Genomic DNA, 72,089 nt, shown 5'->3' with positions numbered 1-72,089 from the left:
TCAGGTTCATGGTGAAAGGAATGTATTTATAACTAATGTGTGATTATGTGAAATGTATGCTTATGCGATATGATATGTTTATGTGAAAAGATATGTTTAAGTGATTTGATGTGAACAAATGATGTTTTGGAAGTTATTTCACGAAAGGTTTTCTTAAGACCTTACTAAGTCTTTTGACTTATGTTTTAAAGTTTTACTTTTCAAGTATCAGGCATTAAGGGCAAAGTAAAGGAAAGGGTAAGAAGCTTGCTAGGCAAAGAAAGGATACCAAGGCATTTAGTTTAGAGCTTAAGAGTTGTATCTATGTATTTTTATAAAGTGCTGTAAACGCATAACTTAAGTAATAAAAGTTTAAGTTTTGGTTACTTCTATTGTATTAAATTTCTTTATCGCCTAAAGTTTATTTATAAGTTATAAGTTAAGTTAAAGAAGCTACTAGGTGAGTAAGCAAAGTTTTAGGTCCTCAAGCTAAGTGTCTTTGGCATTTAACGCACCAAAAATACTCAAGGAATATCGCGTCTCGCATGGCAAGTTAGGATGCATGTCGAATGGGATGTGACACATGGTCACAACCATTACAAGGATTCCACACGACAAGCATTACCGCACCATCATTTCTCATCACTGGGACCTGTGATTCTCCCCTCACCTGAACCTGGGACACAACTCAACTAGCGTCTCGTGAGTTTCTTGGGATTTCCACCAACGTCTCACATTTCATTTCTCGCCTTCTGGCCTGGGATTCTCCATTCGCTTAGACTTGGGAAACATCTCAACCAGCATCTTACGAGTTTCCTAGGATACCAATCGTTTCACAATCATTTTCTGCCACATCGTCCTGGGATTCTCCCCTCGCTTAGACCTAGGACATATCTTAACAAGCATCTTATGAATTTCATGAAATACCCACCTACATCTCGCGATTGATTTCATTAATACACAATATACTATAAACATCATAGCAAATGTTAGCTTTGTAACAGAAAACAACACATCATCACAAGACCACCTAGATCGCAAGATCACGAAGAGATATAACGACACATACACAAAAGATACTTCCTATAAATGTCGCATCATAATATAACATTTGACATATCACTAGAAGAATTTTGGCCTTTAATGTCACTTGGCAACCGACATCTTTGTGAGCGTTATTAAAGGCCTTTAATGTCGGTTGGGCTTTAATGTCGGGTTAAAAACGACATTAAAGGCCTTTAATGTCAGTTTTCAACCGACATCTTTGACGGTGTTATTGATGCCCTTTAATGTCGGTTGGGCTTTAATGTCGGTTTAAAAACGACATTAAAGGCCTCTTTAATGTCGGTCTGTCAGTTTTCAACCGACATCTTTGATAGTGTTATTGAAGCCCTTTAATGTCGGTTGAACTTTGATGTCGGTTTAAAACCGACATTAAAGCCTAGTTTTTGGATTCATTTTTACAAATTTATTTTTATTTAATTGTCACATTATTGTCCTATAGACCGACATTGGATCAATGTAGATAAATATGTTTTTCACACGCCAACAAACCAATGAAATTCATATTATGTTAGAAACTATAATATTTGTCTTTTACATTTGAATACACAAAATAAAATCTTAATATTATGTATATACATTCTACAATAGTACATGAAAAAAGATTCTAATACAAGAATTAAATAATTAAAAATCCTAAATGCCTTCTCAGTCTTCAATTTTCAACGGTCATTTGGCAATCTCTGCACAATCGCTTAGTTTTCAACCCGATATGACTTCAATTATCTACAAACAATATCCAAATAAACCATTTATATAGAATAACAAAGCTGTTTGAAGTACTAAAATTGCAGAGAAGGATGAAAAGTTTTTAAGATTTTATATCCACACCCCAATCCACATAACTCTCTTTAGTCTACCTCAGTCATCAGGCTTTCCTAAATCTCTTCAATCTATTATTAGAAATATTCCATAGATGCAATCATATACAATCCTTTTCCCAAATAAAAAAAAAAAACATTTTATGTGGCAACCTATGAACTCTTGTAATTGATTAGCTCATAATATTGCCCGCCAAATGAATAATCAACATTTTTTTACATAACATTATTATGAAAACCAATATCAATCTATAAAGAAATAAGCAACATCAACACAATAAGTTGAAAAGTAAAGCAATCATATTTTTATACCTTGGGTGTGGAGAACCTTTGATTGGCTTTTGGCCATATTTCCTCCATGAATAATCATCATATCTGCTAGCTTGTTACTAATCGTGGGCACCTTAATCGACCGCTTCACTCTATGCTTCACTCTAGTGTTATTAAAGGCCTTCCCCTTTCCTACAATTGCATTTCATAACAAACATATCAACACAAAATACACAATCAACAACCAACAATCCATTCTAAGATTCTTGTAATTATGAATAAAATCATCTTTACTCTTGGACTTATCAGGATCAAGAAAGTGAATAAAAATGATTGCTTTACTTTTCAACTTATTGCTCAGTTATCATAATCAGCACATCAAGTTGACTCTCATTTATTAGATGCTCAGTTATAGTAACTTCATTATCTGCTGATACTTTAAGATGAATAAAAATGGAAACAAAAACCTTATGATTCAAGAGAATGAGGAGGAAAGCTTTACATACCTTTAGCTCTTCTTCTTACATTTCTAATGATAAAAAAGTTGCTCGAAGCCAAATGAATTGAAATAAAAGCAATAAATAAGCGTGAGAGGAGAGCCAAATGAATTGAAAGATTCATGTCCGGTTCAAGAAGGCATCATCCAAGACTTCAAAGAAGTAAAAGGAATACAAATTTATTAAAATGTATAACTAAACCTTATTCACTCATCTAGAGTTGCCATACCGGTCCAACAATTGTAGCAAGAATCTCCATTATCAATAATAACACGTACACAACAAATAATAATGTATAATTTTTTTAGCAAGAAACTAGAAGATATATAAGGTGTACTTGAATATCTCAACTAGGTTGGTATATTCTTAACACCCTCAACATATATCAAACTAAAATAGAAATTCATTCCGTGAATTTAAAAAAAAAAACCAAAAGAGTACATGAAGAACATAACATAGCCACCAACTTTATCAGCAGTATTCACCTCACCACGAGATAACAATTGGCCCAAAGAAGAGCTTACAGTTGTCCCTCTACAGAGCATCTTACTCTTAATTTTAGAAAATTACTCATCAATGGCAGCATTGTTTTTATAGAGAAAGTTAAACAATGGAGAAAAAAAATGACATGACGCGTAAACAAAAATTTCTAAGTACTTGAATTTTGGAACTTGAAATAACTGCTGCGAAATTGAACCATTTGAGATATATATACCTAGCTAATCAAAGTCCTCCTAACTAACAATATTCTCTTGAGGCCAAAAAAGCAAGTTCCAATTATGAAATTTTAACTACAAATACTTGCAACAGAAAATTCTTTCTCTCGAACAAAAAGAAGTTTCTATCAACCTTAAGGAAGTCTAAGCACCTGGTTTGAAGAAATATCAGAACTTACTTTCACAGTATTTTAGTTGGAGAAGAGAGCTCGTCGATTTCGTTACTGTCAGATCTTGACAGTCATTGTGACTTGCTGAAGCAACTAAACCAGTAGCATTTGGCTCAATTTTTTGGTCATTCTAAAAAAACATAGTTATAAGTTTTTTATAACTGCTCTTGGAATGGTAGCAAACTCCTTAGGAAGCTTCTTAATGACTTTTACATCATTGGAAAGAGCATTAATAAAATGATCTTCATCAAAAATATCTGAGAAGTTGGTGCACAACAAACGAACATGAATTGAAAAACTTCAGATAAACAACAAAAGAAGACTAGAGATAAAAAATTCAAATCTACCTAGAGTCATTCCAAAATGAATGCTTGTCAAGATCAGGAATCACGAGGGTTGCATTAATTATACGTGCTATTGCAACCATGTCACATATCTGCAATCGAAGGGTAGGAACAACCTTAGGTCTCAAACATTTGTACTGTATTTCATATGACGGACACAATATTATTCACCAAACCTTAATATATATATATATATATATATATATATATATATATATATGATGTGAAAACAGAAATTACAACTACTGCTTAAGCCTACATCTGTGAAGTAATTTATCAATTTGTCTCATACATGAATATAGATTATACTATCATGAACTGATCTCATTATATAATTACTGGAATTTTTCTAATATCCCTACCAGAATTATTTAAAATGTATCGCTATTTTGTGGGTCCACCAACCTTCTTCTGACTTTATTTATTAGTGTATAGTTGGATGCTTGTTAGTAACTAGGGATACTTAAGTATTTCTGTGTGATGTTTCAACCACCAAAAAGCATTAAATCGACATTTTCTCCTAGAATCAAATGAACCTTAATTTGTATGAACAAAAAAATCTTATTCCAGACACAGGGACCAGATCATGTGAGGAAAATGAGGAAGACAGTGCAAAAAAAAAAAAAAGTGATTACAAACCCCAGCGCGCATTTGATTAAGCCCTCCATTTGTATGAACCAGAAGGAAACCTCTTGTCTTTCCAGGAGCTGAAAAATCCCCAAAAATGAAACAATAATAACAAACATACAAGTGTAGTTACACATAATAGTATTTTGTTTTAAGAAGAGAAACAAATAACAATTTCGAACTGTCTTACATGAGTAATTAAGACTAGGCTTAGTGCAGGGAAAGAAATTACGACTCGAAGGAGGAGTCCAAAGAGATGAACGACTATACGACTCAGTTTGCTTCCATTTCCTGGCTCTTCTTACTATCAAGATCAAACAACTATTAATTAATTAAAATGAGATGCAACAATACACATGGATTTTTGGTGTTGGATTCGCATTGACCTCCAATATTTTCACAAAAAGGTGCATGGCTTCAGCAGGAACCATATTTCCAAGCCCATCCCAGCTGCAGAATCCCAAATAAGTTCCTCAAAAACTCTCAACATGATCGAAGCAAACCCATAATTATACAAGTGAATTAAAAAGCGTGTTATAAACTTCTATGCAGCTTAATTGCACTCTCTATCCAAATTCCTAGCGAATGGTTAGTTAACTGTTGACGCAAAAGTAATCATTGACTCAGGATGTGAAAAGAGATTACAATACAATGAACACAGCATATAACCAATCTACAAAGGTAGAGCATGAGCAATAGTGAAAACTATCTGGTTGCAATGACTACCATCAAATACAACATCAACAAACCCTAACCACGAATATACAGCACAACAATTTACTAAGAATAAAGAGATTGGACAGTAATATTTTGAAATAAGTTATCTTTAAGAGCATCAGTTCATCAATGCCAAAAGCAGACAAAATATTGACAAGAAACTGTGACCGAGTATGTGGTGTTAGCACCAAGAAAATCACAGAATGGAAAATACCCATTAATTAGTAGCATTGGCCAAATACCATAGCTAACCTTCTCCACAAATTGCTTCTTCCAATAAGCCAGAGCCACTATACGATTCCATTTGAACCACTTAAGGACATTTTGTAAAATTAGATATCATAACTAGAACAATGACCAACTTCAATTGCAATAATTTCGTACCAAGATGACAGAGTAGATAACATTTGGAAAAATTCTAAACCCCATCTATTCAATATGTTGTTTTTTATGTTGATTTAGATAATATATCTGCATGAGAAGGAATATAAGCTAACAAACCTCTTCCATTTGCTTTTCTCGATTGCATGCCAACTACTGGGTTCAGGTAAATTACAATGCCCTACTGTAGCCTGTAATAAGAATAGTTAAGAGTTTGGCCGGTATCCTTACAATAATTCAGGATTCGCTCAAATAAACAATAAACCCATTCAGTAAGACAATTTGGTACTGACATACATTTAGCATTCCTAATAAATTTGTGAATTCAGCAAGCTTTAAACTCGATCTATAACCTCCAAGCACAAAGCATGTCAGGAATCAATCTTCCCAAACATAAATTTAAATCGTACGGTCAGATCTACCAAAATCATTCCCCGAGTTAACAAAGAAAATAAAGGACTCAAACCTCTGAATTCCATAACCAGAAAATTAGCAATCTAAACTTCCAAATCAACACCATAATTCAGCAAATCGGTAAGCTCACATTACACCAGTAATACCAAAACAATTTACAAAAAGAAATTTCCAGCTATCTGGAGGCAAGCAATTAAACCTTAGACGACTCAGTAATCAGAATGGCCACCACAATTCGTACAAAAGACTAAATCAAAAATGAAAATACGCTTGAAGCAAATAACACCCTCAGAAAACACATTATGCCTCCACCATTACACAAATCGAAAGGGAAAACGCAACCAAAGTCACACAAAAAATGCACCAATCTCAAACCTCAACCAAACTAAAACAGCACCGGTAAGTCACAGGTGTAAGAACACGTGGTAGTACCTGCTGATACAAGCTATAGAGTAACAAAGCGGCCTCATCAGAGAACTTAGACCTGAGGGCCTTTGAAGACAATTTCGGTGATCCATCAAAATCGGCATAAGAAGCCACAGCGTAGAACCGATCGGGATATTGCAAGCCGGAGCTCGCCCTCACCATCGCAGCCATCTCTTCTTCGCCTTCTTCTATGTAAGCTTAGGAATTGGACGAACAAACAAGTTGCACCTGAGGTTATAGCCGTCATCGTCTGATGGAATTATGTGAGAGAGGTATCAAAGGCGGAGAGAAGGGAGCTAGAACTTTGCGACGGTGGAGATTGAAGAAAGGGAAGAAGAGGAGATGAAAGATGGACGAGGATTAGATGCAAGAAGGGAAGACGAGAGGGATAGAGGGGAGGGATGAAGGCGGCTGCTAATGGGTTAAAGGAAAAAGCATTAAAACCCTAGTGTAAAAGGGAAATATTAATTAAATAAAAATAATAATTAAAAAGAGTAGCTTTAATATCGGTTTTAAACCGACATTAAACATCCGCATTTTAAAAATCGACATTAAACATTCATTTTCATTTTTTTCAACCGACACCAAAGGTCATATTTCTTCTAGTGTATACATGAAAATCATTCACATTGATATTCATTGTTCATACGGAAACTATTTGATGAAATACAGGTTTATGAGTGAGAATCATTCACAAACAGCCATTTATTTGAAAGGATCATTTGAAAACATTCATTCATTTATATGAATCATTCACAAAACAAACATTCATTTAGAAGGACCACCAAGAAATACTTGAGACTCCACTTTTCCTCTTTACTCTTAGTTTCTTCTCAGCCATTCAACTTTTGAAATTCCCTTTTTGATGAGTGATTAGAATGATAGCATGTTATGCCCCTTTTTCTTTCGGCCTTTGTCCTATTTATAATGACCTTTCATATCCATAGGTGATTACAACGGTTTACATGTGTCACCCTTTCATTTCGCTGCGTTCTACAGCTAACTTGAACTTAACACATAAGTTGAGTATCAGTTACGAATAGACACTTTCCTTGATATGCCAACCTTATCTCTTTAGAAAGTCAAACTTCTCATCCTTTGACTTCCTTCTCAAGAAGTTCACAGAACATTAAATTTACCTCAGTGAGTAGTCCAATCTTCTATTCAGCGTCCATCTTTTCAACACTACGTCTACCTTATCGCGACCACATTTAGGTGTAGCCATTTCTCCCCACATCACTACATCCTTGGTCTAACCTTTAGCTTTGTCATGTGCTTCTTCTTCACCAACTAAGTCTCATCACGTCGCTTTCTTTAACACGATAGCACTTGGGTTTACACGCTTCTTTTCGCATCATCGCTTCCAATCACATCCGTCATCGTGGGATGCCTCTTTTTTACACTTGGTCAAACTTAGCTTTCTTGGTGGAGCTCTTCTTCAACAAAACTTCCTTTTGGATTAGAGCCTCACAAAACATTGCTTTAAACATCAGCTTTAAGAACATGTTTTTAATCACTTAATTAACTCTTTTTTCACTCACAGATACAAAATGCCTTAGCCGACTCATTTGGAGGTTTTTCTCACCCAAATGCCACCCACACAAACCTTAGTCAACTATCTATGTCCAAAATGCCTAATAACCTCCTTAGAGGTTATCTTCCTTCTTTTGATGGCCTAACACACCACCCTATAACCTTGAAACGTCTTGTCCTTAAGTCCTTTACAATTAGTCAAATTTTCCTTTTTTACAACGTAAATTTTAAACTCACCTTAACAATTTTAACTTAATTTCACTTATTTTTCCAATAACAATAGCACACCTTTAAGACCTTCTTTGAGTAAATTTCCAATCTTAATTCCTTAAAGAAACATAAGTTTTCCTAGGGTTCGGGGTTTACAAATCTCCCTCTCTTGACTGCCATCAAGCAAATCTTGAGGTACACCAAGTTTAAAAAAGAATTATCCACAAATAAAAGATGGAGAAGAGATAAAGAAAAAGCAACATGTGGTAATGTTTCTACACTTCTAAAGAAAAACTTACCTAAAAAGTGTAGGGATCCGAGTATGTTCTCTTTTCCTTGCACCATAGGTAACAAAGAAATTTCTATGAGCTTCTTGCTAGTTCATTTTTATGCATATACAATGGCTCGTAGTTATATCATGTTTAGGCTCTACTCGAGCAACTATTAGGTGACTGGAATAGGTTATGTAATAAAATGTGCAGACCTACTCATGCATTGCACAACGTCTAAAGATATGGAAGTAGTATAAGTTTTCCTCTCTATCGCCCAAGTGCAAGCGAAGAGAGGTTTTCTGGTAAGTCCAAGGTCGAATATAGGGAGTTATTGTTCTTAGAAATCCTATTGCGCAGCTAAAATCATGTGGTATAATTTATATAGTATAAGTACAAAAAGTATAATTTATCTTAGTTATTTACACTACAGTGCCTTGGCAATGCAAGATGAGCATGGCGATGCAAGATGAGCATGGTGATGCAAGATGAGCATGGCGATGCAATGAAATGGAAAGCGAACTCAGCGCAAGACATGGTGAGGAAGGAAAGTCTAATAGTCTAATCGCATTGAACTGTACTTTAATCGTTCAAGACGATACAAAGCATATCTCACTTCAAATTAGGGCGAGTAACCTCTTGGTGCCTTTACCATAGTTGCTCGGCTTTCGGGATCCTAATACTTAAAGTTCATCTATGATTTATATCTAATCATTTTGTTTACATTATTAGTAATTTATCCTTGATTTATATCACTACACGTGTTAGCATTTCTCCAACTTATGCAAAGGACGAATTTGGCAACAAGATTGTATCGCTACAATCTCATCACCACTTGCTTAGTTAAATGTGTATTCTCCCTTTTTCAAGTGATTGCAATCAATACCATTGTCTTTCTCTCAAATACACAATGTTTTGACATCCACGTTTAACTCAACAAAACTCATAATGCATACATTGGGACTCTCTAATATTAAAAACACGTTCCATTATTCGCAAGCTAATCAAACAGATTGAAAATGAATAGTAAAATACAAATAGGAGAATAATAGAAGAAATGCATTACTATTATAAATATGACTTTAGGCCTCTCAGCCATAGTGTACAAATTACAAAGTAATGCAACAAAAATATAAAATGGAATACAGAGATATGTCAAGCTCCTTAGAGTATGATTTCTCATACTCCATGGCTCTGATTTTTGCCTATCTGAGAGGGGGAAGAAGGTGGGGGAAGTAACTCCCTCTCTTTCTCTCTTTTCGTTCTAAGTCCTCACCTAAAACTCAAGGGAAAAGGAGATGGATAATATGAGCTTGGTCTCTGGCTAAGAATGCACACAAAAGTCTGTAGTAGAGGCTAGTATTTATAAGCGAGGATTAATGTTGACAGGACATTTCATGCGTCATTAATGCCTCTGAAAAGCTACATCAGCACCGTGCAAACGTCCTTTGTCCTTTTTTTTACATTCACACCAACCAAATTTGTCTACTGAAGAGAAATATTATTCCAGAGACTCAAGGTTCGTATACGCGTAATTGATTCTATGTGATAAATCGTAATTATGGTATGCAAATTACTCACTATGTATCTCTTTATTGCATGAAAGCTAAGTCCTCGTTGATCTCAAGTTTTTCTATTGCTTGCCCAAGTATAAGAAAAATCATAGGTTTATCCAGATGATCTAGAGTTAAACACAGAAAATTGATATCAAAGGTTAAGTCTATGATTTACTTATCATTTAGGCAGTATAAAAAAATTATCTATACAATATGATGAAATGTATATATGTTCAACTATACTACTTATCTACACTTGAGGATTTGTAAAAGGTGAGATGGATGGATGCGAAATGGAGAAGCGAACTAACTTGTATTAAGAATGGTTGAAGGAATGTCTATATATTACTAGGCGATTAGGATGTGAAAGTCTTAATGCAATATGGCCCCTCATAACTAGTCTATAATTAAGGCGAGCTCCTCTCGAAGTCTTAAACGCCAGACTTGTCCTCTTGTCGGAATACAAATGGCTCAACCTAATTAGGCGAGATATATCTAAAAGGTTTCACTTATAAGGCTTATAGTACTTCTCTTTTAAGGGTGGCAACCTCTCAAAACTTAAGCCCATACTCATTCTCCTTTTGGGATACAAATGGTGGAAGTTATCTCGCCAAAGTTGAGTCCATCTCCAAACTCCTCCTTGCGCGTTAGCCATATCCTTGCTACTTGCCCTCTTGGGTAGTTGACCATAAACACTGGCCAAGTAATGACTATAGCTCAACTAACGCGATAAGAATAATTATAAGTTAAACTTCTTATCAAGAACTTATTACAAGACTTAAACTACAAATTATAACACATTGACAGGTGAATAGTGCGGAAATGATAAATTGAAAATGCATAAACATGCAATATATTAAAGAATGTACGCCTTCGGCCATTGTACAATATAAACAACATATATTACAATAAATATAAAAATGGGAAGAAAAGAGAATGGAAAGGACTAATATTGTATTCAACTTGCAGACCATTCTTTTATTTCACCTTTAGGTGTTGTAGAAGATGTTCTAATAAAAGTATGGGATTTAAATTTTTGTGCGGTTTTCTATATTCTTGAAATGAACAATGAATGTGCCAAAACATCACCCACTATTTTCTTAGGAAGACATTTTCTAAAAACTACTAAACCAATCATTTAATGTAGATAAAGCTAGGTTGATAAGTGTTGAGTTCAATGGCGATGTTATGTCCTTTAACATATATATTCGACGATATGAAATTAGAAAATGACCAAATGTCCTTGGGTGAATTAAAGACACATGATAAGTTTGAAGAACTAATAAATCAAGCATCATTGAACACTTTGAAAATGAGTTTGTTAACAAGGAAGATAATCCTAGTGAAATGGATAATTCAATTTTCCTAGACTTTGTTGCTACGGTTAATAATGATGAGAACTTGAATAAAAGTAATCAAGCAACTCGTGATGAACATGTTTTATATAACAAATTGAAATTTGTGATGAGCATGTTGTAGAGGATAGTGACATTAATGATTCTGATGAGTTTATTTTGGATAAATAATGTGAAAAAACCCTTTCTAATGAATTTACTTTGCCTCAAGATAACGAAATGGAATTTAATGTTCTCCCTTCGTACCTAAAATATGTGCTCTTGGGAGACAAAAATACCCTTCCTATCTTAATCTCAAGGGAGCTTACTCGTGGAGCAAGAGGAACAATTACTAGAGACTTTAAAGAATAAGCAAGTCATAGGATGGACGTTAGATGACTTGAAAGGTGTAGACCCATCCGTTTGCACCCATAAAATTAACCTTGAAGAATGAGCAAAAGATAAGGTGCAACCTCAAAGTTGATTAAACTCAACCTTGAGGGAGGTTGTGAAGAAAGAAGTCTTAAAGCTAAACGATGTCGGAATAATATATTCTGTACCAAATAGTACGTGGATAAGCCCGATATAGATGATACCAAAAAACTGGCATGAAAATTGTGGAAAACAAAAAAGGTGTGTTCGTTCCAACTCGTATATAAAATGAAACTAAACGAAAAAGATCATTTTGAGGATCATTTCCCTTTGAGTTATTTAGATCAAATGATAGAATAACTAGCTGGGAAATCATATTTTTGCTTTCTTAACGATTTTTTGGGTTTTTACCAAATACCTATTGAATGTAATGACTAAATTAAAACCAGTTTTACATGTGATTTTGGAACGTTCTCCTTTAGAAAAATGCCACTTGGACTGTGCCATACTCCTGCTACATTTCAAAGATACATGCTTAGTATATTCACTAATTTTGTTGGTAAATGCATAAAAGTATTCATGGTTGACTTTACGGTGTATGATAATGATTTTGAAACTTGTTTGATTAATTTAGAATTGATTTTAAATAGATGCATAGATATAAACTTAGTACTAAATTTTGAAAAGTGACTTATGGCCTCTCATGACTTAGTACTAGGTCATTTAGTATCACAAAAGGGAATCCAAGTAGACAAAGTTAAGATAGATATGATCCAAAACATGCCGTGTAACGACCCAACTTTTCCGGACTAAGCTGAGGTCACTACCAAATACCAAAACTCGACCATTCAACATAAAATTTAAAACGGACCAGTTACGATTCATTAAAAGCATTAGAAATCTTACAAAAGACGGTTTCGGGCCCTATTTTAAATCAATCATAAAAAGTCTCAAATAAAAACTCAAGTCATCAGTTCAAAAGCACTATTCTGACAAAATACATAGCGAAAGCGATAAGAAAACCAGACGCGTCCATATGGCCTTCACGCGTCCTTCCTGCCTCTCGTCGGTCTGCCCCTCGCTGTGCCCTTACCTGAAAAGTTTAAAAAAAAAAAAAAAAAAAGGGTGAGTATAAACATACCCAGTTAGGGACCCACTACTGGGCCCGTTAGGGGACAACAGTTAACTTCCTATTCGGGGGTACCCTACATAACAGTCTAGTGGTCCCGTAGGACGCACATATCAGTCTAGTGCTCCCGAAGGATGCACATCTCAGTCTAGTGCTCCCGAAGGATGCACACATCAGTCTAGTGCTCCCGAAGGACGCACATATCAGTCTAGTGCTCCCGAAGGATGCACATATCAGTCTAGTGCTCCCGGAGGATGCACACATCAGTCTAGTGCTCCCGAAGGACGCACAGATCAGTCTAGTGCTCCCGAAGGATGCACATATCAGTCTAGTGCTCCCGGAGGATGCACACATCAGTCTAGTGCTCCCGAAGTATGCACACATCAGTCTAGTGCTCCCGAAGGATGCACATATAAGTAAGGCACACTACCCCATAGATGAAGCTAACCGTTACCCCTCGGTCTATACTCAATCGTCTACCACAGTCATACCACAATCATCAATCATTTACATTTCCCCTAAGGGCTTTACTGGCCAGGTAGTATAAGCTTAAACCATTACACCCTCAGTTGCTATACGCGTCAACTATTCGTATACCATTATGGAAGAGCCCCAAGTCTCAAACAGCTAAATAACCAACTGAACTCACTGTCCTTCCCCGTCTAATCCCATGATCAACATCCATCAATCTAAAATTTCAATCTACAATTAGCGGTTGCGGTTCAGTTACATCAGACAGAAACATAATAACAGTGCTTAACAGTCAACATAGATACACTTATCCAGTATAATCACTAACGTGTAATCCCCTGTGGATTACTACGTTTCCGGCCTCGACCCGAGGTCCAGTAGTAGGAAAACCCTTACAGCGAGGGGCAGACCGACGAGAGGCAGGAAGGACGCGTGAAGGCCATATGGACGCGTCTGGTTTTCTTATCGCTTTCGCTATGTATTTTGTCAGAATAGTGCTTTTGAACTGATGACTTGAGTTTTTATTTGAGACTTTTTATGATTGATTTAAAATAGGGCCCGAAACCGTCTTTTGTAAGATTTCTAATGCTTTTAATGAATCGTAACTGGTCCGTTTTAAATTTTATGTTGAATGGTCGAGTTTTGGTATTTGGTAGTGACCTCAGCTTAGTCCGGAAAAGTTGGGTCGTTACATGCCGTATCCAACTTGTTTGAAAGATGTTAGTGCTCGTTGGTTACTCTCAATGCTTGACTTGTTTAATAATAAATTCGTTATTATGTCATTGAGGCTTTACTCTGAGACTATGCTATGCAATAAGACATGATCGTCACATAGAATATGCTCGCTATGTCTCTAGGCGAGGATTGTGTAATTAATGTTACACATCCATTCCAAGTGTGACTACTTCTTCTACGTTGAGTACAAGTTTTTCTATCGCTTGCACAAGTGTAAACAAAAGAATAGGTTTCCAGAGTAAGCTAGAGTTAAACATAGAATATGCTATCAAACTTAGTTACAATGTTTACTTTTTTCCAGGCGATATAGTTATCTATACAATACAAAGTATAAGTCTGCTTGTATGTAGTGAATCGCCAGAATAAAGTTTGTTTCATAACTCCCTTCTGCATGCGTTTAGCTATGTCCTTGCTACTTACTCTCTCGAGCAGTTGGTGATAAATGTTGGCCAAGCGATGGGGTCAAGTTTAACTAAACGCGATGAATCTTATAAGTAAAGAGCCCTTATCGAGTACTTATCATGAACTTGAACAACTTATAACACTTAAACAAGATAAACAGTAAAAAAGTGACAGAAAGGCATTGGATAAAAATGCAATCTATTGATTGATGTAGCCCTTTCGACCATGAAAATGTAAAAGTCAAACATTACAAAGAAAGTACAAAAATGGAAAGTAAAAAAAGGAGTCGAGCCATATAATGCCTTATGAGCATTCCTTGGCTCTTTCATGAAAGGAAAACGAAACATGCGCAGCAGAATAAAGATTGAATCTACTTTGATTGCAACTAAACTATTTATTTATTAAAATGCATAAACTACCCTAATTAAACGAAATTAGGGTTTATTGAATACATACCTTTGTACCATCCCTTTCCTGGATATCTTCTCAAGGACACAAAATTGGGACCACAACTAGTGTAGATCCGCAATTCTCCAGACTTAGAACCGGGTTGTGGGATCCATTAACTGAAGGAAATTGAGAGAGAGATGAAAATTGGAGGTGAAATTTAGGTTTGAAATTGGGAGAGAATTAGTTTTAAATAATTTTGTAATTCAAAATTAGAAAATTTTGCAAAACAATTCTAAAAAAATGAACAAAATGTTTTAAATAAGCTAATTAACATGCAAAATTGCATGTAAATGGTTTATTAAATCTCAACAACTAAGTGAGCTAGGTGTTTACATCTCATATAACCACTTACCCCACTAAGTGTTAGTGGGATTATCCAATAAAATGTTGGATTTTCCCACTAACTTAAGTCCAAGGGCAATATGGCAAAAGTCAACATTTTGACTTTTTACCATTTGGTCTATCTTGACTAATTTCAATCTTTCCAGCATGAATCCCCATTCATTTTTTGGAAATTCAAATCATATTTGAATATAAAGTCCATCAAAGTTTGACTTTTTAAAGTCAAAAGTGAACATTTTGAATTTTTACAACATGACCATTTCTATCATTTACGAGCTTTCGAATATGAATTCACATTCATATTTTTAATGTTTAAATAATATTTAACAATAAAGCTCTATCTCAAACCGATAACCAATGACTATATCACATATATTCATCGGTTTCTCTCTCTTTACCTAATTTGAACAATTTGAATTAATCCAACATATTGCTCAAAGTTAAATCCATATGAGCTTGCAGGGGAACCTAATGGACCTATAGATCATGTGCTTTAATGATCTCATGTTAACTGGCTAAACCCTTTAGATCGAGTTAATTTCATTAACTAACAAGTCATTCACTAAAATCTCGTAGTTGCATTCCCTTTACTATAGATATATTTGATTTTATCTTATATAACCATGATCAGTAAGTTAATCCTTCACGGGGTTTTCATAACCTGGACTAAGTAAAAATAATGTTTTACTCCCAAGACTACATCTTGCTCCTTAAGTTCCACTAATCCATCATTCAGCAATTAGTTTTAGGTCCAACCTATAAACCGAATACCTCTCGAACAAATGAGAGGGTGGGGCCCCTGGTTCAAGACTTGGATTCAGTTCATATGGGAACAACCTATGTCCCTAGCCATCTACCTGATCTTACACCAAGGCTTTTTTATTCAACGTTGTTGAGCTATCCTCACTTAAGCAAATCTAAGGATAATTCCATTTAAACAAAAGTTCATAGTTAGCTCATGATTAAGAGTAAGTTATCTAGGTCATCAATCATCGAAATAGTTAGTTTTATAAAGCCAACGGTGTTGTAACTTTCAAGTGACTATTTCATGATTCCAATTTTATGTAAACTCTTTACGTAGGATGCCCTCACTTTTATGTCTCTACATGAATAGTTTAGGATCACATCGTTTGTACTGACTACAAAGTAGGTTGTATCCATAGTGTCCCAACATAAGGCTTCCAACCTTATTTATATACTATAGACCGTTTGGGTTATATGCTTGAACTTGATCGACATTTATGTCTCTAAATAAAGTTCAAGTCTATACTAGATAACCTCGGGACCTTAGTTTATTGTATTCAATATTATAGTATTCTACTTTCACTAAAAAGTCATCAATAACTACTTCATTGAATTGAATTGAATAACCACCTTTTCCATCTTCTCTTCGACCTTCTTTGCGACCCTCTAAATTCTATCTCTGCGATAGGAGTGGAGGATTCTTCACATTCTCTTTCCTCTTGATTTTTTGCTTCCTTCTTCCTTTGTTCTTCCTCTTGAGTGCATTTTACGAGACGCTCATGTTCTTCCTCTTCCTCTTTTTTCTTCCTTTCTTTCTCTCTTCTTTCTTATTCCTCTCATTCTTTCTATTCCTTTTCTTACCTTTCTTTCTCTTCTCTCTCTTTATATTCTAGTTATCTTCTTTTAGCTTCTCCTTTTTTCCCTTACCTTCTTCCTCTCTTTAACCAATGCCAACAACACGGCCAAGTATGAATCATCCACCCTTATCTCTACTTTATTAACTATTAGAGGCTTCAATCTAGCATCATCTTTCCCTTCACTCTCTATGCGGTTCAGATCACTTATACCCTTAAGAATTCTCTCATAAGTTTTGGTCGTGGGGTTGCGACTGGTTTGGGCTTGCTCTGCCACATGTCCATCGGAGCATACTTAGTTAGTAAGAGTGGGCTTTGAATTTGTTCTCTTATTGGCCATTTTCACAAGGAAGCAAAAGACAAAGAATAAATGGCAAGACAGAGAAGAAATTTACATGAGTTTCGCTGAAAAGCTTGGTCGGAGATGATAGAGAGTTTAGTCCTTCATAGTCAACAAGTTGCTAAAAGTAGAATTTAGGGTTTATATGGGTTTATAAAGAGGAGTTCAACCATGGTCAAGGAATAATTACCGCATTGAGTTAGCATCATTACATTTTAATGGTGACGGGACATCTGACACCATCTTTTGAACTTTCGAGGTAGTTAATCATTTCGTGTTTTTGAATTTTGAATTCGACGTTCTAAATTTCTTGAAACCCTAAAACGTCCATGGGCTTTTCTTTACCCGATAGTTTTGTGAGAAAAAACCTAACACATGATGCATTTTTACATTAATCCTAGCTCGCGCAGTGATTTTATCGCGTAAACCTTATTCTTTCTTCACCTAACTTAAACACAATAAAGCTCACACACTTTTTCTCTTAACTTATCAACATTTCTAAACTAAAAAGCAATAAAGAAAACAAGTAAAAGGCAAAAATAAAAGAAAGCTATACAAGAAAGCAATAAACACAAAAAATGATGCATTTGTGATCATGGTTAAAGAAAGTGATACATTACAAAAGCATATGCATGTCCAGACTTTTGAATTTGGATGATTGGGGCCTTGTCGTGACAAGAAAGCAATAAACACAAAAATGATGCATTTGTGATCATGGTTAAAGAAAGTGATACATTATAAAAGCATATGTGTGTTCAGACTTTTGAATTTGGATGATTGGGGCCTTGTCGTGACCAATGCAAGGCATATCCGTGTGTGGGTGTGTGCGTGCGTGCATGTGTGCGTGTAGTGTATGTGTCTGTCTGTCTATACATATATTTATGTATTTTTATGTTTACTCTTATATCTTTATACATATTTTTTTCTTTCGAGGTCGAGTGAGGAATCGGGGCTAGACCGAGGTCAGGGAAAAGGTTGGGGAATGTAGTCCCTTTCTTCAGCCTCGAAATGTCAACAGGAAAAAAATAATCTCCACTCCCTCCCTCATTCCTCGTGAAATGGACATTTCTAATCGTAATACTACAAATGATTTGTTAGTCCTTTTGTTGAATAGCTAATCAAAACCAGGAGTTTTACTACGTCTATTGCATGGACCTTTTAATTAATCACCTTAAAGAAACTCGCCTACATAAGAGGATTGAAAATTTTTTGCTCTAGGTGATATTTTTCTTTAATCGCATTGGTCAAGGTTTCTCTCTTCATCTTTGAGTTATGCACTCAATTTATGGGTCAAGTCCATGCATTACAGACTTCTCTGGTACCACAAATTTATTCGCACTTTCTTCGATTGAACATGCGATACAACACAAATTGAGCACTTGCATAAAATCAAAGTAAAACATTACACCTAGTTTTGGAAAAGAAATTTCCCGACAACAGTGCCAAAAACTTATTTGTTGGTTCCTCTCAATCCTTGACTTATTTAATAATAAATCTATTAATATGTCATTAAGGCTTATGTCTGTGACTACACTACGCCATACATGATTATCGTATACAATATGCCTGTTATGTCTCTAGGCAAGGATTCTGTAATAAAAGGTATACATCCATTCCACGTGTGACCACTATTTCTGTGTTGAATGCAAGTCTTCCTATAAATTGTTCAAGTGTAAGAAAAGCAATAGGTTTCCTAGGTAAGCAAGGGTCCAACATAGTAAATTTCTATCAAACATAGTTATAATGTTCACTTCTTTCTAGGCGATATAATTATCTATACGGTATAAAGTATAAGTATGCTTGTAGGTATTGAATCTTCTATTTACACTAGAGATTCTGTAGAAGACAATATGGAATGGTGTGAATATGGTGAATGAACTAATTTGTGTTAAAAAACAAGTGTGAAGAAAAGTCTCTGTGTTCTAGGCAATTAGGCCATGCGGCTATCCTTAATGTGATAGAGGTTACGTACCCAACTTCTAATTAAGGCGAGCACCTCTCAATACTTAAACGCTACACTTGTTCACCTCTCGGAATAGAAATGATAAAGATGAACTATGCGATAACTATCTAGATTTTCCTATTTATAAGAGTCGCATTGCCAACCTTTTAAGGTGGACAACTTCTCGGCGTAAAGATACCACACTTGTTCTCCTTTCAAGACACAAATGATTGAGGTTAATTTCTAGAATGAAGTTTGTTTCCAAACTTCATTCGGCACGCGTTTAGCTATATTCTTGCTACTTACTCTCTCGAGTAGTTGGCTATAAACTCTGGCCAACATATAAAGTCACGCTCAACAAAACGCAATGAACCTTATAACTAAAGAGCCCTTATCGAGCACTTATAATGAACTTAGACTACTTATAACACTTCAACCAGATGAACAGTAAAGAACTAACAAAAAGAAAATGGATAAAAATGCAATGTATTGATTGATGTAGACCTTTAGGCCATGGAAATGTAAAAGTCAAACATTACAAAAAAAGTGCAAAAATGGAAAGTAAACTAAGGAGCCGAGCTACAGAATGCCTTGTGAGCATTCCTTAGCTCTATTACAAGTTAGAGGAAAAATTATAGTTTCTCTCTCTAATCTCACTCGAAGCTCTCACTCAAAAGTTTACCAGTGAAGAGGGAGAAAGGGAAAGCACTTCTACAAAAGGGAAAAGACTACTTCTTTTTGCCACTCCTTAGCGAGACAGACCTTCTCAAAGCTTTCTAGTTTTCTTTACATTCAGACCCTTTACATGGTGAAGATAGAGGCCTTTTAAAGGTAACTTTAGGCAGGAAGCTTCTATTCTTCTACACATTTCAACGTCAAAATGCAGCCTTATCAAGTTAAATCAACTCCAGCTATGAATCTCTTTGCGTGATGATGTGGCCTATTGCCTAGTGCAGTTAATCGCCAGGAAATTTTCCTATTGCTTAAGCCTTCGCACACGCTCTTTTAGCGATTCACTGTAATTCTTTTTCTCATTATCATGTGATAAAAGCACTAAAAGCATGGTAGAACACACGTGGAAACTTATGTAAATTATATTCTCTTATCTTTATTAAAAACTACGTATTTTGACACTTTATCATGCATTTAGAATCAATTTTTTACCTAAAAGCTCCTAATAACTTGTATTTCTACAAGTTATCGGTTAGATCCTTCTTAGGAAGTGTTGGATTCTATAGATGTTTTATAACAGATTTTTCAAAAATAGCTTTGCCTTTGACTACTTTGCTTCAAAAAGATGTCTCTTTCATAATTGATGATAAATGTAATGTTTCATTTGACACTTTGAAATAAAAGTTAACTTCAACCCCTATTTTGTGATCATTGGAATTTGCCATTTGAAATCATGTGTGATGCAAGTGAGTATTCATTAGGTTCAATTTTTATAAAACCCTAAATATATAGGAGTCGTTGGAAAGCTTTCGTGAAGGAAGTGAAAATAAATTAATAGGAAAAGAAGGAGGATTTCTTGAAAAGGTTAAAGGTTAAGTATTAAGGTTTGGATGTTAGGCCAAGAAGGGAAAAATAGCTAAGTGTCAAAAGGAAATTTTAAAAAAAAATAACAAAAGTGCTAGGCATTTAGAGGTAAGGTGGGCAGCCAAAAGAAGGTCAAATAACCTCTAAGTCACAGGAGGTTAGGCATTTTGATCATAGGCCAGGCGGACAATTAACTTTAGATAACCTCCAAAAGACATGTTTTAGGCGACCCAATGTTGATGAGAACTTTTAAGGATAGGTGAGAATGACAATTTTATGTGGCCACATAAGGAGGAATACCCTCTAAAGAAATATCATAGGCACTAAGGATACTAAGTGAGAAAAGGTTTCTAGGCGTGAAGATTGACTAAAGAGGTTAGCAAGGCTTGTTGTGGGCTACATGAGAAGATTGATGTTGGCTATGTGTAGAAGATTGGCCATATGAAAAGTGAGATGACACATTAAAAGGTTAGTGGATGTGGAAATTAGGCGGCCAAGAGCTAGGCAAGGAAGACTTGCATGCGAAGGAGGTTAGGAGCCATAGAGGTTAGTAAGGTGTGTAAGTAAGCAGTGTTACTAATTAGGAGAAATCGATTTAACGAAAATCTAGGTGCCTTAAGCATCTTTCATGCATTTTATGGTTAAGTAGGAGGTGGATTAGGAAGCAGGTGGTGGATTAAGGAAATTAAAAGAACAATTAAGGAAGCTGCAGGTATCAATCCAGTTTCATGCAAGGGTTCACTATAAATAGACTACTATAGACAAAGTTATCTTAAAATCCACTCATGTCATTTATCTCAAATTACTTTCAAAATATCAAAAATTGAGTCTAATTTTTAGAAAAAGGCTTCTAGTTAGTTTGAGGGGGAGAAACATTGCATTCAAACAAAGGAAAGGCAAGAAGGTCAATTTCAAGGAGAGTCTAAACAAGGTGCACATAGTGGAAGCGACAAAATGCGTCCCTTAGAGTTTAAATCTAGAACTTTGAGGTAGGAAAGCTAAGACATATTCAAGTACCTTTGTAGAAGAACGTTTTCTCAAAAAAGTTATGAATTTTTAGTTACGATTTTTCAAAATGAACTTAAGCTTCTGGACGAAAACCAATTCCTGGATAGTGCGAGTGTCAAGCAAGACACAAGGCGAGCTGGGCAAGAATTTTGAGTTTATGGAGGTTATTTTGCTTCAGTTGAGGCATCTGACACGAACATCGCACAGTTAAGTGAAAAGGTGCGCTCAAGCTGTATGCATGACCATGCATGAAGACATTAGCATGCACAGGACGGTGCGCGCACAACACGACGGGAGCAAGGCTAACAGTCGTGATGCGTGCAAAACAGAAAACCAGGACACACACAATACCTCATTGCTAAAGGAACGCGACACACATGCAGGAAAAAACGGGATTGATTTTACTCTAAATGTAACTAAACAATTTAGTAATTAACTTGCAACAACTAACCTAGTTAAACAAAATTAGGTTTTATCGAATATATACCTTCGTAGTTTCTGATTCCTCGTAATTTCCTCACGAACTTGAATCGAAGACGACCAATAGAGCTTACCTAACTATTCTCTAAACTTAGAACCGGGTTGTGGGACCCGTTAAGTAAAGGAAATTGAGGGAGATGGAAATAGAAGGAAGAACCAACCTTTGGTTAAGAGAGAGAGGTGAAAAAAAATAGTTAGATAAATTCAATAACTTGAAAAAGTTATCAAAAAGTCTTGAAAAAGATTTTCCAAAACCTTTTATAAAAAATTAACAAGCAAAAAATGCATGTAAAACATCACATTTGATTAAGATCTCTTAATTCAATTAATCTTAGTGCGATTAGTGTTTACATCACATGTAAACATTTGTCTCACCAAGTGTTAGTGGAATCATCAAACAAAATGTCGGATTTTCCCACTAACTCTAGTTAAAGAACAATATGGTCATTTGATCATTCAAGTTAAAGTCAAACTTTGACTTCTTAACATTTTGTCTGTCCTGATGAATTTCTACCTCTCGAGCATGAATCCACATTCATTTTTATGAAACTAAATCACATTTGAATATAAAAATTGGTCAAAGTTTTACTTTTTAAAGTTAAAAGTCAACATTTTGCCTTTTTACAACTTTGACCATTTCAATCAATTCTAAGCTTCTGAATATGAATCCATGTTAATATTTTTCATATTTAAATCAAATTTAAATATAAATATCTATCTCAAACTGATATGAGCTAACAAGGGAACCTAATTGACCTATAGATCATGGGCTTCAATGGTCCAAGATTAACTGGTTAGACTCTTTTAGACCAAGCTAATCAACATTCGTTAACTAATTGGTCATTCCACTAAAGTTCCCTAGTTACACTCCCCTCACTATAGATATATTTGTATCCATCTAATATAAACATGATCAGTAAGTTAATCCTTCATAGGTTATGCGTAACTTTAGCTGGGTCAAAGACCATTTTATCTCCAAGATTATATCTTGCTTTTTAAGTTCCACTGATCATTATTGAACAATTGGTTTTAGGTCCAACCTATAAATTGAATCCCTCTCTTGCCAATGAGAGGGTGGAACTCCTTGTTCAAGACTTGGATTTAGTCTATAAGGGAGCAATTTATCTACTAATCCTAAATTGGGTAGGAATGAATTCCCTCTTGAACCCAATGTTCCTAGCCATCCACCCAGTCTTATCCCAGAAAAGGAGGCTTATTGAGTCAAAGTTGTTATGTTGTCCACACCTATGCTTATCTAAGGATAATTATGTTTGAACAGAAGTTCATAGTTAACTCATGATTAATATTAACTTACCTAGGTCATCAATAATTGAAATAATCAGTTTTATGTAGTCAACGGTGTTGTAACTTAAAAGTGACTATCAGGGTTCTAGTCTTATGTAAACTCTTTACATAGGATGCTCTCAATTTCATGTCTCTACATCAACAGTTCAAGGTCACGTCAATTTTACTAACTAAAAATCGAGTCGCATCCATAATATACCATAATAAGGCGCCTTATTTATATACTCTAGACCGTTTGGGTAATATACTCGAACTTGATCCACGTTTATTTTTCTATATAAAATTCAAGCTACGTTAGATAGCCTGGAGACCATAGTTTATTGGATTCATGATTATAGTTTTCAATTTTCAGTATTAAGTCTTCAATAACCACTTCCTTGAATAGAATATAATTTAAGCTACAAACTATGTGTTTTATGATCTAAAATTTAATAATTGCGATGTTAGCATGCGGCAAGGCTTGCACAAGCCATGCACGCACGCCAAGTCGTACCATTGTGCCACTAGGCGCCAGCATGCCATTTTGAGCTATTTTTTGTTTGTGTTGCTAATTTTAGCAATTTTAAGAAAATCTTGGTTATTTTCCTGACTAAGAGATTAACTAGGACTCAAATGTAAATTTTTTACATTTAGGAGAAAATTTAAGGAATTTCCTAATCAAGAGCTAACACCAAGTGTAGTGAGTCATAATATGATTTCTATGAAGTTTCTTATAGCATGATTTATATGTTTATTTCAAGAAGGTTACATTTACGGATTACTAATGAATTTGTAAAAGCTTGAATATCTTATAAGCTGATTTCTAAAAGACTATGTTATGTTTAACTGAATGCTATAACTATGTGATCAAAAGGTAAATGTTCCTAGTGCAACCAGAACGGATCTTGGTAAATTTGATTTACTAGCTGTTGAAACGTGCTTAGTGGAATGTGATACTTCAACCTGAATACTAGATTTAGAAGCCACTAATCGTATTTACTTCCCATTTCAGGAAACTAGTTCTTGAAAAGTTTATAGAAGGCAAGATCATCCTCAAAGTTTGGAACAAGATAGGTTATCTCGACTGAAGTAGTGAGAGATTTGAAATTGTTTTGATAGATATATCATACTTAAAAATGTTTTGTATGATTTTCAGAAGTTGAGAAATTTAATATCTATTTCTTGTATTTCAAATCAAATGTATAGAATAGATTTTGAAATCGTGTTCATATTTTCTAGAAAATGTATTTAGCTTTGTTTTGCTATACTTATTAACAACTTATATAAATTAAGACCAAGTTGAGCACAATTAGTCTTTAGTATTGAAATGTTTAGCATAGAAGACAAAAAGGTTTCTTGAAATGTCTATAGATATCATACTTAAGATTCGGTCACGCAAATCTCAATACGATTGGGAGATTTGTTAAGAGTAGTCATTTAAATTAGTTAGAAGATAACCCTTTAGCTTCATGTGAGGTCTTAAAGGGAATAATGGCCCATATATATTTAATAGGAAAAAGGTCTTTGAGCCAAAATACCTTCAGAGCTCGTACATTTGAAACTATGTGGACCAATAAATGTATAAGTTCAAGGAGGTTATGAATATTTCATCAATTTTGTTAACGATTATTCAAGGTTTGGTCATGTTTACCTATTGCATCACAAGTCTGATTCTCTTGAAAAATTCAGAGAATATAAGACTAAAGTTGAGAATCAATTGGATAGAACTATTAAGACACTTAGATCATGTATACTTATTTATAGATCTCATCAAACTCTTTCGAAACTTGAAACTCATGCTTTGTAATCATTTATACAACTCTTGGTCGCATGGAGATTATTTGGACAAGGTTGGCCACATGGCATCCTCTTGCTCGCCTAGCCAACACTTAACCAATTTTTCAACTTTACATTGTTTTGAACGCCTAACCACAACTCCTCAAGACATATTGCTTTAGTTGTTTGGCCTAGGAGTGTACATAAGTCGGTTTCGGCCAGATTGGAGGAAAATTATGAACCAACCTAAAGTATTCGGGTTGGCAAAAAATGAACCCTATCAGTTCAATATGCAAGGGTCAACCCAATCTAAAAAATCTGGTTTGACTCGGGTTAGGTTGGCAAGTTGGGTTTCTTTTTTCATCTTTCCGTGATTTAGGAAAATTTTCATATTGTTTTTCAATATGCAGGGTGACATATATATGTAATAAATTCAAATTTCAAGTCTACAATATCTACTCAAAAGGAGGTTTCCTTTTAGGTTTTAGATTTATATATATATACACACATAATTGAGTTAGGTCAGGTCAACCCGATCCTTTACTTAAACAACTCACAACAATAAGATAGAAAGTCTACGATTTGATGAATATGCGGACCAAGATGTTATTTAAAAATTTATGACAAACTCTTTATTGAAGAAGCACTCATCTCTCAAATTTTCAAAATTGATTAGTCTTTAAAACCTTCAACATACTTTTGTTATTTAAAAATTTATGACAAACCCTTTATCAATAAAAGCATATATTTTAGTAAAAAAGGTTGTGCCCTATGGATAGCACCGTAAATCGATTAGGTTTTATAGGTTAAAGCTCCCAGAACAGCCAGACTTATGCACTAATTATCTTATTTTATAGGAAACTATGATCTATAGAAGCCAAAGAGTACAACGCATTGAAAACGACTCAATTCTAAACTAGAACAAGCTAAAACGAGCCAAAAGAAGATCGAATGACAAAATCATAATAAAAAGCATTATAGCGCCATCCTCAACATTGCAGCACCAAGCCATGATGCCAAAAACCCTAGAGTTGCGTTTCGTATTAGCGCTGTCGCGCTAACCCAGCGTCGTTGCACTACGAAATTTAGTTTCCATCAATGCATGTGTGTTGCGCGCCTTCTTTAGCTTAGCCGAGGTAGATTTGCTATTTGAGCAATTTTTCAATTTTACACATATTAGTCGGGGCGTTTCTCTTGTAATTCTCTCTAAAGATCACTAAAAACCTCTCTCAATTCCATTAAGAATGTCTTTTTTTGTTTTCATTTCTTCTCGAAGCTACTTGAGATCAATGAAGAACTAAGGTATTTTCTTTGGAAATGAAAATTCTAACAATTCTTTCTTGAGAATCATGTCTAAATTGCTTTCTAATTTCAATCTTTGATTTTGAATTCCAATCTTGTTCTTCCATGATTTCTTGTTCAATGGACCAATGATAGCATGTACTTTGTTTAATATTTAATGGCTCCAGAGCATGAATTTTAAAGCAAGATTGATAGTGAATTGTTGATTAGATCTTGAGCATGTCTTTTCCCTTAGATATTTTCTTGAATTTTTAATTAGGATTCAACTAATTAATCATTCTTAAAATGAATACACAACATTGAAACCTAGAATCTTATTGCAGACTTAAAGAATTCATGAAAACCGTTAAGATGAAAATGTTTTCGATAAGTTTAGTATGAATCTAGATTTTATTCTTGTTCATTAATCAAGATTAATTAGTTTCTTTAACTAATTAGATGTGGATTGAAATTATGATGGAAAGAATGCTAGAATTTTCCATTCCTACTTTAATTGATTAAGAACCCCATTTATCTCTGTCAAAAAAATCTCTTTGAATCCCAAAAACACGTTTGTTTTTCTTTTACTTTCTTGCATTCCTCCAAAACTCCCTCATCCAATGTTAGAATTCTTGATTTTTGTTTAAAGATTTGATGTTTTCTAAAAAGATTCTCTTGGAATACATTATCCTTGCTAAATCTTTACCATCTTTTGTTAGTATTTTGTATAAAAAAGTTTGAGCTAGGAAGGGGTTTGTTTAAAAAATAGAATAAAGCGCGAAAATATTTAGATCATATATAACAATTTTGAAATTAAGAAAAACAACCCCACAATTAATCAGTCACACACATAAAAAAATGATTTTGTAACCACTCTAAACAATCTTGTACCAAGTCTAAACGACCTCTACCATTGCACCTAGTCTAAACAATCTTATACCCAATCAAAATGATTTTGTACTAAATCTAAACAATCTTGTACCAAATCTAAAAGATCTCGTACCCAGTCTAAACAATCTTGTAACAAATCTAAACGATCTTGTACTAAATATAAACGGATATAAACGATTTTGTACTAAATATAAACAGCCCTGTACCCAATCTAAACAATCTTGTACCCTTATACAAAGCCTAAACAATCTTGTATCCTAGTACCTAATCTAAACGATATTGTAGATAGTCTAAACAATATTGAACCAAATCTAAACAAGCTTGCACCCTTCTACCTAGTCTAAAGAATCTTATACCCTTGCTAGCCTAAACGATCTTGTACCCTTTCCAGTCAAAACGATCTGTCACCAAATCTAAACGATCTTATATCCAATTTAATTATTCTTGTACCAAATATAAACGATATATTAGTGATAGTAGTATATCTCTATCTATTTAGAATAGACAACTGATCATTTAAATATTAATACACGATCGTTTAGACTATGTACCAATATTGTTTCGAGCTTGTACCAAGAAGAAATAAAGAAGATAAAGATGAAGGAAAAAAATTTTAGAATAGAAAATGAAAGAAATCACGAACAGGAAGTAGAAATATGAAAAATGAAAAGTAACAATACGAAGAAATTAATAATATGAAGAAGAGAAATAAATCGCAAAAAAAGAAGGAAAAAAGTGAAATAAAAAATAGTCCCACTGTATTAAATATTATTGGATTTTGTTATCTATGTAAATTATCGTTATAAATTTCCTTTGTTAATGTAAAAAAATTGTTACTTTCATAAAATTAAAACTTAGAAACATAGTGAATTGTAACTCTTCTAATATTTATCATAATTACGATATAAGGTCTAATATAGAACGAAGTACTAAACTACCGAACCAAGATGGCATTTAATCCATTTTGAGTATTTTAAATCCTTATCCTTACAAATTGAAAAGTCCGTAACCATCAAATGAAAATAAAATAATCTATGCTTAAATAAAAGTACCATCTCCTATAAATTACACGTGTGTATAACCTACTTGCCATTAGTGATGTTACATCTATTTGCTATTGCACAAACTAACACTTTTGATAGCTCTATTGCTTTGTGCACCAATGAGCCATTAACAATGTTACATCTAAGGTTACGACCATAATGAATGGATACCGAACATTGAGAATAAGAGTCTGGACTTCGGGTTATAGTCAGTAACAAAATCTCTAACCAAGAAGAATCGCTGATAATATCTCCCCCATGGTCTTCTCAGATGACTCGCCCTTGTCATCCATCTCTATACCCGACTCCAAAACTGCAGCATCAAGGACTAACTTCCTTTTCGCTATCTCATAGACATTTTCATCCACCGTACCCTTCGTCACCAACCTGCAAAAGACTCAAATGTTTGAAGTTGAACATCTCCTGTCGAGGTGCCAAGTGATAGTTTTATATAATATATTGAAGAAATCAAATTTACGTAACCTATTACATTGGTGAATAAATAGATACCAAAATACTAATAAAGGAAAAATACAAATATAAAAAATATTAAATAAGAATAAACCCAATAAACCCTAATTTCCTTTTACACTTTTCCTCAACTACCATACCAAATCAGCAGATCTGGCATAGAACCAAAAACCCACAAAAAGCAAAAACCCACAAAAAGCAAAAACAAGAACTTTTAGGCTAGAAACACAAATCCACGAAGAATGAAACCAAAAAATTCTGGAATAGAAACATAGTGTACAGTGTATTTTTTTGAGAATATAAGGATCTTATTGTATATACAGACAACTAAGAAACACGTATCTAGGGAATGTAAAATTACAATAAAAGATGACTACACATAATTATAATATAAACATATATTATAGCACTCTGAAGCAAATATGTCAATCATGCCCAGATAGCTTATTCTTGCTCCATTTACTGTTTTTGTAAGGATCTCTTCCAATTATTCTCTTGTCTTCACATATCCCGTAGATATCAGCCCTTCTTGGATTTTCTCGAGAATAAAAAGACAATCCACTTCAATACGTTTAGTTCGTTTATGAAATATTGGGTTGGATGCAATGTGAGGAGTAATTTGATTACCACACGATAGTTTAGCTGACACAGTAACGCTGAAGCCGATCTCAAATAAAAGTTGTTTTATCCACACACAGATTGTTTCATAGATATTCTGACTTAGCACTCAAACGTGAAACTACATTCTCTGTCTTACTTTTCCATGACACCAAGTTTCCTCAAACAGAAACACAATATCCAAAGGTCGATCTCCAATATTCTAGAAATCCAACCCAATCAGCATTTGAAAAACATTCAACCCTTGCATGACCATGATCTTTATAAAAGATCTCACGTCCAAGCGCAGCTTTTAGATAACATAGGATTTGTTCTACTGCAACCCAATGATTCACAGTCGATGAAGACATAAATTGATTCACTATACCGACAAAATAGACATGTCAAGCCATGACACTGTTAAATAGTTCAACATTAAACTATTTTCTACATCTCTCGAGATCTTTAAGCAATTCTCCTTCCTTAACAAGTTGGAAATTTGGTGTCATTGGAATACTACATGCTTTGACTCCTAATTTACCTGTCTCAGACAACAAATCAAGCATATATTTTCATTAGGACAGGTAAATACCTTTCTTGCTTCTCATTACTTCGATACTCAAGAAACTTCAATAGCCCCAAACCTTTGGTAAGAATTTGGTCCCGGAAGAAAGTATAGAGAGAACCCAACGTATCATTTCTCGTGATAACGATATCATCAACATATACAACAAGTCAAATATACCATTGTCAAATCGTCGATAGAATACAGAATGATCAAACATACTTTTCTTCATACCAAAACATTCGAGTGCGTGCCTAAACTTTTCAAACCATGCATGAGGATTTTGTTTTCGTCCATACAGAGACTTTTAATGGTGACACACCTTATCACTCTCCCCCTGAGCAACAAACCCAGGTGTTTGCTCCATATAAACTTCCCAATGAAGATCATCCTTAGGAAAATAATTCTTAATGTCAAGTTGATGTAAAGCCAACTGCAGCCTTAGGAAAGAAATAGTCGAATGGAAATTAACTTGGTAATAGAAGAAAATGTATCATAATAATCAATCCCTTAGATTCGGACATAACCTTTATCAACGAGACGAGCGTTCAACCGAGCCACTGTTCCATCGAGATTGACCTTTATAGCAAACACCCATTTACACCCAATAGCTATCTTGACGGCTAGATGCAAAACCAAATCCAAGTACCATTATCGTCCAGAGCTCATCTCCTAGATCATTGCACTGCGTCATTCAGAATGCGATAGAGCTTCATTAACAAAGTTAAGGATGACTATGGAATCAAGAGATGTAATAAAGGAATATGTGGGTGAAGACAACTAAATATATGAAACAAACGAAGAAATAGGGTATGCACATGTGCATTTACCTTTACCAAGGGCAATGAGAAGATTATCGCTTGGTCCTGGACCAGATGGAAAATAAGTCGGTGGTGGAGGACATGGGTTTGAAAGCTATTATGGAAGGTTCCTAGAGTAGACTCGAAGAATAGGTGAGTCAAAAGGAAGAGGCTCAAAGGAAGGTGGAAGAGAGGATGATGTAGGAGAAGTAATCTCATAGATAAAAAGATCACCATTCTCTCCCTAACTCAAACTCGACAATGGTTGACTTAAGGGCAAAGTTTCGAAAAATGTAACAGCAGGAGATACGAGAAACTTGTTTAGAGTAGGACAAAAACAACACTGACTCTTTTGAACACGCAAATAATCTAAGAATATGCATTTCAAAGACTTCAGATCTAACTTAGTACAATAGGACGAACATCTTGAGCAAACAGATACAACCAAGGATCTTAAGAGCTATAGAAACAAAGATTTGGCAGGAAAGAGGACACAATGAGGAATCTCGCCATTGAGGACAGAGGAAAGATTCAATTAATCAAGAAGCAAGTAGTGGAAACAGCATCAGTCCAAAATAGCTTCAAAACATGCTTCTAAAAGTAAAAGGCTCGAGCTGTTTCAAGTAAGTGCACGTTCTTTCTCTCTGTAACTCCATTTTGGGATGGAGTGTACAAGAGATTGGCAAATGATGTTATGATCACATAAGTAAGAGCCAAGTACATGAGAGAAATATTCACCCACATTATCAGTATACAAGGAAATTGACTTCAAATTTCAACATGAAAAACATAAAAATGAGACAACTCTGAACAATTTTTCACTAAATTTAGCCAAGGCACACAAGAGTAATTGTCGACAAAAGTAACAAAATAAGAAAAACTTGTTTGAAACACAATTGAACAAGGACCCCAAATATCGAAATGAACCAACTCAAAAGAAGCACCGACTCATTTATAGATTCTAGGACTAGAACTAAGACGATGAAATTTAGGAAATTGACACGAATCATAATTCAAAGATGACAAGGAATAGAATTCTAGACAAAATTTCTTCAGCATGAATAGAGATGGATGGTCCAAATGACAATGAACTTCAAACGGGAATGTAACTCCAAAGAAAGCTACAGCTTACGGTATCTGTTGATAAAAAATGTAAAGGTCTCCCACTCGTGTCCTCACTAATAATCTTCATTGTCATACGATCCTAAAACAAGCAATAACTAGAAAAAAAACAAGAAAACAGGATCACGAGTAAGCTAGCTAATAGAAATTAAATTACTGAGACAAATGCAATACAAAGGAGGTTGATCCCTCTACCAAGGTGACATACAGGGATGAGGCTGGGGACAAAGGCATAGAAAATAAGTTAGAATTACCTATCATATGAGTGGTAGTACCAAAGTCTATGGCCCATTTGGTAGAGGATGTAAGAAGACATTTTGTATTACTTGTCTCAACAATGGTGGCAATAGAATTCGATGAGAAAGATGCCTGCAATGATTCTTGGAATACTTGAAATTTAGTCGTTAGCAAAGATGGCAAAAGACTGATCACCCATATCATTGGAAGAAGCTATCAAAGCATGTCGAGATCGTTGGGTTTTATACAACTTGTGACAATCAGATTTTAGATGTCCTAGCTTACAATAGTAGTTACAGAGAATCGGATTCTCGAATATCATAACTAGGCTTCTGAAAATTGTTAGTCATCCGTGAAGTACGCTGAAAGTTATTATTCTTATTGATTAGAGCACTACTAATTGAGAAACACGCTGAGAACTCTCAATACGTAAAACACGACATAAGACCTTATGTAATGACAAAATCTCAAAATCATAAAGAATTTGTGGTTTAGCCATTCCAAATTCAGGTAGCAATCTGTTCTAAAATATCATAACAACCATCTTTTTTCATTGAGTTTGTTAAACTTTGACATTGGAGCTAAAAGATAATAGTAAAGCAAGTTTGGTATGTCTAAGAAGAGATTCACCCTTTTGGTCAACTCGAAAAAATTGCATACAGACATCAAACATTCTATGAACTTCTTTTCCAAAGTAAAGAAAATCTAAGAATCCTAGGAGCTCTTTCACAGAATCACAACGATCCACCAAACCAACAACGAATTCTTAACTTGAAGATAGAATCGAGTGTCATCATGAAGCCATGCCTTTTTCTTATCATCTATTGGTGGCTCCTCAGGCACATGATCATCCATATCTATATACCAAGTATATAATTGAATCGTGAGACGTCAACCATAATAGTTAGATCCGTTCAACTTGAGGTTGCGGGGAATTACATTAGACAAAACCATATGCTTCACTTCTCCCATTACCAACTTACTAACAGTTTCTAGATCTCACAAGTCACAAGTGAAATGGTCAAGGAGGTAGAGTCCCCTACTATGTCGGGCAGTGTCAATCATCCTCCCCAACCTCAAGTCCTGAAAAGAAACAAAATTAGGTAAGAAAGTTGTTTGCATTTCTGCTCTTGCTTATAGATAACAAATTATAAGACATTTTGGACACAAGCAACACGTTTTGTAAAGATAGCCCTTCAAAGGGAAATATTTGCCCCTTCCAAGCAATTGGGGCCAAGGAACCATCGGCAATTCTTATTTTCTCATTACCGAAACTCGAAGTATTGGAAAAAAAAAACTCCCTGAGGAACCTATCAAATGATTTATAGCACCCAAATCCAGAGATTCTTCCCATCAAACACTGATAAGACTGAGGGACTAAACCATACCAGACTGAGCAATGGCTCCAAGTGTGGAAGGACTAGGATCGTTTTGGTTCTAACTGAGACCATATGGTTAAGATGTACCAGCAGACTCACTCACCTAAGCACACTCTGAATTTGTTTGGAGGACGTTTCTTGTCTCTTGAGGAACGACCATGTAATTTCCAACATTGTTATTTAGTGTGCCACTCTTTCTTACAATACTCACCGATAAGAACTGATTTCTCGTTGTGCTTTTTGTTGTCATGAACAGAAGATCTCCCACTGAAGTTAGCAAAATCAATGGCAAGAGTGGTCAGAATGTTCATGGCACTCGTACGATCCTCCTCAAGGTGGACTTTAGAACAAACCCCCATTAATGAGGAAATAGGTCTCTAGCCCAGTATATGGACCACAAACTACATCAAACATCAAATTGAGGCCAGCAAGGAAGTCATATATTCTGCCAACCTCTTCAAGTCCCGAGTGTTGTATGCCATCACTAGGACAGTTCCAAAAACTTTCACTACAAAGATCCATTTCTTGCCAAATAAGGGAAAGTTTAAAGTAAGATGTTACATCAATAGTCCCATGTTTGCATTCATGGACTTGTTTTCACAATGTGTACAGGCAAGAGTTATTTTGACGCTTCATACAATATGGGATTGCCAATATGTGGCTCCATGCTGTTGATCAACATGGCCCGAATAAGAGAATCCTCTCATTTCCAATAACGTTCCTAGGGATCTCCTAGTGGAGGATGTGATATCTCTCTCGTTAGAAAGAAAAATTTGTGGCGACCCTCCAGAATCATTTTAACAAATTGGAACCATGAGAAATAGTTCTGGCCATCCAACTTCTCTCCTATAATGATTTTTGTAGACTATGCCACCGAATTAGACACATAAGTAGAAGACAAAATAGGAAACTAAGTTACCGAGTTCTCGAAATATATCGTTAATGTTGTATGGTCCTAATGTTGTATGAAGACCAGGACTATGGAGTATTAATAACAGCCCCTAGCATTGCCTCAAATTCTGCAATTAACTATCGAAGCTTGTCTAGTTGTTGTTGGGCGGTACTTGAGAGAAATCCTGCAAGTGAGGTTTTAACTAAGTCAAGGATTCACCAACCTCAAATGTTGACTAAGCAAGACCGACAACTGGCAGCTGAGGTAGGTGCAGCTACGGCTGAGCAAGACCTTTCCGTGGCGCAAAGATAGGGATTGGTGATGCGTGGATGACTGATGGTTACAGTTGGTTGAGGACTACGGAGGTGATTGGAGGCATGTGCAGTTGAAGGGTTACGACAAAACATATCATCCAAGGCAACGGCGATTCGAGAGTCGGCGGTGCTGATCTCGGCAACAGCAGTGAGGTTTTCCTCTGTTTGGGTTTTATTAATATTGGTGTCTAGGATTTTGTCGTTATCCCATGAAAACCATAGTACAGGGAAAGAAACCATGGTAGAGAGTTTGTTATTACTTCTCTGATTCAATAACGAATACAAAAGGAAAAACTTAATAGGCAACAAGAGCTTAATTAAAAAGGAAAGAACAATTAGGATAACATAAATTACAAACTACCATTGAGCTTTCAACATACAACAAGTCCACTAATTCTAACAACACCAAATGCATAGACCAGCCGAAAAATGCAAATCGTCAAGGAACCAACCGATGAAAAACAAATGGAACTCACACACACTACCACACACCAGCGCGTGGAGACGAACAATTTCCTTCTGACGAGATGTGAACCTCACACATGACAGTTTCCGGCAAACGATGAATTCAAACTCGGGCGGACAACAGCAACGCTCCTTCTAAGGTGGCTGGTGTAGACAAATGGCCACTCAAACTTGGTGACCCAAACTTAAACCCTAACCCTAACCTTGTGTAAAGGTAGCCGTGAAACAAATAAACAGGTATTAAAAACCCTAAACGAGCTCTGATACTCTATACTCCGCACTTTTCAAGAATATAATGATCTTATTATTTAATCAAGCTGAAGATACATATAAATATACACAACTAAGAAACCTTAATCTAGGGAACGTAAAATTTCAATAAAGAACTATACATAACTTTAATATAAACACATTATAATACAGATCCTTATATAGAGATGTATAGGAAAACCTACGAAAAACAAAACAAGAACTTCTAGACAAGAACAAAGATTCTCCTAGAGAGATCTATAACAAACCCCATAATGACTGATTTGAAAAGGGAATAGAAACATAAAATAGAACATAACAATTGGGCTAATTGAACTAGACTCAACGAGTGAACCAACCAAAATTGGACTAGACCGGGGAACCAAGACAGAACCAAATTGAACCAATCGATCTAATTAAACCACACCAAACTGGTTCAGAAAAGCATGAATTTTGCATTGATAAAGGCTTTAACGAAAACCAAATATGGAGGCAGTTGTACGAACGCAAAGAGAATGAACCCACGAAATCAGATGACCTATGAAGGCGCAAACTCAACGAGATAGATCTAAAGCAAGTTAGGCAGCAGATTGGAGAAACCCATGGAGACAGATCTGGACAGCATGAATGGATCTAAGTAATGGTGAGCAGATGTAAAAACGGACAGCAGAAGGGTCAAAGATGGACCTAAGATGGAACACAACACTGGACCAGAGTGCTAGTTTAAACGGAACGATGAGTTGGACAAAGGAGTTGGCATCGGAGAGCGGCAAACCTACATGTGGGTCTACCTCCGTTGATTGCTAGTCAAATCGACAGAGGTAGAGGTCGAACAAGGCTAGAGGCGACAGCGACAGCTAAATTTCAATAAAATAAATCCTAGAGCTCTGTTACCATGATAATTGTATATAATATATCGAATAAATCATATATAATATATCGAATAAATCAAAGTTACATAATAACCTATTACATTGGTGAATTAATACAAACCAAAATACTAATAAAGGTACAATACAAACATGGAAAATATTAAATAAGAATAAACCCAATAAGCCATAATTTCTTTTAACACCGAGAATCCAAATTTTGTACCAATGAAAAGTAAAGCAGAATTTGACGGAAAGGTGTAGGGCATACCTGTATATAGTGACAGGTTTGGTTTGACCAATTCGATGACAACGATCTTCTGCTTGGCGGTCAATCTGTGGATTGAAATCCATGTCGTGAATGACAACAGTATCGGCTCCGGTTAAGTTCAACCCCTGTCCCCCCGCTCTAGTAGAAAGCAAGCACGCAAATATAGATGTGTCATTGTTGAAAGTGTCAACTATCGTCTGTCGTTCTGCTACCTGCGTACTGTCATAAACAAAGAACTCAAAAAAAAGTCCATTATGATTTGATCATAGACACTTAAGATTTTACATAAAATCCAAGGTCGCTATAACTAAGCAAATAACAGTACTCCATAAAAAGTACAAATGATAAAGGCCTAAATGTTAACCTAGAATAATTGGAAAGTTGTAATGTTATAATGTTACAAAGCATATTTCCGTAATGAAAATTGAGCAGAAGTTTCACTGCCATGTTTCTATAATAGCTTCTCAGGAAAACAGCTATTTACATATATATATATATATATATATATATATATTATTGAAAGTAGAGACAAAGACACACCAATTTACGTAGAAATCTAAGTACCGAGAGAAAAACCATAATATATTGTTTTTATTATTTTCTAATAAATTACAAAGGTACAATGAGGGAGATTAAATAGAATAATCTATGGCAAAAGAAAAAAATATATTTGGAAAAGTTAACTAATTTTTCCATGAACTAACATATATATATATATAACAATCACGACTTCTTAATATGCTCTGCCTTGGGGCTTTTTTACAAGAAACGAAAATGTTGATAAGGGTGGTTGACGCATGTAATTGTTTCTTAGGATATTTCTTTTATATATATATACATATATACATATATAAAGGTGATAGATGTAATTGAAATTCAAAAATAAATCAAATGTTTTTATACATGGGCAACCACGTAATTTTATGCATGATTATTTTATAGGAGTAATATATTATCTCCAAATGCAATATGAGCCTTGAAGCACTTGAAAAGTTGACGATGGCTGGAGTTGATAAACCAATTTTCGTACCTCTCACAATTTTAGATTGAAACATACAAATGGTAGAGGTAAGTTAATTTAGTCCTTTCTGTTACAATTACGGAAGGTCAACCAAGATATATACAGCTGGAATAATACCTTCCATCGAGTCGTCTATAAGTAAACCCAATCACATCCAGTGTCCATTCTAGGATGTCAAGCATTGAAGTCCATTGACTGAAAATAAGAACTCGATGTCCATCTCGCTTCAGTGAAGGAAGTAGCTGTGCTAATTCCTGTATTTCGACAAAAGTAAATCAGTTCAAGAAAAAGGTTTAAAAGAAATTTAACAAAGCACAGAATCTGAAGCCAAATAACTCATTCATCAGGGATGGCAAATTGATACCCGACACTTAGCCGAAAGTAACACTTCGTTATCAGATAGAACTCCCTTTCTGTCAGTAATGCCGTAAGAAAGTAATAACTGCAAATAGAAGAATGGAAAACAGATCACAACCAAAGAGAAACGTAATGCTCCATCATTGGTGTCCACTTGAAGCACGAATGAAAAGAATCATTAAGTTCCGTGATTAAAAGAAACTTAACAGTGAAATAACTGCAAAGTAAAGAAAAATGGTTACTGAATGCGATGGCATCGGAAAGTGAAATGCTTGATAGTCCAAACAGATAGACCAACTACAACATTTCTTGCAAACTAGTAAAACAAAACAAAAAAAATGAGTTGCGGCTGAGTTAAGAGATAAACATCTTCTGAACTAACTCATAACTACCGCTAAAATACAAGATCTCTAAATGGAAGATAAATAATGAAGATAAACAAAACTAAAAGAAAAAACAAGCCAAAACGTAGAAAACTGATGTAGGCATTTCAGAAATTATGTTGTAATACCAATTATTAACGCTAGAGCGGTAGAACCTATTTTAGAAAGATTTGTTCTTAGTTTTTACCGACTGCCTAGGTCACCAATTTACTTTACTGGTTCAACCAGTGTTTTTAAAGGCTCAAGCGCACTAAGGCGCAATGGTCCTCTGGTGCCTAAGCACAAAGCGCACAAAAAGGTGTGGGCTTTTTTTTCATGAGGCACACTATACATAAAGAATATATAGATATACATATATCTACAAAATTGAGAGCAACAATGTATAAAATATAAGTATATAACCAAGGTGGAAATGAGACTTTAACTCTAATGTATAAAATATTATAATATTAGTTTTCTACCCAAAAAAACAAAACACAACAGAAAACTAGTCAGTATTCAATCTCAAAAGCCCACGCTTATTGCGCCTCAAGGAAGTCACGAGCCTAAGCCAGGCCTTATTGAAAAGGCCTCGCCTCTTCAAGAATAAGCCCCAGCCGCGCGATTTGAGCCTAGGTGCATGCCTAGCTGCACCTTTTAAAACACTAGGTTCAACCAGTGGCTCATTTACCCTTTGCGATCTCTACAGATTTTAGGATTACAATTTTCCACCTTTTGTTTGATCTTTTGGCTTGTTTCGGCTGGTTTTGTTTCTTTTGTTTCCTTTTCTGGAAGCAGTTGTATTCATATTGTTTGTTTTGGCCTTTTGTAGCTTCGATTATTTATTGTACTTTGAGCCTTGGGCTTTTTTCATTATTTTAATGAAATAGCCCGTTTCCGTTCCAAAAGAAAATAAAGGTATACCAACGTAGTATTATTCCAAGTAAAATTCGTATTTTGGGTAGAACAAACTTGAAAAGTATTGAAAGCAATAAACACGAAAAAACTAGGCTTACGTGGAAACATGAGTACCGGGAGAAAAACAACGATATTGTTATTTTATTATTTTTTGATGAATTAATTACAACGGTACAATGAGGAAGATGAAATAGAATACACAAAGAAAAAAAAAGGAAAGATAAAAAGATTTATAGTAAGCTTTCTATAAATAACTTTTTCCATAAACACCCCAAGGGCCAAGCCCACAAACTCTAACACTCCCCCTCAAGTTGGGACGTAAATATCAATTACGCCCAACTTGCTAACACAAAAGTCAAAATTTAGTCTAAGAAGCACCGTGGTGAGAACGTCAACAACCTGTTGGCTCAAAGGAATGTACGAAACACATATGCTCCCACTATCAAGTCTTTCTTTGATGAAATGCCAATCAATCTCAACATGTTTAGGTCTATCATGTTGAATTGGGTTGTTACTGTTAGAATTAGCAGGCTTGTTATATGTTGAAAGCCCGAGGGTTTGTTAAGATTTTATAGTGCCCTAATTATCTTTTATTATATTATTTTGGCTTCTACGGCCTATAAATAAATGTCCCTGTATCATTATGATATATAAAAATAATAAGAAAGATAGCATCGTGGTCTTTCTCCCTATTCTAGGGTTTCCACGTAAAATCATTGTTGGTTTCTTCTCTTTTCTTCTTTCAATATGGCATCAAAGCAATGTGTCAATGAAACCTTAGAAGGTCAAAGACTTGTTGGAAACCAAACAAAGGAGACAACCACCATTAGCACCACCGTTGCCGCCGCCGTCGATTCTTGTATTGGTGTTGCCATGGATGAATGGTTTTGACAACTTCAGACAACATCGGCACCCTGAACCCATCATTTTCTTCGTCGTAGGTGCCTCCACGTGCTGCCCATGCGCCGCCGTCGGAGACCTCTGAATCCACCCATCTCGTTCAGAAGGCGCCGACCAACCCATCCCTGCCACCCTTGCCTTCATCCGCAGCCATTAATGCATCCCACGCACCACTTTATGTTCTGCCATCTACCTCCGTCAAGCCACTACCGCTTCTGCCGCCCAACCTGTATGCCCTGCCATCCACTGACTCTGTTCCAAACCCTAGCAATCATCTCGAGGTTGGGCATCTTCAAACCTACTCAACATTTGAAGTTGGAGTCTTCAGCACATTCGAACCCTAACGTGCCAACCTCTTCTTCTTTGAGTATAGCTCACCAGCAACTAGAGGGGCTTCAACAGCAAATTGCGGCAATTGAGGCTACATTAAGGGCAACATCCAATACTCCCAGTCATGCTCTTCATACATCTTAATCGAAGTATTTTGAGAATCCGATAACCTCGTTCCCCTCTTTATCCTCTCCTTATGTGACTAATACAATGACATAGTTTACAAAATATTTTTCTGGGGAAAAATTAAACGACAATAACTATTTCTCTTGGGCAGCATAAATTCGGTTTTCTGATAGGGGAAATACCTCATTCTCTGCCTGGGGACCCTCAGGAACGATACTGGAAAGGAGAGGATTCTCTTCTTCAATCCAAATTGATCAATAGCATGAAGCCACAGATTGGCAAACCTTTACTCTAAGTTGCAATTGCTAAAGATATTTGGGACACAGCCCAGAAACTGTATTCCAAACATCAAAATGCCTCTCGCCTATATACACTACGAAAACAAGTTCATGAATGTAAGCAAGGGACCATGGATGTTACATCCTTTTTTTAACAAGCTCTCTCTTACCTGGCAAGAAATGGATCTAGGCAGAGAACTAGTATGGAATAGTTCCAATGATGGTGTACAATACTCCAGATTTGAAGAGGTCGATAGGATTTATGACTTTCTTGCCGGTCTTAACTCTAAGTTTGATATAGTTCGTGAGCATATACTAGGTCAGAGACCGATTCCCTCCTTGATGGAGGTCTATCTGAAATTTTTCTTAAGGAGGATTGTACAAATGCTATGAATATTTCGACAATCCTGACTATTGACTCCGCTGCTTTTAATGCAAGGTCCTCTACAAGTGGCAGTGAAAAGAACAATGGGAGACCAGTTCCTATCTATGATCATTGCAATAAACAATGGTATACCAAGGAGTAGTGTTGGAAGTTACATGGTCGTCCCCCATGAGGTGAAAAACGCCCTTCCAACGATAAACAGAACACTAGACGGGTATATGTGTGTGAGTTTGCTGGACCTTCTCAACCCAATCCTACTAATCTAGGTGTCATTGCGCAATCAGATATACTGAGATTGAGTCATTGCTCAAAAGAAAAATACTGCTCGACAATATTAAGTGTAATTAAGCAGGCTATAGCCGAATACAATATATCATGCATAATGTATTCGCGAAAGAGAAAGAAAGCAGCAAATAACATGTCAATTCTGTCATCATAATAATTCCACGTAGAAAATAAGATCTGGATTTAGACCGTTGATATCTAAAAGAAAACTAGATAAAAGTAATTATGGCTAATAAAATAAGTACCCGGTGAATGGAAAAATCATTATAACTTCTAAGTTCCTCAGCTACCCTTTCCACGGTACACTCGAATCCAAATGCACCTAAAGGGTGTAACTTTTTAGCAAAACGGACAACATCCTCGTCTTTGTAAATGCGCCGTACTAGTAAAGGATGATTAGCAATCTGAAACAAGAAATAGAAGACAAAGGAAAAGTTGCAGAAATATAAATAAACAATTGAATAGATTAAACATCAAAAGATTACACTGGGTGTACTGACCGTGACCACCAATAGACCATATCAACAGTAACGTGTAATTAAAAAAGCAAAGAAGTTTCACTTCCCATTGAGACAGAAAGATTCTAATCAGTAGCGTTTACCCTATTTCATTATTCATTAAACAAACTTTCATATCCCAAGAACAAATTGATTTTTTTTAATAAATAAATTCTATTAAATAAAATAAGTTCAAATGATGAGCCGATGATAAATAAATGGTCTTAGTTTTCTGTTAAAGCAACATAACTCACAATTCTTATTGTAAACGGTAACGTAATTACATGATAAACTAAGTGTTTGAAGTACTTGGACCCACCTAATCTTGAAAATATTCTGGTTCCTGAATTTATACTCCAAGCTACGCCCCCCCCCCCCCCAATCTCTATTATAACCAAATTCCGTAATCAACTCCCTAGGTATTTAGTAATATACCTTTAATATCCCTCTACCACCCTAATATCTTTCCTATAAGTTTGGTCCATCTAGCTTTTAATTAGGTTGGTATTTTATGGTTCTGTAAAAAATTCTTATGATCAACGAGCCAAGATAGATTGATTATAGGAGTTCAAATTTAAAAATGAAAATTTTTAATGATGTATATGCAAGGTTTACTATCACTAAAAAAGGTCACAAAATATTGTAAGTTCTAGGACAAAAGTTCACAATCAAATTATGAGATTGGGTTTAAATTCATAAATATGCTGAATGAATATCCTCCTTTCATTCGTCTTAATCAGAGGTCGTCAATTAGATTAGTAAGTACTTGTGATGCTGTAATTTTCTAAATATTATTCATCGTCATGTTACTACAAAAAGACCAAATATGTAATTGGAATAACTGTTTCTGCTGGAGTCAATTAAGTCAACACAATAAGCTTATCCATCCAGAAAACGTAAGCACAAAATGTCTCACACCTTGCGGAACTGAACAAAATAATTAGATATCTGACGACGGGGAAGAATATTGTATATGTTTTCTGAATTAGTATTGGCATTTCTACCAATGCGGCCGAGAGAAGCATTTCGATAATCTTCAATAGCATCCTTGTAGGCATCTTCTTGTTGCTTTTCCATTGCAACATACCGAACCTGCAACATTTTTCAGTGTTAAGGAAATATACAATATAATTTTTTAAAATTTGTAAGAAAGAATATTAAAAGTTGAAAGGAAACAACAATAATAATAGAAAGAGAAGTTCCGACCTACCTGCTGTATCTTTGGAACAAGTTGCTGCATAACATCAGATTTTAACCGTCTCAAAATAAACGGACCCAAAATGAATTTCATATGATTAATCAATGAATTATTCTCAGCTGTTAATAGTTTTTTCAAGTCCACATCCTCAGTAGCGAAGAGATTGGGCATCATAAACTCCAACAGTGACCACAGCTCCTGGACAAAAATCCTACCAGATGAGCTATAGACTAATCATGTTGATCAAGACAGTAATCAATCAAAATTGCAGGCAGACCATGAGATAGATCAAAATCAGATATATGATAATATTCTCTGGATAATAACAAAACACGAAAGAAAACAAGAAAAAGAAAAAGAAAAAGACAAATGAGAAGTTGTTTCTTGTCATAAAAAAAAGTAGAGTAAAAGAGATTAATCTAGGGCTTTACCTAAATTACTCTAATCCAACCTGCATCAGGTTTCAAATTCTATGTTTGCCATACTGTTGAAGAAAGAAAGTTGATCATGAGATGATTAAGCTTGTAGATGAGATTCTACGGCCAGAATTGATTCTCCTTTTTTACTAATGAAGGTATTTCTACCAAAAATGATACAATCCATAATTGGTACATATGAAAAGTGCTAGATTTATTTTTTGTTTTTATCTTTATTTTTAAAAAAGAAACGGAAACAAACTTATCATTTATACAATGAAAAGTGCATAGACATACGACGAGTACTAGAGCTAATACTCCTAATACGTTTTTCAATTTGCATGGCATAGAAATGTTTGTAAATGTCTGCAATAGACATTTAGCAAACCAAAGAGTTTCAACAATATTAAAAACATTTAATATCTTAAAAGACAATTGATAAATACTTATCACACGTCAACATATATCTAGCTTTTTCACGAAAACACAAAAAATAAAATAAAATAATAGAGTGAACAAAATTTTTAGTTTATCTTCTGTTGCGTGATAAAAAGAAAATGGTCTTATAATAACAAAATAGATAATGGATCAGTACATGCAAATCATTTTGAAGCGGTGTCCCTGTCAACATTAATCGTTGCTTTGCATTACGTGCAAGAGACATTAAATTTTTCCACCGATAGCTGTTTCTATCTTTCAAGGCATGAGCCTCATCCATAAGAACACAACTCCATTGCCAACGTTTCAGGATTTTACGTTCATCTTTTTGCTGGGAACTGTAGAAGATCATTCATGATAAGGACTAACACAAACTTACATAATAAAAACTAACTTAAATAAAGAACAAAAGAATTATAGACCTGTGTCTTTCAAAGAGAGAATAACAAACAAGAAGAACATTAAACGGAGGAGGCAACCCCGACTTAGCCAGAGAATTCAATTCCTTAGCATATGCCGACCGGGCAGCCCCATGATAGTGGAGTACTGAAAAGGATGGGCACCACTTTTTGAGTTCTCTTCCCCAATTCTCCAGAACAGATGCAGGGCATACAATTAGGTGAGGCCCCGAATCATTGTTCAAATATTTCAACATCACAAGATATGTAATAGCCTGTCATCAGAAGGATTAAAGATGAAGTAATGGCATCAAAATAACAATTGCTAACAGAAATATTCAATACTGACTTGTATTGTCTTCCCCAGACCCATCTCATCTGCAAGTATAGCTGCAATATTGAGGAAATTACAAGATATTAAAGCTAATCCATGGAACAAACTCAACAATCATAAAACACAGCCGTAGGAGTTATTTCCTACACTCGTTATGACAACATTAATGGACTTCGAAATAACAGCAAGCTCAGATTCCCGTACAATGGAATCAAAAAGGAATGCAAAGTTAGCTACAGCAATTAACAGCTCATGCTATACGGTGTTCATTTAGAAGTTTGGTTCAGCTTTAATCTTGTATGCCTTGTTGTCATCTTGCATTTTTGCTTGATGAGGTTACCCACTAATCCTCTAAAATAAAGGGTTTAACACCAGTCAAACTGAGCAGATCCCAACAGGCACAAAGCATGTACCCTCGAGGTAAGAAGTTTGAATCCCTCATCACATATAACCAAATATAACCCATAGCATGGCTTTGAACGAACGAACACCGCTCACCCACTAGTTTTTCTTTAAAAAGGAAACAAGAACTTTCATTAATGAAAAAAAGGACGCCAAGAGGACAAATATATAAACATGTTCGTTTAACCTGCAGGGACCCACCCCGAACAGGCACGAAATCACCGGTTGATTAGGGAAGGGGGAAGGGAGTGGGGAAACTTCAATAGAAGATTTTGTGACCAATGCTGCCTTTTGTTTTCTTATAAGAAACTAATATTTGTATTTAAGAGAACAAAAGAAGACAGCCTAAGGGCAAGGGTCCCAAGACACTAGCAAATAGGGCCCTTCCCATTGTTAAAAATCATAGAAAGGTTGTAACAAAAGAGTTTGGTGTACACCACCAAGAAGCTATGTGTTGAACCACAATCCAAAGAGAATCAAAAGAATCAGACTTATCTTCAAAAATTCTACTATTTCTCTCATTCCAAATGCTCCACAAAAGAGATTTAAGTAGCGCATCTCCAAAGGATATTCCCTTTCGAACCAAAAGCTTTACTATTGAACCCTTCAATCATCCAGCTACCAATCTTGCTGGAAGACAGTAGTACAAATTGAAATTTCTGAACAAGAGAATCCATCCTTTCATTGCAAAGTTATAAATGGTCCAAAGTCTCCTAGTTTTTAAGACAAAGGCAACAAACAGATTGGCATGCAGCCTTGTAATTGCAAAGGCTTCACCAGTTTGATTGGCATGCAGCCAACATTGCATTAATGCTGGCAGCCAGCCCTTCCAATATCTTCAAGGAAATGTAAAAATAAAAGAGAACTTATGATCACATTTTATCTTCCGTTCTGATATCCAACCCCTCTTCCTCCTTTTCATCATTTTTGATAAGCAACCATGGATCACTAAACAAAAAGGATGGCTTCTTCCACTTTTTTCTACTGCTTCTGCTATTCTTTTTCTTCATTTCTGCCTCATTTCTTTGATTATTATTTAATTCTTCTTGTTTAAACCTTGATTCTTCAGAAGAAAATTTGAAGAAAGACAGAGAAACTTGGAGAATGATAAAATAAAATAAGAAAGAAGAAAAGCTCTTGTGTTGCCTTGAACAAGGCGACTGAAAGGCGCAAAAGGTGAGTGCCCCACTGAAGGTGCTCACCCTGTGTATTTGCAGAGCGGTATAGCCTCCCATCACCTTGCCTCTCGCCTCACACATGACTGCACCTCAACAACACCAGCTTGAACACTTATGTCCTTATTTTGGATGAAGAATATGAAAAACTTACAAGCAGAATTTGTATGATACTACAAACACTATTGTTGAGCTAAAGGCTAGCAAAAGAACAGTAGTTACAGAAATAAACTCCACCCTAACTCAAAGTAGTCAAAGAAGCAATATTGATAGATAAAACATTTCCACTCCAGTAACAAAAAATCTAGTATTCATTCCAATTCCAAACACAAAATCTTGCGTTGGATAATTAATGAAAACCCACAAACCAGAAAGCCACAAAAATGGATGAAAATTCATTCATCCAGAAAGCCAACAACTTTTCAGAAGTCTTATCACAAAAAAACATATCCCAACTAAAGAAAGAGCATTAGAATTCAAACACAGCCAAATAACCATAGATCAAAAAAAGTTTAGAATAAATTTTTTCTACCAACCAATCAAAAGAATTTCAACATTGATTCCCTATTTTATTGTTTTGTTCTTTGTATTTATTGTATTTTTCCTTACTAGTACTGGGTGTTTCTTTTATTTAAGGAACTCTTTCCTTCTAAAATAAATAAGAAGGCAATTATTATTTTCAGCAGAACTCGTGAGAAATTCTTCCACTTAGTAGAAATCTTTCTGAAGTTTTGTCCCTTTCATTATATGTTTTTGGTGGTTATGCCTGTATAGGCTTAGTATGGCCCAAATTGTTCTTTTTGTAACTGTGGAGATGATGACCATGCTCTAGGGTGTCAAGTTGAGAAGTCTGGGTGTGTATACTAATCTAAAATTTTATTGCTCATTGTATAATTCTCTTGTACAATAAGCTATTGTCTCATTATTTATATCTATATTAATAAAGGGACTTGCTTCCTTTTTTGTCTAAAAAAGACTCCCAACTATCAAAAGCAAATTCTTCTCTCGAAGTAAGTACATAGGCATAGATAATATTGATCATCTTTCACATCACCTATGACATATTTTTTTCTTTTGGAAAGGAAACAGAATAATAATAATGACCATCTTTCACATCACTTATGACAATAGAAAAGATAGTTAAACATTTGCCATAACTAAAAGTGCTACTTCTTTTCACGATGTACCTATGGAGGTCAACTAAAACTTGTTTTTACTGTGTAATTTGTCAAGTAAAAACATATGGAGAAATTATATAGATAATATACCTTAAGATAATTGCACCTGATGGCTTCAATATATAACTGACACAAGAGACTTTCATTCTTCAAACTTCAGCAAGCTAGTTGCTTGTCAGAAAGAGAACTAGAAGCAAATAAATTATATCTTTTCTGCCAGTCCATGGCTCCTGGCAAAACTATGTTGCATGATCTGAACACCCAACCTTTCTGTTGAGCTCACTACAGAATCCAGAATCCTATACGAGGGATGCATGAAATAGCCCACTATTGGTGCAAGGCAAGGCATGAAACTGTCTCAAAATGTATTTCACACCAATCTTCAAAGCAAATCTATCGCAACAACAGATCAATTGACACCAAGTCGATTGGTTATTACTTGAAAAGTTGAATTGAGCTAAAAATGCATTACTTGAATTCAAAAGATTAATAACCTCAACCACCAGTTCAAGTAAAATCTTACTTCTACATGTAAAATCCAGCAAGTACATGCAGATACTGTGACATCATGTGTGTGTGTGTTTCATTTATAGGAATCTAGAAAAGGTATATGCAAATCTCGATTTGCTATAATTTGTTTTTCCCTTAATCTGTTCAAGATACCGATATCCCAGAGTTTTTTTCTTTTTTCTTTTTTTTTTTTCTTTGGAAAAAAGACCAGCCATTGTTATTAAAATTTGAGACTAATGCTCAAACTAAAGAGTTATACAAAGAGCACCAAAAACAAGAAGAAGCCTAAGGATCAATAGGCGCACCTAGACATCTCATCTAGATTGACACTCCCTTAGCACCCTCATTATATCCGCCAAAAAAACCAAACATACAAAGATAAAAAACAATAGCCATCCACACTGCGGTAGTCAAAAAGCCCTAAACAACCACCAGAAAAAGCACAAATGGGCTGAAAAATACAAGAGCCAATCAGAAGCAAAATACTAAAATCCAGAAGGGTTCTTACTAACTTCATAACCGAAGTCTATCAAATGGATTCCCATTAGAAACTTCATGTGGAATTTGGATCAATAATGTTTTACATATAACATGGCCAAAAGCAACCAAAACTGAAACAGCACAAGGACCCACTATGACAGATTTGCAACACCTTATATATAATAAAAAGATCAGTTAACTATCATGTGCTAACACCACTGTAGTAAAAAGAAAAACAACCTATATTTGCAGATTAAAAAACGAATAGAAGAAAAACAACCTATATTTGCAGATTAAAAAAAAAATAGAGTTAACTAATTTAATTTCTTCCTCTTAACTCTATGATTCTAGTTGGAAAACTATTTAATTGACAAGAAAAAAAATTGTACAAAAGATCAAAGCTAGCAGAGGTTTTTCTTCTACCTTTTTTAAACAAGAACAACTTCGAAAATGTGGATACAAATTCCTAAAGAGAGTGGGAAAAGGCAACAAGATCTTAAAACAAATACAATAAAACAAGAACGGCTAAAAAACAAGAAAGACCAAACAGCCAAACCCAACTCCAGAGAAATCTTGAAAAGCAACAGCAGCCAACACAAGACCAGACTAGAAAAACCCGGCCAGAATCTTCTCCAGAAAAAGAACAAACCAAAACTAATTGGAATCCACAAATGCAATGACAAGAAGCAAAATGAAAAAAAGTGAAGATGAATCAAAGAAATCATCTCGCTGAAGACCACTTAAGGCCAAAGAAAGGATCTTCCGTAGATGAATTAATATAACTACAAGGATTGGAAATTCAAAGCTTCGGTGAAGCTATTGTAAAACAGTTCCGACCACCCACTTGTCTCATAAAAGAGACCAAGAGATGTGAACAAGTGTCCTTGACATGAATGCAAGGCATTGTTTTTGGGTCAGCAATGGCAATATGATGTTCAAGCCCAACATAAGAGGCGAGAGAATATCTGAGTTCCTTTGGATGGGCAGGAAAATAGTACTCGTTCCCCTCACCATCACCACAATCCCAAATTGAAGGTTCTTCTAACCTATTCACTGTAATGGGACCTAAAGTATTTAGCCAAAGGCCCAAAACATTGGCAAGGAAATTTGGGCTATTTTTCTGACTATTGACATACCTCTCGGAACAACTTGACCACTCTTTTGGAGAAACGTTGCAGAGTTTTTCAATTTTAACAAGAAATCTGATTAAAACGGTGTTTTTCTCGTATTTCACTTAGAAAGAAAAGGCTTTTCTTATATAGAAGAAATACCCAATACAAAGGAGAAAAAAAACAAATAAAGAAAAAACAAATACACAAATATATCTTAAATACAATGAAAATATTGACAATGTGCATAGGCATTGTCAAAGAGAATCCCAATTCTTCCCATAGTCTTCTCATCCATATGCCTTCAGAAATACCATGGGATAATGCCTTAAATTCCACTTCTCCACTACTTCTTGCAACCACACTCTACTTCACTAAGTAACTAAATTTCCTCCAACAAAAGAGCAAGAACAAGAGGTGGATCTTCTATCAGTTGTGTTACCTGCCTAATTAGCATTAGTGTACACGTCGACATTAGGTGATCATGTTCTTTAACAATATATCTTTTCCTAGACTACCTTTTAAATATCTTAGGATTCTATAAACATCAAAATAAGGGGGTCAGGAGCATGCATGAACTGACTTACCATACTAACTGTAAAAGTGATGTTAGAACATGTGTGAGAGAGATATATGTCTCCCCACAAGTCTCTAGTACTTTTCCTTTTTTCTTTCCTTTTTAGCAGCAAGTTCCAATTTCAGGTTCTACTCGATGGAAGTTTCATTTACCCTGCAGCCAAGTAAATCTGTTTCTTTAGGTAGGTCAAGAATATACTTTCTTTAGTTGACAAGAATGCCACTTTTGGACCTAACGAACTCCATGCCTAGAAAGTATCTTAAAGTTCCTAAGTCTTCGATTTGGAAATAATCACCTAACTTTTTCTTCACGAAAGTCAGTCTTGTTTCATCATCGTCTGTAAGAATGATATCAATAACGTAAACTATCAAAACTAGAACCTTGTCATTTCCTATACATTTATAGAACATAGTATGATCATATTGACTTTGACTAAATCCATAGCTCGTGACTGCTTTTTGAAAATGTTTGAACTAGGCTCTAAGAGACTGTTTAAGAGTATATAAGGATTTTTTTAACTTGCGCACTTTGTTAATACTGAGGTCTACCTCAAAACCAGATGGAAAATCCATAAAAACCTCTTCATCAAGATCCCCATTGAGAAAGGCATTCTTAACATTCATTTGATAAAGAGGTCAATCAAAATTAACTGCAACAGATAGCAAAATTCTGATGGAATTAATTTTAGCAACTAGAGCAAATGTCTTTTGATAATCAACTCCATAGACCTGAGTAAATCCCTTCAACCAATTTGGTCTTATCTTTTAATACTACCATCAGCTTTACATTTAACAGCAACATCCACTTGCATCCAACTATTTTCTTGTCTGTAGATAGTTCAACTATATCCCATGTGCAATTTTGTTTCAGCTCATTCGTCTCTTTCATTACTACCAATTTCCAATTCAAATCATTTAGGGCCTCATGTATATTCTTTGAAACAAACAGGTCGGTTATTTTGGATACGAAAGTTTTATGACTGTCAGACAATCCATGACAAGAAAAATAGTTTGCAAACGGACAATTGGTACATTGAAGAGTACCTTTCCTATAAGCAATTGAATGTCAAGATTAGAGACATCAGATAAGGAAACCTGAGAACTAGGAAAATTATGAGAAGAAGAATGTATGTTACCTAGATCCGCAAAATCATTCATCAAAGAATCAAATTGATCTTGTGATAGATCAATTGTCTGTTCTCGATTACTTTGAGGCAAGATTCTTCTAGTATAAACATGAAGTTCAAGTTTCCGTAGTGTTCTCCCTCTAAAGAAGAACTTTCCACACTTGGCATCGAAGGATTAGAACTTATAATTTCAAAACCAATGATGTTTGGGGTGGATGAAGTGTCCCAGAAAGTATCTTCAAGATTAGATGTCTCCCTCAGAAGAGAATTTAGGGTAAAAAAAGGTTGATTTTCTAAAGAAGGCAGGTTCATACTCTCGAAAAACTTTTTGGTCAAAGGCTCAAAGCATTTGTAAGCCTTCCTATGGGGAGACAGCCTACCATTTAACGGCTCGAGAATCAAGTTTAGTTAGTGTAGGAGTAGGAGTATGAGCATAAACAGTGCACTCAAACACTTTTATTAGTAAGTCAGAAAACAATCTAAGAGTAGGAAAAAACTCTTTGAAATGATTTAGAGGAGTTCTAAAATTCAAAACCTTAGTTGCCATTCGATTTATGAGGTACGAAGAGGTAAGGACAACATCACCCCACAAATGTTTTGGTACATGCATAGAAAACATAAGGGCATAAACAACTTCAAATGTCTATTTTTCACTTAACAATGCCATTTTGCTGAGGAGTATCTCAACACGTAGCTTGATGAAAAATACCCTTATCTTGCAAAAAATGTTAATTGTTTGTTAAAATATTCAGTACCATTATCTTTTTTTTTTTAACCAAAACCACAATAGCATTGGCCCCTTTGTTTTCCTCATAGAAACAATGACAAAAACACTCAATATACACCTATAAAACAAAATATGAACTTTCTATAGATCACAAAGCCTAGAGCAAGTTTTATACATACTCACCTTCAGAACTAAAACAATCAAAAAGATTCAAAAACATAAATAGCAAGGCCAACTTGCAGTCCATTGATCTCATCCACCCAACCAGAATAATCATCCCTAAAAGATGCAACGGCGTTTGCTTAAGGGAACCCTTTAAGTGGATCAGCTGTCTTGCCGGTTCTAGCATCAATCCACGCCTTCACTATCGTTCTTTTCATTTCATCATCTCCTTCGTCATACATATTCTTCATTAAATCCATGATTCTTGCCATCGGGTCGCGTTCCTTATCAAGACCTGGCTTGAGCTTGTCCTCCTTCAAATTCAAATCTAACCAATTCCCCTTTGAAGCTTTGTACAATGTGATAACAGCCCGTGTTGGTTTCACAAGCAACTTACACTTCTCAAGAACAATCTCCTTGTTCAACTTAGGAATAGCAAGCCGGCAATTCTTCCCTTTGACATCGTGAAACTTGATATCAATCGATGATTGCTTATGGTTAGCTTCAACTTTTTCTTCCTCAATTCCTTCCAACGATATATATCTTCACTTTGTCATTGTCTTGATCCCAATTGAATCCAGGTACTGGAGTACAAACAATGGTGAATTGATGGGCACCTTAGCAATTGAAGTAGAAACAGGAATAGGAGTGGGAGATTGTGGGACAGACTCTTCTGATAACTGCTCTAAGGTGTGAATCTAAGAGGAAATGAGAGCAATGATGTGAGGCCTCTTGGCAATGGTGTAGAGGTGACGAAGCTCTTCCAAATCAAGGGAAAGGTCTTCCACCACAATCAAGAGCAGAGTGTTGTTGTTTCAGTACCATTATCAAAGTGAAGAAAGCAGATTTAAAAGTGAAGAAAGCAGATTTCAAAGTGAAGAAAGCAGATTTTAGTTTGAAACTATCTCAATCATATTGTAAAACCAAACAAAAACCTCCTTTTACCTCCGATTTTTTTCAAAAAAATGATAAAGCCAAGTTAAACAGGTGTGATCATCTATAAAGTTAACAAACCACCACTTACCACTATGAGTCCAAACTTTAGACAGACCCCACACATCAGTATGAATTAAGCAAATAATTGAGTAAGCCTTGTAAGGTTTGGGAAAATACGTGGATCAATAATGTTTAGCAAAAATGCAACTTTCACATTGAAAAATTGAAGAATCAAGATCTTTAAATAAATTTGGAAACAAATACTTCAAGCAAAAGAAATTTGGATGTCTTAATCTACGATGCCATAGCATTATAGCTTCTTTAACAGACAGACCAGAAATTACTCAAGCCCTGAGCTATTTTATGACTCATTGAAACTTCATCAAAGTAATGGAAACCACCAATCATCTTTAGCATGTCCAATCATCTCCTCCGAGTCTTGATCCTAAAAAGTACAATGAGATTCACAAAAGACAACATGGCAGTTAGCATCCTTAGAAATTTTACTAACGGATAAAAAGTTCCGGGCTATCTTGGAACATGAAAGACAGAATGTAACATGAGTTTTGTTGTCAAAGGAATAGTTCCTTTACCTGCAATAGAAGTGAAACTACTATTGGTAATGCGAATTTTTTCATTACAATAGACAAGAGAGTATGATTTGAAAAGACAAAGAGAGACTAGTCATATGATCCAATGCTTCGGAATCTATAAACCATGGAAAGGACTTAAGACAAGAGAAGGCTTGAGAAAAATTATCTGATTGTACCAAGAAAACACTAGGAATACCAGATGATGAATTAGTTTTTAACAGCTTCAGGATTTGGTCAATTTGCTCTTTATTAAAAGGGTAGGAAACAAAAACAGCAGCATTAGAGGCATGTTGATGAGAATTCCTCTTTGTTTAGAACTTTTCCAATTCGCAGGTTTTCATGAAGTTAGCGTAAGTCGAGGTTTATTGCAATAATTGCACCAAACATGAGATTTTTAATGTGTGTTGTTAGATTGGTTAGACACCTTCAAAGCAGTATTTTCAGTCACCAACACAGAATTCTCATCTGAATCAATAGGTTTTTTTCCAATCATAACATTCCTGCGACTTTCTTCCCTGCAAACTTCACAAAAAACATCATTAATTGATAGAATAGTAGTTTTTCCAAGTATCCTACCTCTAACCTCATCAAACTCAACATTGAGCTCGGCAAGGAATTTGTAAATATGGCCTTCTGCTACAATTTTGATCACATGCCTTCCAAACAAGAACACCCCAAGACTAAAACTAAAACACTCAATCAAAGAAAGGAGAGACGTCACCTCCATTGTTTCCCTATTGGGCAACAAACGATGGAAGCCAAAGGGAAAAGAATCAAAGTTTTCTAACCAAACCAAGAAATCCGACACAAGACAATTTTTAAAGGAAGATAAATGATACAATCAGTTCCAGAGACAAAATGGTATTGGAGTGTCTTGGCACCCTTTTAAACTCCTATACTTTCTCTCCCCTTTTTTCCAATCGGATAAATCTTGTGTGACTCCTTTTGCTTAGGCTTTTGCCCTTCTTTTGTAAATTTTATACGTCAATAAAATATATTTCTCATCAAGAAAATAAATAGTAAAAAGAGCCCAGCACTGAGAATTAGTTATCAGAACACGAGGTGGTGCTTTCTAGTTTACCAAAGAACTCACTTTGTGTGAAACAATGTAAATTTATAAACTTGAAACAAACAGATCGATGGACAAGAAGGCAATAACAAACAAAATACATATAAAAACTATGCGCTAGAGACGTACATACATTACATTAATTCCATGCATTGCAGAAATAAGAAAATACTTTCGAAACCTCTCCTCAACGAAGCCTGAAAACTTTAATAAACTAAGCCCCTTTCTATTCCCACTGTTAAAGGAAAATTAGGGTTTAAGGATTATTAGTATTTTCCATTACTATTTTCCTTTTGGGTATTTTCCATTTATGTATTTTACTTTAGTGGTTTATTTGAGTGGTTTATTTGAGGCTTATTTATTTCCTTATGTAAAAGGTCATATGTACTCTTAAGTTATTCTGATTTATTCAATATATTATATAAAACTATCATGGCATCAATGCTTTAGGTTTTGTTTTCATTGAACCCCAGCCACCACAACCTTGTCCGACCTTTGCCTCTGTCAATTTGACTAGCCAAGGACGGAAGCAAACCCACGTCTAGATCTAAACCTCTCATTAGCCACAGCCAAGATCCACTTGGGTCTCTAGTTTCGTACACAAGCTCCAGACACACTGCTTCTACCCCTTCTGTTCTACTGCTCCACCCAGATCCGGTGTCGACCAGACCCACTAAAGCCCATTTGTCTCCATCCAGCTCCTCTGCGTCTCCTTCATGTGTTCATTCCAGATTCATAAAGAACCTTGCCACTGTTCGAGTCACGCAGCCGGTTTCCACTCACTCCTTCGCTCCAACCTACCAGATCTAGCCAACCTCTGCCTCATGCATCACCTCATGTTCTGCCGCTGCCTTTTTGTCGCTAATATCTGCAAATAGCTCGCGGGTTTTAGTTTTGTACCCTAGTTTTATGTTTTAAGTCAACTGATTTGATTCATGTCTTTTAGACCAGTTCGATTCAACATATTTGGCTTAGTGTGGTTCAATCAGTCAAATTCAGATTTAGTTAGACCAGTTTGATTCGGCTTTTGTTTGTTCAGATCTTTTGGTGTCGTTTAATTTTCAAATCAATTATTCGTGGGTTTTGTTTTAGATCGCTCGACGCGGATCTTTGTTCTTGCCCAAAGGTTCTTGTTTCATTTTTCATAGATTTTGTGATAGATCTCTATACAAGGATCTATGTTGCTAACCCATCAATATTTCTCAGCCAAAGACACTCTTAGCCCATATGTTTGCCATTCCCCATTAAGAGTCTCCTCGGGTCCTGCAGCAGCCAATCTCAATTAAGATATTAATAACAAGTTTCTCTCTCATTGGCAGCGGTCCTTTGATGCCTCCTTCATCTCCTGCTTTTGATTTTTTCCTATTCATGAACAATTATTCTTCCATTCCCTCTTGCTCCAAAGAGCAAGCTGAATCTTCTCAAGCCATTCCCCAAGCATCACAAGTTTTCTCAGTTATTGAAACCCTATACCAAGCATTTTTCAAGAAAAAGGAAAAAAAAATCTCATTCTTCGTTCCAACCGAGATCTTTTAGAAGTCCATTGTTCGCATGCTCAGTTACCACTTTCTACCAAGAAATCTGCCCCTTCCCTACCACAGAAGTTCAAATTTTCGGCATTCAATCCTAATTCGGATGTTCGTTCTCAAAGAGGCATTCCATGCTCTCCACTGCATTCCAACCAAAAAAAGATTTTAGAGTCCGAAGTTGGTTCTCCATTTAGCGTGAGCATTCAGGATTCTAGTGCAGCGTTCAGTCTTTAGCTCAAACCTCTCCGAAGAAAATAGAAATCTTGGGTGAAGATTTGGCTGCTTTGTTTCATGATGATGATGATTTGGCTTCAACTTCCAGCTCACTTGAGATTCATTGTTGAAAATTATGACTTAATTTTGGCTTGATTGCTCTTCTCGCTCTTCTTTTTATACTTTGGGTTTTATCATTGGTTGGTGTTCAGTGTTTATTCAAGCGTTCTAGCTATCCTCACTTTTGTGTGGCCTTTGTGGTGACTGAAGTTGTTTCCTTTCTCAGAGCTGGTGTTATCTCTGGCTTGTTCTGTTCCCCTGGTTGTTAGGCTTTTCTCGGATTGCAGTAGCCAAAGATACCTTCTTTGAAGATTTTTCGTGTTTTATTTTCTTGAAGTTGTTCTGTTTGGTTGTATGGCTGTTTTGTATTGTTTAGTGTGGTCTTGGTTCCGGTTTTGTTATTTCTCCATGTATTGTGTCTGTTTTGATTTTGTTGCTGTTGTGGTTATCCTGTGTTGTCTCTTGTATTTGCATTTCCCGTTTTCATATATCAATGAAGTATTCTGTTTCCTTTTCAAAAAGAAAACCAGAAGTTTTCCATTTCGTTCTTCGTGGATTTCTGTTTTCAGCCTAGAAGTTTTTTTGTGTGTTTGGTTCTTCTGGTTTTTTATTTTATCTCATATCTAAAGATTTGATTGAGACATTTTCTTACCAAACTCATGTTATTTGTGATTCTACCACCTTGAGTTCGGGAGAGTTAAAAGGAAAATTAGGGTTTGTGAGTTATTAGTATTTCTCATTACTCTTTTCCTTGGGTGGCTCTTTGAGGTCTATTTATTCCTATGTAAAAGGTCATATGTACTCTTAATTATTCTGATTTATTCAATATATTATATAAAATTATCGCCCACGAGGATAGTTCTTTGCTACAATACAGCTTATTTTGATATCATAAGAAAACCCCAATGACTACATAAAACAGTTTATCTAATCAGCAAACCAGCCAAAAGTCTCCAAATAAAATTGTTCAATTAGTAACCACTTTGTTAACTCAACAATACTTTTTGCCATGCATTTATTGAACATCTCAATCCAGTGGTTTGAAATCAAAATGGGTGACGACAGCTTTTAACAAGCATGGTCAAATTAGAATCAGATATAGAAGAAAACATGATGTTACCCATGGCAGTTACTACAAATGTATGTTATACGCAATATGATGGTAAGAGCAATATTCAGTACCTCCACCAACTCCCTTCTGATACAAAAGAAGAAGAAAGTTCACGCCAACCAGCTGATATGGCTTGAGAACAGGCTCAAAATCAGAATCTTCAACCTTGCATGCCGCATTAATATCATCCTATATTAGGATATAAAATTCATTAAATTGCAACCCATTTTTAAACAAAGACAAGCTTCTTTATTAATATAAAATTCAAAGTACAAGTAAGAATAATAGAGAAGTCTAAAAAGAGGAGAGGGATCGGGAGGCACATCTATACATCTCAACTAGGTTGACATCAGTGTTTTGAAAGGCGCGCTGAGGCGCGCGCCTAGGCGCGCCCCCAGCGCTTCTCTGTGGGTAGGCGAGGCGCACCCCAGCGCTTCTCTGTGGGTAGGCGAGGCGCCGATGGAAAGGCGCGCGCCTTCCTCAAGGCGTCGTAGGCGCAAAAAGCCCACAGGCGCGGGCTTTATAACGTGGGCTGGGCTTAATTAAAAAAAAACAAATATTTACCTATTTTAAACCTATTTAACTTTTACTTAATATATTTACTTAAAAGAACCAACCTTCTATTCTAGAGCTAGGGCCTCAGGAGCGACTAATGTTTCATGTTCATCCTCGTCTACCACACAACCCACACCCAAACAAATAAATTTGGATGACTCTGATCAGGAAGAAGAAGATACCGATGGCTATAAGTCCAACGAAGGAGTGAATGAAGATGAGGATCAATTTAGTGATGATGAGTTTGATCTTTAGGAATGAACTTCTATTGTGTTTTGTTTTTTGGGTAGAAAACTAATATTATAATATTTTATACATTAGAGTTAAATCTCATTTCTATATTGGTTATTTACTTATATTTTATACATTGTTGTTCCTTTCAATTTTGTATGTATGTATATATATATATATATATATATATATTGCGCCTCATGAAAAAAAGCCCGCGCCTTTTTGTGCGCCTTGCGCCTAGGCCCCAGAGGACCATTGCGCCTTAGTGCGCCTTGAGCCTTTAAAAACACTGGTTGACATCCCCATAGCACCAATATCTTATCCCAAAGAAATCCAAAGACCATAAAAGGTCCAAATACAGCAATTACAGCAGTGCAAAACAGCAAAAATAGTCAAAAATAAAACTGAAGGAAAAAAACAACAATACAAGCAATGAACCGAAAACAGAAAAGACTGATTTCCAAAACCAGCATATCTTGGGAATGTGGAAGGTGCCGAAGGATCAGCAGTGATTAATCATAACTTGGGGGAAGACAGACCAGTATAAACATAGATCTTGAATGGAATAATCATTAAATTCCTGACTTTTAAGTCAGGCTTCTGCATTCCATGTTGCATTGTCCACAACGTCTGACCAAGCCCTTACCTTTTCATGAAAGATATGCTAATTGCGCTCGAACCAAATTTCTGCCGGCAATGCTTTAAACATGTTTTCCCATATTAAATGGGGTCTCTTTGACATAACCAGCCCCCTCAATAACTAATGGATCGATTTTACATATTCTAATAACCTCCATTTCGGTCATCCTTTCTATCCAAAAAGGACTGAGAAGTAGTCAGACAATTCCACAAACAACTTGTATAGCGATTTTTCGCGGAATCGTCAATAACTTCATTTCTCATGTTTCTACCTAAAGGAAAGTGTGGGCCCATCTATTTACATTAAAGTTCTCTCCTAAACACTAAGCCTCAGCCGAACATGCTGCAAGGGGTAATAGCTCCAGCCACGTATATAACCCAGCAACTCTTATAGCAAATCGTGAAGCAATTGATTGAGAGAGGGAACCTCCCTTTAATGGTTTCCACTACCAAAATCCTGCTTCTATCCCACATGGTAAGCATCCCCCGAAAATCCTACTGATTCCACAAAGACCCAACCAATGTCCCTTAAGCTCCATAGAGTTTTTATAAAAGCATTACTAAATCTTTCCATTTAAGATTCCTCAATCATTACCACATCCGGATTAACATTTTAAGGAACTTCTTGAGAGCAATGCACTTGGATGGAACCTTCGACCCCTTGTGTTCCAGGAGACTACCTTCATTGGTGGTAGTTATTAAACCGCCAATTCACCCAAAAGTTTAAGTCGATGGTTGAAGGCAAATTTAATTATATATCACTAACACACCCCCTCGCTTGTGGGCTTGAAATATTTGAAAGACCCAACAAGTGGAAATTAATTTTTAATTGAGGAAGAAACAACAATACAGAGGCTTGAACACAGGACCACCTACTCTGATACCATATTAAACTGCCAATTCACCCAAAAGCTTGAGCTGGTGGTTAAAGAAAAATTTAATTATATATCATTATCAGCAGTAACTAAATAGAGGTGACGAAACAACTTGCTCAGACCAGAATAATATCACAATCCTTGACTATTGACATCAACTCCTTTGGAAAATTTGAGGATTTTAGCAAAAAAGACCAAGGGGCGTCGTCTAGCAGGGCACAATCAGCTTGGAATAGAACGTTTAAATCCATCCCTTCAATCTCTGCATCAGCCTTATGATCAGAAGGACACCTCAAGCCCGTTGACTCTAACTACTAACACTGAAGGGTGAGTCTATCACCAAATCTACCAGCTTCTTGATGGAGACAACAGAATGGCAAGGGGAACCTCGCAATAACATTACCTTTGTGTTAGGGTCCGAGAAACTCAAGTAATTGAAAATTTAAGGAGCAGAAGAATCAGTTGCTGACTAGTTGAAAGAATCAGAGGCCTAGACTTTGGAACTAAACACCTCCAAGAGATATGGGTTATCTTCAGAAAGGGAGGGCTGGAGTTCATGTTTCCGATGGGGATCCAAAATAGGGGCTTTGAGAGAACATGCCCCAATCGATTCAGACTTTAGGAGAGCAGCCCAAGCGTTGCTAAATGATGTCTACTTTCAAATGAAATGTTACAGCCAGCCACTTGTTCAGAAAGGCTATGGCAGCTAGCTCAAAATTAAAAACCTTCCATTGAATTACTGGCGTAGAAGCACCTTTGAGGTTATTGGGGATCACTTCGAAGGTCTCTTAGAAATAGCCTCCGAAACTCTGAATTTAATCAATGTTAGTGAAGCCCGGATTCAAATTAAGAACTTACATGGCTATGTGTTGTCCACGATTGAAATTACTGGTCTGAATTCCTAAATCCTACTAGTCCCTTCAAAGCCCCTACCTTACAGGATGTTTTTAAAAACTCTCTTGATTGTTTGAGAGTTAGAGAAGTTATGCTTGATGAAGATATTGATTCTTCCTACTTTCCATCAGTCCAGAAAATCCTGAAATTAGTGTTTGCAACTCTCCCTAGAAGCAGAAATCCATTTGAAATTCGGAAGAATTTTCCAACCATTCCGTCGGTGCTCGAGAAGACGAAAGTGGCTGACAGTCGAGTTAAAGACGAATTGATTGTGCGGGCAACTTAACAGGTCCCTTTTTTTTATTTTGCCGAACCCAAGACTAGACAGTTGTTGCAAAAGGGCAGTGGGGTCCACATTTAATGATTCTGCTTTTAAAATTCCAGTAGTCGTGAATCACTAAATGAGAGGATTAAAGGAAAAAAGGCCCACTTTAATAACTCTGAGTAAATACGAATTTTGCCCAATTAATTCGGATGACAACTCAGCAGTTTTATTGCAAAAAAACATTTCAGAACCAGATTCTTCACATTCTGTTAGTGCAGGGGGCCAATTTTCTTCAGAATTCAGTATTTCCAACCGTTTCAAGAGTGCCAAAGGTGTAAGTCTTCTAATGTTCCAAAAATTCTTTAGTATATCCACAAGCAAACCTCCTTCAACAATGAGTAGACTGCCCTTCTAAAATCTGAATTAAATGGGGTTTGTGACCTTAAAATTCCCCCTTGGGACTCTTTTCGGAACCGCCCCATCCAGCACTCTATTTCTCCCAATGACCCAGATCTTCTAGAAGTGTACAGCTCTAAAATTCAGGTCGCTCAACGCTTCATCAGGTCAATAAATGTTGATTCTTCTTCAAAGTGTCTCAATTTTTCTAAATTCACCATCTCTAACTCAAAGACATCATTTCTGCAAGGCTCCCCCTGCAAAGATGATTTTTCTCAAAAAAAAAACCCAACTTGAAATTTCCTCTCCTATCAGTGTTAATAGTAAAGATTCAGCCGAAACCATCAGCGAGGTTGACCTTAAGTTAGACTCAGAAATTGAAATGATGGACCTTAATGCTTTGTTTAATGATGAGGGCTTCCCCCGGATTTGTCTAAAGATTTGTTCTCAATAGTCGGTGATTGTGGAATTATTTTGGCTTAATTTAGAAGTGCAGCCATCCTTTTCCTTCTCCCAGCTATCATGAAGATTGTCTCCTGGAACACTAGGAGTTTGAATGATTCCTCCAAACGTGCAGCACTTAAATAGCTCATCAAAAATTGCAGCCCGGATGTAGTCATGATTCAAGAGTCCAAGAAGGATAACTTGAATACGGTTTTTATAAATCACTATGGAGCTCCAAGGATATTGGCTGGGAACTTGTGGCATCTGTCAGTTCTTCTGAGGGAATTCTTACCATGTGGGACAGTAGTAAAATTTCAGTAACAGAGGTTATTAAAAGCCGCTTCTCTGTCTATCAAATGCCTCACTTTGTACAAAAAGGTCTGCTGGATTACAAATGTCTATGGTCCTTGTAGATACAGAGAAAGGAAATTGGTGTGGCCCGAATTGTCTTCCTTGTCTGCTTGTTTGACTGTGGCTTGGTGTGTAGGTGGGGATTTTAATATCACTCGTTGTTAAAGGAAATCATTACTATTTTCCATTATTATTTTCCTTTTAGGTATTTTCCATTTATAAATTTTCCTTTAGTGCTTTCTTTGAGGTCAATATATATTTCCTATGTAAAAGATTATTATGTACTCTGAATTATTATGATTTATTGAATAATATAGAAATTTCACATGGTATCAAAGCTTTAGGTTTTTTTTTCTCATTGAATTTTAGCGCCACCTTGTTCAGCCTCTCCCTCCGTCGAATTGACTAGCCATCGACAGAGGTAGACCCACGTGTAGATTCACCGTTCTCCGGTGCCAACTCCGCACAACTCACTATACAAACTCCTGCAAAATCTACTCATGGAAGCTTCCTCCGACTCCGACGACGCCTTTAACAAACCACTTCCGATCTTCCCTTCACCAACTATGCTCTAAAACTCCACCCACTATCCAATATGTTTCTAACCTTCCGGATTTGAATCAGACCCTAAATCTGAAACCAGCTTCTCTCTCTATTCTGTGAGAGAGAGAGAGAAAATAATGACTGCTATGATCTTACATGTTTTTTCATCCTCAAAGCTCCTCTCCCTTGGACTTTACCACATCGTCTCTGTTACCCTCAATTTCCTTACATCCCCTCAGTCCTATTCCGCCAGGCCCTACCATCCTTTCCCGTCGTCTTCCTCGCATCAGCTTCATCTTCCCCATCATAAACATCACCCTCAAATCTGCCGTCACCCTCCAAATCTGCCGGCCACGAAATGCTCCAGCTTCATCAGTTCAAATATGATGTCGCCTTTCTCTTTCACTAGCCACCCCTGCCAAACTTCGCCATTGCTCTCCACCTCCACTCAAATCTACTTCCGTCGTGTTCTCTTATGCTCATATCCACCTCATACTTATGCTTAGAAATTTCACAAAAAAAAAATATGGGTCTTTGTTCTGTTTTTCAAATCAGTAGTTCTTGGATTTTGTTCTAGATCTCTCTATGAGGATCTTTGTTCTTGCCCAAAAGTTCTTGTTTCGTTCTTCGTAGGTTTTGTTATAGATCTCTATACGAGGATCTATGTTTCTATCCCAAAAGTTCTTTGTTTCGTTCTTTGTGGGTTTGTCTTTAGCCTAGAAGTTCTTTGTGTGTTTGTTCTTCATGGGTTTCTGATTTTATCCTAGATCTACTGATGTTTTCTTAGGAAACTCAAGTTTGTGATTCTATCACCTTGAGTTTGAGGGAGGGTGTTAAAGAAAATCATTACTATTTTCCATTATTATTTTCCTTTTTGGTATTTTCCATTTATAAATTTTCCTTTTTGATATTTCCATTTATAAATTTTCCTTTAGTGTTTTCTTTGAGGTCAATATATATTTCCTATGTAAAAGATTATTATGTACTCTAAATTAGTATGATTTATTGAATAATATAGAAATTTCACATGGCCCACCGACCATGAAAGATATCCACTCCCAGGAGCACTAGAGGAATGTAATTGATCAATAAGTTTATTGATTCGATTAAGCTCGTGGAAATTCCATTGCAAAATGGAAGGTTCACTTGGTCTAAAGAAGGTAACTCTCCTTCCAGATCATTATTAGACAAATTCTTCATAAATCAGGAGTGGGATGTTCTTTTTGAAAATTCTCGAGTTTCACGCAAAGCACGTATTTTCACGAATCACTTTCCTTTAATCTTAGAGGCTGGTGCATTTCTATGGGGTCCCTCTACTTTTCAGTTCTGTAACAGCCAGTTGCTGTCCAGTGATTGTAATCAGATTATTGCTGAAACAGTTAGTAGCTTAAACTTCCATGGATGAGCCGGTTTCATTCTACACGAGCAATTGAGCTCAGTTAAAATGGCAGTAAAAGCATGGACTATTGCAGCGCAAGCCCGACTAAAAGAAAGAGAAAAAAAAACTTGTTACCTGAATTAGAAAAATGTGATTATGTGGCTGAGTTGATTCGGTTAAATGAAGAGGAAATGGTTTTCAGAACAGCCCAGCAAGCTGAATTACTCAACATATACCAAAGTGAAGAGCACAATTATATCTAGAAAAGCAAACTTAATTGGTCGCCATTGGGAGATGAGAACACGGGCTTCTTCCACCACTTTTTAAATGCAAAGAAAAGAAGGAATCTCATAACAGAATTAAAAGATGATAATGGGGTTGTGTCCACTTCGTTTTGCGACATTGAAAGGCTTGTCTAGAAGTAAGATGCAAAGTGTTGTTGTTAGAAGCAGTGATGAAGCTGAATTCAGAGCTATGAGTTCAGGAATCTATGAAGAAATCTAATTGAAGAAAGTTTTATCTGATCTTAACCAAGACCATGTTTTACATATGAAGGTCTATTGTGATAATAAAGCAGCTATAAGCATAGCCAATAATCTTGTACAACGTAATAGAATGAAACATGTGAAGATTGGCAGGCACTTTGTAAAAGAGAAACCGAACAATGGCAGTATCTGTATTTCGTATATTCCATCTAGTTAACAAGTTGTTGATGTTCTCACCCAAATGGTTACTCGAGCCAAGTTTTGATTCATGTGTTAGCAAGTTGGTTGGGTCTGATTGACATCTATGCCCAACTTGAGGAGAAATGTTGGTAATAAGGGGCTTTGTTGATAGTTTATAGCCTCGAGGGTATTTTAGTATTTTACTTTACCCTATGTTTTATTTCCTTTTTTGTATTAGGGCTTGCCATAGCCTATAAAGTTGTCTTCTCTTGTAACTTTTATTGTGTGTGAATAATTGAAGAGACATCATGGTTTTTTCTCCCTATTCTAGGGTTTTACACATAAACCTTGTATTTCCTTTTCTACCGTTTAACATAAAGTCATAAATTAAACGGGAGAAATGAAGCATTCAAATTCAAACAAAAGTCTTGAATAGAATAATTACCAAAAGCCTCAGATTGGGAACACCATCCTTACGCAAGGAAGCAAGTTGAACCAAATTGATCTAACCAATGTAGCGACTTGTCGTGAAAACCCCTTTGATTACGTTTTAACCAAAATTCCGAAGAGTCTTGACTACATTGAGACATAATATTTGACATTGAAGATAATATGGGGCCAACCAAGATCTGTTGTAAATCTTCACAGTTCACCATACATAATGTACATTTAGAAGGCGAAAGTTAGCGCACTTGAAGCTTATGTTACAAAGTAGTAGAACAATTCAAGGTTCCAAAGTGCATCAGGTTTCCTAATAAATCTCCAACTCCATATGTTTAGAAAAGCCAAGTTCCCTGTTTTCCAAGTTTCCCAAGTTGAGACCTCCATCGTGCAAAGACTTTGAAATGGAATCCTAATTCACAAGATGATTAAGTTTACTCCCTTTTTGGACTTCCCAGAAGAATGAGCAAATAGTTCTTTCCAATTTCTGAAATCACCAAACTGGGCATTAGGAACATTGGCATACAATGGGTAGGTAAACTCGCCAAGACTGCATTACTCAAAGTTAATCAATCTGCTCTGGATATACCGCCTCCACCCCATCTGTCTAGCTTTTTCTGAACTTTATCTATAATTAGCCACCAAAAAGATAGTTTGGATATCCACCAAAAGTTAAACCCAAATACAAAAACGGTAGCTTTTTAGCTTTACATTTCAGCTTGAAGTTGGAGAAGGTAGAAAGCATAAATTTATCATCAACATTAACACCACATAAGGATGATTTGCTCCTTTACCTTGAGTCTGGAGCACCATTCAGATAACCCAATAGTTTGGATCAGAATATCCAAACTTAGCTTCATTATACTTGCAAAATAAAAGTGTATCATCCACAAATTGCCAAATTGAGACGTGAACTTTATCTTTAACCACCATGAAACCTTCAAAGACTCCATTCTCGCGAATACGAGAAACAAAAGCACAAGGACTTCACTTATAATTAGGAAAAGAAAGAGAGATAAAGGACAACCTCAAAAGAGGACAGAGCAAAATTACTAAGTGTGCCCCTTTCCTCTTCTCCACCTTCATCCTAAAGGAAATCACTCCCGATCTTCTCTAAAGTTTTACAAACTGACACCGAGATCCTAAAGAGCGATAGGAAGTAGGTTGGAATCCAACTCAAAACATAGAAATACTAGATCAGGATCCTGCCTCTTTTCAAGAAGAAAAAAATCCCCTTCCAAAGTGCCAACTTCTTCCAAATCTTACTCTTACTCACCACAGGATCCCAAAACTTTAGAACCATTTTTATGTTTTTCTTTTGGAACCTTTTAAATGAAAAGAAATAAAAGAATTCGGTCTATAAGAAACATGCTTGCAAGAGGTGTTATGGTCAGGTAATTTATCTTGCTATATCCTGGTGTACATTGCCAACTTACATTGCCAACTTCCTTTAAGTCTTATACCTATGCTTCCCTTTAAGCAAACTGGAAACCTCTTGTCATCTCTAAGAAGTTTCTCCTCTTTTTTTTTTTTTTTTTAATTTCACATATCAATAAAATTATTTCTTACCAAACAAAAAATGGCAACAATTGAAGCTCTATCCTGCAAAGTCTTTGGCCCAATTGTACGGGCTTCCTTCTTGTTCATTTTTATTTTCATTTCTCCTTGTAAGGTTCGTTTTACAAAAAGAACAAACAATATACACATTTAGCGGATCTTTATAAAGTTAGATGTTGATTGATGGCATCCACTTATTAGAAATCAGAGTTAGCGCCCTCGTCATATCCAAAAACAAACTAATAAGCATGGCTAAATAGGGCTAACAAACAGCCTATAGAACATAAGATATTAATACATGGAAACCAAAGAGACAATCCTTAATAAACAAAAACTATTAAATATGTTAAGGGACAAAACAAAACCGAGCAAGAAGACCATTCAACACCAATCCATAACTATGCTGAGGAGACAAAAGCGCTCCAATTCAGATTGAACTCTGAGATGTACCTGGGTGACTATCCTAACAGAAGAAGACTCGACTTCTGAATATCGTTCGCAGGTAGAGACCGAAGAGCCGTACAGCTCTCTCTTCAACTCGGCAGATAATTTTGCACACTTCTGCAGAGCCTTACCGACGACATCATCGTCATCCTCCCTATCCTCCTCCAGCTCGTCCTCACTCGTCGACTTTACATCATAGACCTCAGTCAATTCCCTCTCACTTTCTTCATCTTCATCATCAACCACAAACCGACGGCCACGACTCACTGCCGTGGTGGATTTCACTCCCTCAACCTCGACATCCTCGTCCTCCAAATTTTCCTCATAATTCTTGGAACTTTCCATGACTACGACACAATCGTCACTACTCTCATCGGAAATATAGAGCTGGTGGGATCGGTATGCGAAAGATTCAATCGGAGGAGGGATCGAAGGTCCAGTCTGTGGTTTGGTGAAGACACGAGAGGGCTTGAAGGAGTGATTGGACCACTCTTCGTCGGAAATTTCGTCAAAGACGCGCTTCATGCTGTGAGGGAGAAGCTGAGAGAATTTTCCGGCGGTGAAGACTGAGAAATGGAGAAGAAAAAGACGAAAGGAACGACTGCCGTTCGGCGTATACCGTGTGAACGAGTTCACATAAGTGTTTTTTTTTTTTTCTCTTTTCTCTCTCTCTCTCTCTTTTTTTTTTTTTAACTTGGTTAATAGAATAAAGAACCCATTTTCATTTTCGGGAGGTTCGTTTTACATTCTCCAAGCACCCATATAGAATGAGTTTAATGGGGTAGGTTCGGACCAGTGTGTTAACTACTATTTTAATCTTCATTTACCATATAGCACTATTTATAACTTAGCGGTGGAAACTTCTCGAGGGTTATTATAGCCACTTTTGACGTTTGGTCTTTAACTTCATATAGGTAAAGTAGGTTATTATAGTTCATGTCACACCCTCTCTCGATTTACCTGCTTAAATTGAGAGAGTATGACGTGCAAGAGAAGTGTCAACATTCCTTGGTGGTATGACACTCGATATTTATCACAAATCTCAGACTTAACACATGATTTACTCCCTCGATGTGCACATGATTTACTCTCTTGATGTCCAACACACACTCAACTATTTAAACTTCAATTAAATCTTATCTCAAATGGAGACTTAAATAGACAATGTGAGAGATAACAATAACAATAAAGAACACTCTTCATTGATTTAAATGTTTGTTATAACTTTACAACCTTTTTTAACATACTACTGAACACAAGGTGATCCATACACTTTTTACAAATTGGTTATGGAAAGCACATACAAAAAAAAACTATGCAATGAGGAAGCAAGACTTTTAGACAGCAAAGACAATCACAGCTTCTATAAGGCGCTTGAATTTGTAGCTACCTAAGAGAAACAAGACATTTGGAAAGTGTATACCATTAATGTCACACCCTTCTCGAACAACACCTTGCCATTCCGAGGGAGGGTAGAGGACAATGAATGTTACCACCCATGATAGCATCTACCATTAGAAAACAGACAACCAACAAACAAGATGTATAGAAGCCACACATTTTATTCATGAACAAAGCCTAAAAGGCTTTTAGTAAATGCATAAGGTCCATATTAGCTTTTACATATTATCTAGCAATTGCACCACAACCTCATACATTACATACATGTATTCAACATAACATATTGGACCCTTATTGTCAACAAGCCTAATCAACTCATATTCATAACAAACATACAAGAAAGTCATACTTAAAAGTCAGGATGTCGAGAGCAGCAGTCGATAGGTAGGTGGCTAAGTCTCTCAAACTTCTCTACTACCTAAGTAGAAAGAAAACATTTGAAAGTATGAGCTAAAACACTTAGTGAGTGACGAGCTTTAAAATACACTTTAATAACAAGCTTAAAACAGTTTAATAACAACAAGTCTAAGATCACACATCATTAATTTTCAAATAATTTGTAGAAACAACATCAATTGCACATAGGTAATATCCACAAGTTTTGAGAAAAGCATGTATAATATGAAACCATATCAAAATCATTTAACAATATGTCATCATGCATCAAAACAACCATGTACCCTACCACAAGCCATAAATCTAACCGAAATTGATACAAAGTTATCTCAATGCACCCAGTTTCCAAACCTCGTAACATAGAGCATGCCAATTGGCTAAAAATCACTGCACACAACCCAAAGCCTCTGTGTGTACAACAATGGGTCCCAAAGACCTATTTCACATCAACAACCGGTCCCAAAAACCAACAGTTCACCATCACAATCTTATACCTCCTCGACTTACTTCTATCCTTAAGCGTCAAAAGTCCCTAACTCAAAGTACAAGTTTCAAAACCATATAATACTTCCTCAATCACAAATCATAAATCATAGTTTTTTGTCCATTTTTGGAAACTATTTGTATAAATCCTAGCAATTTCCAGAATTCGATGCTTTAAAATCATATTCTCAAAATAATATGGCCACAGTCCCAGTCCCTTTAAACTTAAAGCTAGCTATTGTAAGCGGACTAAATATCGCCTCCTTATGGAACAAACTATACTAACATGGTTAGAAGCCAATCAATCCATGCCCAATATTACATCAAAATCACTCATGTCTAAAGCTATTAAAGTTACATCTAATACATGTTTGGCTATTTCAATTTGACATGCCTTTATCTTTTCATTTGCTAATACAATTTCTCCAGACATAGTAGAAATTGATAAAACATAATTCAAATACTCTAATTCTAACATAGCATGCTTTACAAACACAAAAGATAAATGAGATGAGCTAGAGTCAAACAACACTTAAACATAATGCCTCAAGATTTTAAGTGTACCTATAACTATTGTGCCTACTCTCTCAACCTCTTATCTATTGGTGACAAGACCTGACCCTACAGTTTGTTTGCATTACTTCAAGAAGTACTTGAGAACTATTTTCAGCCAACTTCTGTAGATCACTAGGACATTTGTCTACTGTGTGCCTATCTTACTTGCATTTGAAACATACCCATGTGCCAACCAGGCAATGCCCCAAAATGATGCTTACCACAAAAATTGCATAAGGGCCTTTCTCTCGAAGTTCCTATTGCCTTAGAAATCTATTGTTAATAGTATCATAATGCCTTTTAATCTCCAACTCCTTTGCAAGGGTTCAAAAGTCTTATGCTCTGCCTTTCTCCTTTAACACGAGGAGTTTCACGTCTAAGGTGGTTTTTGAAGGGTATCAAATTTCTATAGAAGCGTGTGATCGTCGTACAATATAGAATGCCTTTTTTATCTTAATAAAAACAACCATTAAAACATGTATTTAGCGAAGATAAACAACCATACATTAGATCTAATCTAATCTTGCATGCTTACCAATGAGGTTGGAGAAAAGAGAAGTATGAAAAACAATGAAATAGTCAACAACTAGGTGATAGATAGAAGACATGTACACTCAACTGCAGTAGGTTCAGTAATAAGCACATATACTAGATATAGTATAGACACAGAGGTTTGTTAACCTAGTTCGATGGCTCTGCATCTACGTCTGGGGGGTACTTGATCCGTGATAGGAGATTTTATTGCTAACAAACATACATCATGGGCAAGACCTTATGATTAACAGACCAATTGCACTTAAGTCTATGATTGTTCTAAATCAAACTCAAAAGCTCCCCCTTAATTACAACTTCTTGATTAAGTAAGCTAACAATGAAGATCTCCCTTTTGATCTTTTATCTCATCAATCATCCGGTCAGGGTTCTGCACAATCGACTTGGTTATATCGATCTTCATAAGGATTGAACATTGCATATATTTGTTTAAATCAAATCAACACTATTTCATGTTTTGAGTCATTCCAGGTTACACTTACGTGCAATACTGAGTTTTTAACTTTGCCTGCGTTACAGGATGGTTTCTGCAACAACCAGTCCAAACAATTCAACCCTACATATTAGTATTCTATTCATGCAGCACGTACTTACTAGAAATCTCAACAGCCAACTCTTCCGAAATATTCTAAATAATCCCAATAGAAATCTCAACAAACCTGTAACCAATAAAGCCTACTGCCTCAAGCACACATGCAACATAATTTGAATATATTAATCAACAAATATTCCGACCCATAATTCTTCATAAAACTCCACCTTGGGACCGAGAGTTATTTGTTCCAACATGCACTAGATCACGATAGAATTAATGATAGACATACCACATCATTCCAACCATACAACCATTCCACATGTGCACATATCAGTAAACAACTAACTGAACAATCCACATCTTTATTCATTCATCACAAATATATTCATTCAGCAGACAGCAGTACAAAAAAATTCGGAAGTCAACAAAAACACAAAAAACAAACTAGTATGATCACCAGATCACCAATACCAAACCTCCAAACTACTCCCCCTTGCATGGAAACAAATACAGCTCACTGATTAGTAAAGATCTCAGAGGAGGCCAAGAGAGCGCAAAAGAGCATGTAAAAGAGAGTCCACCACCATGCGCCTACCAGTTAAAGTTGAGATGGCACACTGCAAGTTTGCGACACACACAGTGAGAGCTCGTG

General features: G+C 35.9%; 1 protein-coding gene and 1 long non-coding RNA gene across 4 annotated transcripts; both read right to left on the bottom strand.

Moving 5' to 3' along the window:
- Positions 1-3,871: 3,871 nt before the first annotated feature.
- On the bottom strand, positions 3,872-4,744 carry LOC127151476 (uncharacterized). Its single transcript, XR_007824464.1, has 3 exons — positions 4,677-4,744; positions 4,499-4,566; positions 3,872-3,951 (listed from the first exon to the last, which is right to left on the bottom strand). It is a non-coding gene; the product is annotated as an uncharacterized LOC127151476 (long non-coding RNA).
- A 23,546-nt stretch (positions 4,745-28,290) lies between these two features.
- LOC103499098 (protein CHROMATIN REMODELING 19) lies at positions 28,291-69,946 on the bottom strand. Of its 3 annotated transcripts, XR_001763933.2 has the most exons (13): positions 67,522-69,946; positions 57,909-58,026; positions 44,896-44,936; positions 44,571-44,821; positions 44,306-44,486; positions 43,307-43,492; positions 43,015-43,188; positions 41,845-42,003; positions 38,023-38,100; positions 37,776-37,912; positions 36,638-36,856; positions 30,567-30,724; positions 28,649-28,793 (listed from the first exon to the last, which is right to left on the bottom strand). XR_001763933.2 is itself a non-coding variant. In XM_008461993.3 (12 exons), the coding sequence occupies exons 1-12, from the start codon at positions 68,038-68,040 to the stop codon at positions 28,631-28,633; spliced, it is 2,226 nt and encodes a 741-aa protein (XP_008460215.2). In that variant the 5' UTR covers positions 68,041-69,946; the 3' UTR covers positions 28,291-28,630. The 3 variants fall into 3 exon arrangements, 2 of the variants coding, with proteins under 2 accessions (XP_008460215.2, XP_008460214.2); XM_008461993.3 differs by lacking the exon at positions 30,567-30,724 and having other exon boundaries at positions 28,291-28,793; XM_008461992.3 differs by lacking the exons at positions 28,649-28,793; positions 30,567-30,724 and adding an exon at positions 32,675-33,281.
- Positions 69,947-72,089: the final 2,143 nt, after the last annotated feature.

The sequence above is a fragment of the Cucumis melo genome, chromosome 10 (assembly GCF_025177605.1).
Source record: "Cucumis melo cultivar AY chromosome 10, USDA_Cmelo_AY_1.0, whole genome shotgun sequence".
NCBI lineage: Eukaryota > Viridiplantae > Streptophyta > Magnoliopsida > Cucurbitales > Cucurbitaceae > Cucumis > Cucumis melo.
This window is presented reverse-complemented; position numbering and strand designations above follow the sequence as displayed.

Bases quoted from the DNA above. Each gene is read 5' to 3' on its own strand.
- LOC103499098 (XM_008461993.3), bottom strand. From the start codon at position 68,040: ATGAAGCGCGTCTTTGACGAAATTTCCGACGAAGAGTGGTCCAATCAC. The intron at 58,027-67,521 runs GTACATCTCAGA...ATCCTAATATAG, and splicing joins CTGTTAGGATAGTCACCCAG to GATGATATTAATGCGGCATG. The intron at 43,189-43,306 runs GTAGGTCGGAAC...AAAATGTTGCAG, and splicing joins TTGTTCCAAAGATACAGCAG to GTTCGGTATGTTGCAATGGA.